Below are 67,516 nucleotides of genomic sequence, written 5' to 3'. Positions count from 1 at the left end.
AAAGTACTGAAAAGGGTGGCAAAGTACTGCAAAGTTGTGGCAAGGTCGTGGCAAAGTACTGAAAAGTGTGGCAAATTACAGAAAAAGTTGTGGAAAAGTGCTGAAAAGTAGTGGCAAAGTACTGAAAAGTAGTGGCAAAGTGCTGAAAAGTGTGGCAAAGTACTATAAAGTTGTGGCAAAGTGCTGAAAAGTAGTGGCAAAGTACTGAAAAGATGTGGCAAAGTACTGAAAGGCGGTGGCGAAGTGCTGAAAAGTAGTGGCAAAGTACTGAAAAGTTGTGGCAAAGTGCTGAAAATTAGTGGCAAAGTACTGAAAAAGTGTGGCAAAGTACTGAAATGTTGTGGCAAAGTGCTGAAAAGTGTGGAAAAGTACTGAAAAGTTGTAGCAAAGTCGTGGCAAAATACTGAAAAGTGTGGCAAAGTACTGAAAAGTTGTGGCAAAGTGCTGAAAAGTTGTGGCAAAGACGTGGCAAAGTACTGAAAAGTGTGGCAAAGTACTGAAAAGTTGTGGCAAAGTTCTGAAAAGTAGTGGCAAAGTACTGAAAGGTAGTGGCAAAGTGTTGAAGAGTGTGGCAAAGTACTGAAAAGTCGTGGCAAAGTGCTGAAAATTAGTGGCAAAGTACTGAAAAGCAGTGGCAAAGTAATGAAAAGTGTGGCAAAGTACTGAAAAGTTGTGGCAAAGTCGTGGCCAAGTAATGAAAATTGTGGCAAAGTACTGAAAAGTTTTGTCAAAATGCTGAAAAGTAGTGGCAAAGTACTGAAAAGTGTAGCAAAGTACTGAAAAATGTTGGCAAAGTGCTGAAAAGTGTGGCCAAGTACTTAAAAGTTGTGACAAAGTCATGGCAAAGTACTGAAAAGTGTGACAAAGTACTGAAAAGTTGTGGCAAAGTCGTGGCAAAGTACTTAAAATTGTGGCAAAGTACTGACAAGTTGTGGCAAAGTGCTGAAAAGTAGTGGCAAAGTACTGAAAAGTAGTGGAAAAGTGCTGAAAAGTAGTGGAAAAGTACTGAAAAGATGTGGCAAAGTACTGAAAGGCGGTGGCGAAGTGCTGAAAAGTAATGGCAAAGTGCTGAAAAAGTGTGGCAAAGTACTGAAAAGTTGTGGCAAAGTGCTGAAAAGTAGTGGCAAAGTACTGAAAATCAGTGGCATAGTACTGAAAAGTGTGAAAAAGTACTGAAAAGTTGTGGCAAAGTCGTGGCAAAATACTGAAAAGTGTGGCAAAGTACTGAAAAGTTGTGGCAAAGTGCTGAAAAGTAGAGGCAAAGGACTCAAAGGTGTGGCAAAGTACTGAAACGTTGTGGCAAAGTGCTGAAAAGTAGTGGCAAAGTACTGAAAAGTTGTGGCAAAGTGCTGAAAAGTAGTGGCTAAGTACTGAAAAGTGTGGCAAAGTACTGAAAAGTTGTGGCAAAGTCATGGCAAAGTACAGAAATGTTGTGGCAAAGTGCTGAAAAGTGTGGCAAAGTACTGAAAAGTTGTGGCAAAGTCGTGGAAAAGTACTGAAAATGTGGCAAAGTACTGAAAAGTGTGGCAAAGTACTGAAAAGTTGTGGCAAAGACGTGGCAAAGTACTGAAAAGTGTGGCAAAGTACTGAAAAGTTGTGGCAAATTACTGAAAAGTCGTGGCAAAGTGCTGAAAAGTAGTGGCAAAGTACTGAAAAGTAGTCTCAAAGTAATGAAAAGTGTGGCAAAGTACTGAAAAGTTGTGGCAAAGTCGTGGCCAAGTAATGAAAATTGTGGCAAAGTACTGAAAAGTTTTGTCAAAATGCTGAAAAGTAGTGGCAAAATACTGAAAATTGTAGCACAGTACCGAAACGTGTGGCAAAGTACTGAAAAGTTGTGGCAAAGTGCTGAAAAGTAGTGGCAAAGTACTGAAAGGCAGTGGCGAAGTGCTGAAAAATTGTGGCAAAGTACTGAAAATCAGTGGCAAAGTCCTGAAAAGTGTGGCCAAGTACTGAAACGTTGTGACAAAGTCATGGCAAAGTACTGAAAAGTGTGACAAAGTACTGAAAAGTTGTGGCAAAGTCGTGGCAAAGTACTTAAAATTGTGGCAAAGTACTGACAAGTTGTGGCAAAGTGCTGAAAAGTAGTGGCAAAGTACTGAAAAGTAGTGGCAAAGTGCTGAAAAGTGTGGCAAAGTACTATAAAGTTGTGGCAAAGTGCTGAAAAGTAGTGGGAAAGTACTGAAAAGATGTGGCAAAGTACTGAAAGGCGGTGGCGAAGTGTTGAAAAGTAGTGGCAAAGTACTGAAAAAGTGAGGCAAAGTACTGAAAAGTTGTGGCAAAGTGCTGAAAAGTAGTGGCAAAGTACTGAAAATCAGTGGCAAAGTACTGAAAAGTGTTTAAAAGTACTGAAAAGTTGTGGCAAAGTCGTGGCAAAGTACTGAAAAGTGTGGCAAAGTACTGAAAAGCAGTTGCAAAGTACTGAAAAGGGTGGCAAAGTACTGCAAAGTTGTGGCAAGGTCGTGGCAAAGTACTGAAAAGTGTGGCAAATTACAGAAAAAGTTGTGGAAAAGTGCTGAAAAGTAGTGGCAAACTACTGAAAAGTAGTGGCAAAGTGCTGAAAAGTGTGGCAAAGTACTATAAAGTTGTGGCAAAGTGCTGAAAAGTAGTGGCAAAGTACTGAAAAGAAGTGGCAAAGTACTGAAAGGCGGTGGCGAAGTGCTGAAAAGTAGTGGCAAAGTACTGAAAAAGTGTGGCAAAGTACTGAAATGTTGTGGCAAAGTGCTGAAAAGTAGTGGCAAGTACTGAAAATCAGTGCCAAAGTACTGAAAAGTGTGGAAAAGTACTGAAAAGTTGTAGCAAAGTCGTGGCAAAATACTGAAAAGTGTGGCAAAGTACTGAAAAGTTGTGGCAAAGTGCTGAAAAATAGAGGCAAAGGACTCAAAAGTGTGGCAAAGTACTGAAACGTTGTTGCAAAGTGCTCAACAGTAGTGGCAAAGTACTGAAAAGTAGTGGCAAAGTGTTGAAAAGTGTGGCAAAGTACTGAAAAGTTGTGGCAAAGTGCTGAAAAGTAGAGGCAAAGTCGTGGCAAAGAACTGAACAGTGTGGCAAAGTACTGAAAAGTTGTGGCAAAGTGCTGAAAAGTAGAGGCAAAGTACTGAAAAGTGTGGCAAAGTTCTGAAAAGTTGTGGCAAAGGACTCAAAAGTGTGGCAAAGTACTGAAACGTTGTGGCAAAGTGCTGAAAAGTAGTGGCAAAGTGCTGTAAAGTGTGGCAAAGTACTGACAAGTTGTGGCAAATTGCTGAAAAGTAGTGGCAAAGTACTGAAAAGCAGTGACAAAGTACTGAAAAGCAGTTGCAAAGTACTGAAAAGGATGGCAAAGTACTGCAAAGTTGTGGCAAAGTCGTGGCAAAGTGCTGAAAAGTAGTGGCAAAGTACTGCAAAGTAGTGGCAAAGTGCTGAAAAGTGTGGCAAAGTACTGAAAAGTCGTGGCAAAGTGCTGAAAATTAGTGGCAAAGTACTGAAAAGCAGTGACAAAGTACTGAAAAGTGTGGCAAAGTACTGAAAAGTTGTGGCAAAGTACTGAAAAGTAGTGGCAAAGTACTGAAAAGTCGTGGCAAAGTGCTGAAAATTAGTGGCAAAGTACTGAAAAGCAGTGACAAAGTACTGAAAAGTGTGGCAAAGTACTGAAAAGTTGTGGCAAAGTACTGAAAAGTTGTGGCAAAGTGCTGAAAAGTGTGGCAAAGTACTGAAAAGTTTTGGCAAAGTCGTGGAAAAGTACTGAAAAGTGTGGCAAAGTGCTGAAAAGTTGTGGCAAAGTTCTGAAAAGTAGTGGCAAAGTACTGAAAGGTAGTGGCAAAGTGCTGAAGAGTGTGGCAAAGTACTGAAAAGTCGTGGCAAAGTGCTGAAAAGTAGTGGCAAAGTACTGAAAAGCAGTGGCAAAGTAATGAAAAGTGTGGCAAAGTACTGAAAAGTGTGGCAAAGTCGTGGCCAAGCAATGAAAAGTGTGGCAAAGTACTGAAAAGTTTTGTCAAAATGCTGAAAAGTAGTGGCAAAGTACTGAAAAGTGTAGCAAAGTACTGAAAAGATGTGGCAAAGTGCTGAAAAGCCTTGACAAAGTACTGAAACGTGTGGCAAAGTACTGAAAAGTTGTGGCAAAGTGCTGAAAAGTAGTGGCAATGTACTGAAAAGTGTGGCAAAGTACAGAAAAGTTGTGGCAAAGTCGTGGCAAAGTGCTGAAAAGTAGTGGCAAAGTACAGAAAAGTTGTGGCAAAGTGCTGAAAAGTAGTGACAAAGTACTGAAAAGTGTGGCAAAGTACTGAAAAGTTGTGACAAAGTCGTGGCAAAGTGCTGAAAAGTAGTGGCAAAGTACTGAAAAGTAGTGGCAAAGTGCTGAAAAATGTGGCAAAGTACTGAAAAGTTGTGGCAAAGTGCTGAAAATTAGTGGCAAAGTACTGAAAAGCAGTTGCAAAGTACTGAAAAGGATGGCAAAGTACTGCAAAGTTGTGACAAGGTCGTGGCAAAGTACTGAAAAGTGTGGCAAATTACAGAAAAAGTTGTGGCAAAGTGCTGAAAAGTAGTGGCAAAGTACTGAAAAGTAGTGGCAAAGTGCTGAAAAGTGTGGCAAAGAACTGAAAAGATGTGGCAAAGTACTGAAAGGCGGTGGCAAAGTGCTGAAAAGTAGTGACAAAGTACTGAAAAGTTGTGGCAAAGTCGTGGCAAAATACTGAAAAATGTGGCAAAGTACTGAAAAGTTGTGGCAAAGTGCTGAAAAGTAGAGGCAAAGGACTCAAAAGTGTGGCAAAGTACTGAAAAGTGTGGAAAAGTACTGAAAAGTTGTGGCAAAGTTGTGGCAAAATACTGAAAAATGTGGCAAAGTACTGAAAAGTTGTGGCAAAGTGCTGAAAAGTAGAGGCAAAGGACTCAAAAGTGTGGCAAAGTACTGAAACGTTGTGGCAAAGTGCTGAAAAGTAGTGGCAAAGTACTGAAAAGTAGTGGCAAAGTGCTGAAAAGTGTGGCAAAGTACTGACAAGTTGTGGCAAAGTGCTGAAAAGTAGTGGCAAAGTACTGAAAAGCAGTGACAAAATCCTCAAAAGTGTGGCAAAGTACTGAAACGTTGTGGCAAAGTGCTGAAAAGTAGTGGCAAAGTACTGAAAAGTAGTGGCAAAGTGCTGAAAAGTGTGGCAAAGTACTGAAAAGTTTTGGCAAAGTGCTGAAAAGTAGTGGCAAAGTACTGAAAAGCAGTGACAAAATACTGAAAAGTGTGGCAAAATACTGAAAAGTTGTGGCAAAGTACTGAAAAGTGTGGCAAAGTACAGAAAAGTTGTGGCAAAGTGCTGAAAAGTATTGGCAAAGTACTGAAAAGTAGTGGCAAAGTGCTGAAAAGTGTGGCAAAGTACTGAAACGTTGTGACAAAATACTGAAAAGTGTGGCAAAATACTGAAAAGTTGTGGCAAAGTACTGAAAAGCGTGGCAAAGTACAGAAAAGTTGTGGCAAAGTACTGAAAAGTGTGGCAAAGTACTGAAATATTGTGGCAAAGTCGTGGCAAAGTGCTGAAAAGTAGTGGCAAAGTACTGGAAAGTAGTGGCAAAGTGCTGAAAAGTGTGGCAAAGTACTGAAAAGTTGTGGCAAAGTGCTGAAAATTAGTGGCAAAGTGCTGAAAAAGTGTGGCAAAGTACTGAAAAGTTGTGGCAAAGTGCTGAAAAGCAGTTGCAAAGTACTGAAAAGGGTGGCAATGTACTGCAAAGTTGTGGCAAAGTCGTGGCAAAGTAATGAAAAGTGTGGCAAATTACAGAAAAGTTGTGGCAAAGTGCTGAAACGTAGTGGCAAAGTGCTGAAAAGTAGTGGCAAAGTACTGAAAAGTAGTGGCAAAGTGCTGAAAAGTGTGGCAAAGTACTGAAAAGTTGTTGCAAAGTGCTGAAAAGTAGTGGCAAAGTACTGAAAAGCAGTGACAAAATACTGAAAAGTGTGGCAAAGTACTGAAAAGTTGTGGCAAAGTACTGAAAAGTGTGGCAAAGTACAGAAAAGTTGTGGCAAAGTACTGAAAAGCAGTGACAAAATACTGAAACGTTGTGGCAAAGTGCTGAAAAGTAGTGGCAAAGTACTGAAAAGTAGTGGCAAAGTGCTGAAAAGTGTGGCAAAGTACTGAAAAGTTGTGGCAAAGTGCTGAAAAGTAGTGGCAAAGTACTGAAAAGCAGTGACAAAATACTGAAAAGTGTGGCAAAATACTGAAAAGTTGTGGCAAAGTAGTGAAAAGTGTGGCAAAGTACTGAAAGGTAGTGGCAAAGTGCTGAAGAGTGTGGCAAAGTACTGAAAAGTCGTGGCAAAGTGCTGAAAAGTAGTGGCAAAGTACTGAAAAGCAGTGGCAAAGTAATGAAAAGTGTGGCAAAGTACTGAAAAGTGTGGCAAAGTCGTGGCCAAGCAATGAAAAGTGTGGCAAAGTACTGAAAAGTTTTGTCAAAATGCTGAAAAGTAGTGGCAAAGTACTGAAAAGTGTAGCAAAGTACTGAAAAGATGTGGCAAAGTGCTGAAAAGCCTTGACAAAGTACTGAAACGTGTGGCAAAGTACTGAAAAGTTGTGGCAAAGTGCTGAAAAGTAGTGGCAATGTACTGAAAAGTGTGGCAAAGTACAGAAAAGTTGTGGCAAAGTCGTGGCAAAGTGCTGAAAAGTAGTGGCAAAGTACAGAAAAGTTGTGGCAAAGTGCTGAAAAGTAGTGACAAAGTACTGAAAAGTGTGGCAAAGTACTGAAAAGTTGTGACAAAGTCGTGGCAAAGTGCTGAAAAGTAGTGGCAAAGTACTGAAAAGTAGTGGCAAAGTGCTGAAAAATGTGGCAAAGTACTGAAAAGTTGTGGCAAAGTGCTGAAAATTAGGGGCAAAGTACTGAAAAGCAGTTGCAAAGTACTGAAAAGGATGGCAAAGTACTGCAAAGTTGTGACAAGGTCGTGGCAAAGTACTGCAAAGTTGTGACAAGGTCGTGGCAAAGTACTGAAAAGTGTGGCAAATTACAGAAAAAGTTGTGGCAAAGTGCTGAAAAGTAGTGGCAAAGTACTGAAAAGTAGTGGCAAAGTGCTGAAAAGTGTGGCAAAGAACTGAAAAGATGTGGCAAAGTACTGAAAGGCGGTGGCAAAGTGCTGAAAAGTAGTGGCAAAGTACTGAAAAGTTGTGGCAAAGTCGTGGCAAAATACTGAAAAATGTGGCAAAGTACTGAAAAGTTGTGGCAAAGTGCTGAAAAGTAGAGGCAAAGGACTCAAAAGTGTGGCAAAGTACTGAAAAGTGTGGAAAAGTACTGAAAAGTTGTGGCAAAGTCGTGGCAAAATACTGAAAAATGTGGCAAAGTACTGAAAAGTTGTGGCAAAGTGCTGAAAAGTAGAGGCAAAGGACTCAAAAGTGTGGCAAAGTACTGAAACGTTGTGGCAAAGTGCTGAAAAGTAGTGGCAAAGTACTGAAAAGTAGTGGCAAAGTGCTGAAAAGTGTGGCAAAGTACTGAAAAGTTGTGGCAAAGTGCTGAAAAGTAGTGGCAAAGTACTGAAAAGCAGTGACAAAATCCTCAAAAGTGTGGCAAAGTACTGAAACGTTGTGGCAAAGTGCTGAAAAGTAGTGGCAAAGTACTGAAAAGTAGTGGCAAAGTGCTGAAAAGTGTGGCAAAGTACTGAAAAGTTTTGGCAAAGTGCTGAAAAGTAGTGGCAAAGTACTGAAAAGCAGTGACAAAATACTGAAAAGTGTGGCAAAATACTGAAAAGTTGTGGCAAAGTACTGAAAAGTGTGGCAAAGTACAGAAAAGTTGTGGCAAAGTGCTGAAAAGTAGTGGCAAAGTACTGAAAAGTAGTGGCAAAGTGCTGAAAAGTGTGGCAAAGTACTGAAACGTTGTGACAAAATACTGAAAAGTGTGGCAAAATACTGAAAAGTTGTGGCAAAGTACTGAAAAGCGTGGCAAAGTACAGAAAAGTTGTGGCAAAGTACTGAAAAGTGTGGCAAAGTACTGAAATATTGTGGCAAAGTCGTGGCAAAGTGCTGAAAAGTAGTGGCAAAGTACTGGAAAGTAGTGGCAAAGTGCTGAAAAGTGTGGCAAAGTACTGAAAAGTTGTGGCAAAGTGCTGAAAATTAGTGGCAAAGTGCTGAAAAAGTGTGGCAAAGTACTGAAAAGTTGTGGCAAAGTGCTGAAAAGCAGTTGCAAAGTACTGAAAAGGGTGGCAATGTACTGCAAAGTTGTGGCAAAGTCGTGGCAAAGTAATGAAAAGTGTGGCAAATTACAGAAAAGTTGTGGCAAAGTGCTGAAACGTAGTGGCAAAGTGCTGAAAAGTAGTGGCAAAGTACTGAAAAGTAGTGGCAAAGTGCTGAAAAGTGTGGCAAAGAACTGAAAAGATGTGGCAAAGTACTGAAAGGCGGTGGCAAAGTGCTGAAAAGTAGTGGCAAAGTACTGAAAAGTTGTGGCAAAGTCGTGGCAAAATACTGAAAAATGTGGCAAAGTACTGAAAAGTTGTGGCAAAGTGCTGAAAAGTAGAGGCAAAGGACTCAAAAGTGTGGCAAAGTACTGAAAAGTGTGGAAAAGTACTGAAAAGTTGTGGCAAAGTCGTGGCAAAATACTGAAAAATGTGGCAAAGTACTGAAAAGTTGTGGCAAAGTGCTGAAAAGTAGAGGCAAAGGACTCAAAAGTGTGGCAAAGTACTGAAACGTTGTGGCAAAGTGCTGAAAAGTAGTGGCAAAGTACTGAAAAGTAGTGGCAAAGTGCTGAAAAGTGTGGCAAAGTACTGAAAAGTTGTGGCAAAGTGCTGAAAAGTAGTGGCAAAGTACTGAAAAGCAGTGACAAAATCCTCAAAAGTGTGGCAAAGTACTGAAACGTTGTGGCAAAGTGCTGAAAAGTAGTGGCAAAGTACTGAAAAGTAGTGGCAAAGTGCTGAAAAGTGTGGCAAAGTACTGAAAAGTTTTGGCAAAGTGCTGAAAAGTAGTGGCAAAGTACTGAAAAGCAGTGACAAAATACTGAAAAGTGTGGCAAAATACTGAAAAGTTGTGGCAAAGTACTGAAAAGTGTGGCAAAGTACAGAAAAGTTGTGGCAAAGTGCTGAAAAGTAGTGGCAAAGTACTGAAAAGTAGTGGCAAAGTGCTGAAAAGTGTGGCAAAGTACTGAAACGTTGTGACAAAATACTGAAAAGTGTGGCAAAATACTGAAAAGTTGTGGCAAAGTACTGAAAAGCGTGGCAAAGTACAGAAAAGTTGTGGCAAAGTACTGAAAAGTGTGGCAAAGAACTGAAATATTGTGGCAAAGTCGTGGCAAAGTGCTGAAAAGTAGTGGCAAAGTACTGAAAAGCAGTGACAAAATACTGAAAAGTGTGGCAAAATACTGAAAAGTTGTGGCAAAGTACTGAAAAGTGTGGCAAAGTACAGAAAAGTTGTGGCAAAGTGCTGAAAAGTAGTGGCAAAGTACTGAAAAGTAGTGGCAAAGTGCTGAAAAGTGTGGCAAAGTACTGAAACGTTGTGACAAAATACTGAAAAGTGTGGCAAAATACTGAAAAGTTGTGGCAAAGTACTGAAAAGCGTGGCAAAGTACAGAAAAGTTGTGGCAAAGTACTGAAAAGTGTGGCAAAGAACTGAAATATTGTGGCAAAGTCGTGGCAAAGTGCTGAAAAGTAGTGGCAAAGTACTGGAAAGTAGTGGCAAAGTGCTGAAAAGTGTGGCAAAGTACTGAAAAGTTGTGGCAAAGTGCTGAAAATTAGTGGCAAAGTGCTGAAAAAGTGTGGCAAAGTACTGAAAAGTTGTGGCAAAGTGCTGAAAAGCAGTTGCAAAGTACTGAAAAGGGTGGCAATGTACTGCAAAGTTGTGGCAAAGTCGTGGCAAAGTAATGAAAAGTGTGGCAAATTACAGAAAAGTTGTGGCAAAGTGCTGAAACGTAGTGGCAAAGTGCTGAAAAGTAGTGGCAAAGTACTGAAAAGTAGTGGCAAAGTGCTGAAAAGTGTGGCAAAGTACTGAAAAGTTGTGGCAAAGTGCTGAAAAGTAGTGGCAAAGTACTGAAAAGCAGTGACAAAATACTGAAAAGTGTGGCAAAGTACTGAAAAGTTGTGGCAAAGTACTGAAAAGTGTGGCAAAGTACAGAAAAGTTGTGGCAAAGTACTGAAAAGCAGTGACAAAATACTGAAACGTTGTGGAAAAGTGCTGAAAAGTTGTGGCAAAGTGCTGAAAAGTAGTGGCAAAGTACTGAAAAGCAGTGACAAAATACTGAAAAGTGTGGCAAAATACTGAAAAGTTGTGGCAAAGTAGTGAAAAGTGTGGCAAAGTACAGAAAAGTTGTGGCAAAGTGCTGAAAAGTAGTGGCAAAGTACTGAAAAGTAGTGGCAAAGTGCTGAAAAGTGTGGCAAAGTACTGAAAAGTTGTGGCAAAGTCGTGACAAAGTACTGAAAAGCGTGGCAAAGTACAGAAAAGTTGTGGCAAAGTACTGAAAAGTGTGGCAAAGTACTGAAAAGGTGTGGCAAAGTCGTGGCAAAGTGCTGAAAAGTAGTGGCAAAGTACTGAAAAGTAGTGGCAAAGTGCTGAAAAAGTGTGGCAAAGTACTGAAAAGTTGTGGCAAAGTGCTGAAAAGCAGTTGCAAAGTACTGAAAAGGGTGGCAATGTACTGCAAAGTTGTGGCAAAGTCGTGGCAAAGTATTGAAAAGTGTGGCAAATTACAGAAAAGTTGTGGCAAAGTGCTGAAAAGTAGTGGCAAAGTGCTGAAAAGTAGTGGCAAAGTACTGAAAAGTAGTGGCAAAGTGCTGAAAAGTGTGGCAAAGTACTGAAAAGTTGTGGCAAAGTGCTGAAAAGTAGTGGCAAAGTACTGAAAAGCAGTGACAAAATACTGAAAAGTGTGGCAAAGTACTGAAAAGTTGTGGCAAAGTAATGAAAAGTGTGACAAAGTACAGAAAAGTTGTGGCAAAGTGCTGAAAAGTAGTGGCAAAGTACTGAAAAGTAGTGGCAAAGTGCTGAAAAGTGTGGCAAAGTACTGAAAAGTTGTGGCAAAGTCGTGACAAAGTACTGAAACACGTGGCAAAGTACAGAAAAGTTGTGGCAAAGTACTGAAAAGTGTGGCAAAGTACTGAAAAGTTGAGGCAAAGTCGTGGCAAAGTGCTGAAAAGTAGTGGCAAAGTACTGAAAAGTAGTGGCAAAGTGCTGAAAAGTGTGGCAAAGTACTGAAAAGTTGTGGCAAAGTGCTGAAAATTAGTGGCAAAGTGCTGAAAAAGTGTGGCAAAGTACTGAAAAGTTGTGGCAAAGTGCTGAAAAGCAGTTGCAAAGTACTGAAAAGGGTGGCAATGTACTGCAAAGTTGTGGCAAAGTCGTGGCAAAGTATTGAAAAGTGTGGCAAATTACAGAAAAGTTGTGGCAAAGTGCTGAAAAGTAGTGGCAAAGTACTGAAAAGCAGTGGCAAAGTACTGAAAAGTGTGGCAAAGTACTGAACATTTGTGGCAAAGTCGTGGCAAAGTACTGAACAGTGTGGCAAAGTACTGAAAATTTGTGGCAAAGTGCTGAAAAGTAGAGGCAAAGTACTGAAAATCAGTGGCAAAGTACTGAAAAGTGTGGAAAAGTACTGAAAAGTTGTGGCATAGTCGTGGCAAAATACTGAAAAATGTGGCAAAGTACTGAAAAGTTGTGGCAAAGTCGTGGCAAAGTGCTGAAAAGTAGTGGCAAAGTACTGAAAAGTAGTGGCAAAGTGCTGAAAAGTGTGGCAAAGTACTGAAAAGTTGTGGCAAAGTGCTGAAAATTAGTGGCAAAGTGCTGAAAAAGTGTGGCAAAGTACTGAAAAGTTGTGGCAAAGTGCTGAAAAGCAGTTGCAAAGTACTGAAAAGGGTGGCAATGTACTGCAAAGTTGTGGCAAAGTCGTGGCAAAGTATTGAAAAGTGTGGCAAATTACAGAAAAGTTGTGGCAAAGTGCTGAAAAGTAGTGGCAAAGTGCTGAAAAGTAGTGGCAAAGTGCTGAAAAGTGTGGCAAAGTACTGAAAAGTTGTGGCAAAGTGCTGAAAAGTAGTGGCAAAGTACTGAAAAGCAGTGACAAAATACTGAAAAGTGTGGCAAAGTACTGAACATTTGTGGCAAAGTCGTGGCAAAGTACTGAACAGTGTGGCAAAGTACTGAAAAGTTGTGGCAAAGTGCTGAAAAGTAGTGGCAAAGTGCTGAAAAGTAGTGGCAAAGTGCTGAAAAGTGTGGCAAAGTACTGAAAAGTTGTGGCAAAGTGCTGAAAAGTAGTGGCAAAGTACTGAAAAGCAGTGGCAAAGTACTGAAAAGTGTGGCAAAGTACTGAACATTTGTGGCAAAGTCGTGACAAAGTACTGAACAGTGTGGCAAAGTACTGAAAAGTTGTGGCAAAGTGCTGAAAAGTAGAGGCAAAGTACTGAAAATCAGTGGCAAAGTACTGAAAAGTGTGGAAAAGTACTGAAAAGTTGTGGCAAAGTCGTGGCAAAATACTGAAAAATGTGGCAAAGTACTGAAAAGTTGTGGCAAAGTCGTGACAAAGTACTGAAAAGCGTGGCAAAGTACAGAAAAGTTGTGGCAAAGTACTGAAAAGTGTGCAAAGTACTGAAAAGTTGTGGCAAAGTCGTGGCAAAGTGCTGAAAAGTAGTGGCAAAGTACTGAAAAGTAGTGGCAAAGTGCTGAAAAGTGTGGCAAAATACTGAAAAGTTGTGGCAAAGTGCTGAAAATTAGTGGCAAAGTGCTGAAAAAGTGTGGCAAAGTACTGAAAAGTTGTGGCAAAGTGCTGAAAAGCAGTTGCAAAGTACTGAAAAGGGTGGCAATGTACTGCAAAGTTGTGGCAAAGTCGTGGCAAAGTATTGAAAAGTGTGGCAAATAACAGTTGTGGCAAAGTGCTGAAAAGTAGTGGCAAAGTGCTGAAAAGTAGTGGCAAAGTGCTGAAAAGTGTGGCAAAGTACTGAAAAGTTGTGGCAAAGTGCTGAAAAGTAGTGGCAAAGTACTGAAAAGCAGTGACAAAATACTGAAAAGTGTGGCAAAGTACTGAAAAGTTGTGGCAAAGTACTGAAAAGTGTGGCAAAGTACAGAAAAGTTGTGGCAAAGTGCTGAAAAGTAGTGGCAAAGTACTGAAAAGTAGTGGCAAAGTGCTGAAAAGTGTGGCAAAGTACTGAAAAGTTGTGGCAAAGTCGTGACAAAGTACTGAAAAGCGTGGCAAAGTACAGAAAAGTTGTGGCAAAGTACTGAAAAGTGTGGAAAAGTACTGAAAAGTTGTGGCAAAGTCGTGGCAAAGTGCTGAAAAGTAGTGGCAAAGTACTGAAAAGTAGTGGCAAAGTGCTGAAAAGTGTGGCAAAGTACTGTAAAGTTGTGGCAAAGTGCTGAAAATTAGTGGCAAAGTGCTGAAAAAGTGTGGCAAAGTACTGAAAAGTTGTGGCAAAGTGCTGAAAAGCAGTTGCAAAGTACTGAAAAGGGTGGCAATGTACTGCAAAGTTGTGGCAAAGTCGTGGCAAAGTATTGAAAAGTGTGGCAAATTACAGAAAAGTTGTGGCAAAGTGCTGAAAAGTAGTGGCAAAGTACTGAAAAGCAGTGGCAAAGTACTGAAAAGTGTGGCAAAGTACTGAACATTTGTGGCAAAGTCGTGGCAAAGTACTGAACAGTGTGGCAAAGTACTGAAAAGTTGTGGCAAAGTGCTGAAAAGTAGAGGCAAAGTACTGAACAGTGTGGCAAAGTACTGAAAAGTTGTGGCAAAGTGCTGAAAAGTAGAGGCAAAGTACTGAAAAGTGTGGCAAAGTTCTGAAAAGTTGTGGCAAAGTGCTGAAAAGTAGTGGCTAAGTACTGAAAAGTGTGGCAAAGTACTGAAAAGTTGTGGCAAAGTCATGGCAAAGTACAGAAATGTTGTGGCAAAGTGCTGAAAAGTGTGGCAAAGTACTGAAAAGTTGTGGCAAAGTCGTGGAAAAGTACTGAAAAGTGTGGCAAAGTACTGAAAAGTGTGGCAAAGTACTGAAAAGTTGTGGCAAAGACGTGGCAAAGTACTGAAAAGTGTGGCAAAGTACTGAAAAGTTGTGGCAAAGTTCTGAAAAGTAGTGCAAAGTACTGAAAGGTAGTGGCAAAGTGCTGAAGAGTGTGGCAAAGTACTGAAAAGTCGTGGCAAAGTGCTGAAAATTAGTGGCAAAGTACTGAAAAGCAGTGGCAAAGTAATGAAAAGTGTGGCAAAGTACTGAAAAGTTGTGGCAAAGTCGTGGCCAAGTAATGAAAATTGTGGCAAAGTACTGAAAAGTTTAGTCAAAATGCTGAAAAGTAGTGGCAAAGTACTGAAAAGTGTAGCAAAGTACTGAAAAGTTTTGGCAAAGTGCTGAAAAGCCATGACAAACTACTGAAACGTGTGGCAAAGTACTGAAAAGTTGTGGCAAAGTGCTGAAAAGTAGTGGCAAAGTACTGAAAAGTTGTGGCAAAGTACTGAAAGGCAGTGGCGAAGTGCTGAAAAGTACTGGCAAAGTACTGAAAAGCAGTGGCAAAGTGCTGAAAATTAGTGGCAAAGTACTGAAAATCAGTGGCAAAGTAATGAAAAGTGTGGCAAAGTACTGAAAAGTTGTGGCAAAGTCGTGGCCAAGTAATGAAAATTGTGGCAAAGTACTGAAAAGTTTTGTCAAAATGCTGAAAAGTAGTGGCAAAGTACTGAAAAGTGTAGCAAAGTACTGAAAAGTTTTGGCAAAGTGCTGAAAAGCCATGACAAACTACTGAAACGTGTGGCAAAGTACTGAAAAGTTGTGGCAAAGTGCTGAAAAGTAGTGGCAAAGTACTGAAAAGTTGTGGCAAAGTACTGAAAGGTAGTGGCGAAGTGCTGAAAAGTACTGGCAAAGTACTGAAAAGCAGTGGCAAAGTCCTGAAAAGTGTGGCCAAGTACTTAAAAGTTGTGACAAAGTCATGGCAAAGTACTGAAAAGTGTGACAAAGTACTGGAAAGTTGTGGCAAAGTCGTGGCAAAGTACTTAAAATTGTGGCAAAGTACTGACAAGTTGTGGCAAAGTGCTGAAAAGTAGTGGCAAATTACTGAAAAGTAGTGGCAAAGTGCTGAAAAGTGTGGCAAAGTACTGAAAAGTTGTGGCAAAGTGCTGAAAAGTAGTGGCAAAGTACTGAAAAGCAGTGACAAAATACTGAAAAGTGTGGCAAAATACTGAAAAGTTGTGGCAAAGTAGTGAAAAGTGTGGCAAAGTACAGAAAAGTTGTGGCAAAGTGCTGAAAAGTAGTGGCAAAGTACTGAAAAGTAGTGGCAAAGTGCTGAAAAGTGTGGCAAAGTACTGAAAAGTTGTGGCAAAGTCGTGACAAAGTACTGAAAAGCGTGGCAAAGTACAGAAAAGTTGTGGCAAAGTACTGAAAAGTGTGGCAAAGTACTGAAAAGTTGTGGCAAAGTCGTGGCAAAGTGCTGAAAAGTAGTGGCAAAGTACTGAAAAGTAGTGGCAAAGTGCTGAAAAAGTGTGGCAAAGTACTGAAAAGTTGTGGCAAAGTGCTGAAAAGCAGTTGCAAAGTACAGAAAAGGGTGGCAATGTACTGCAAAGTTGTGGCAAAGTCGTGGCAAAGTATTGAAAAGTGTGGCAAATTACAGAAAAGTTGTGGCAAAGTGCTGAAAAGTAGTGGCAAAGTGATGAAAAGTAGTGGCAAAGTACTGAAAAGTAGTGGCAAAGTGCTGAAAAGTGTGGCAAAGTACTGAAAAGTTGTGGCAAAGTGCTGAAAAGTAGTGGCAAAGTACTGAAAAGCAGTGACAAAATACTGAAAAGTGTGGCAAAGTACTGAAAAGTTGTGGCAAAGTAATGAAAAGTGTGACAAAGTACAGAAAAGTTGTGGCAAAGTGCTGAAAAGTAGTGGCAAAGTACTGACAAGTAGTGGCAAAGTGCTGAAAAGTGTGGCAAAGTACTGAAAAGTTGTGGCAAAGTCGTGACAAAGTACTGAAACACGTGGCAAAGTACAGAAAAGTTGTGGCAAAGTACTGAAAAGTGTGGCAAAGTACTGAAAAGTTGAGGCAAAGTCGTGGCAAAGTGCTGAAAAGTAGTGGCAAAGTACTGAAAAGTAGTGGCAAAGTGCTGAAAAGTGTGGCAAAGTACTGAAAAGTTGTGGCAAAGTGCTGAAAATTAGTGGCAAAGTGCTGAAAAAGTGTGGCAAAGTACTGAAAAGTTGTGGCAAAGTGCTGAAAAGCAGTTGCAAAGTACTGAAAAGGGTGGCAATGTACTGCAAAGTTGTGGCAAAGTCGTGGCAAAGTATTGAAAAGTGTGGCAAATTACAGAAAAGTTGTGGCAAAGTGCTGAAAAGTAGTGGCAAAGTTCTGAAAAGCAGTGGCAAAGTACTGAAAAGTGTGGCAAAGTACTGAACATTTGTGGCAAAGTCGTGGCAAAGTACTGAACAGTGTGTCAAAGTACTGAAAAGTTGTGGCAAAGTGCTGAAAAGTAGAGGCAAAGTACTGAAAATCAGTGGCAAAGTACTGAAAAGTGTGGAAAAGTACTGAAAAGTTGTGGCATAGTCGTGGCAAAATACTGAAAAATGTGGCAAAGTACTGAAAAGTTGTGGCAAAGTCGTGGCAAAGTGCTGAAAAGTAGTGGCAAAGTACTGAAAAGTAGTGGCAAAGTGCTGAAAAGTGTGGCAAAGTACTGAAAAGTTGTGGCAAAGTGCTGAAAATTAGTGGCAAAGTGCTGAAAAAGTGTGGCAAAGTACTGAAAAGTTGTGGCAAAGTGCTGAAAAGCAGTTGCAAAGTACTGAAAAGGGTGGCAATGTACTGCAAAGTTGTGGCAAAGTCGTGGCAAAGTATTGAAAAGTGTGGCAAATTACAGAAAAGTTGTGGCAAAGTGCTGAAAAGTAGTGGCAAAGTGCTGAAAAGTAGTGGCAAAGTGCTGAAAAGTGTGGCAAAGTACTGAAAAGTTGTGGCAAAGTGCTGAAAAGTAGTGGCAAAGTACTGAAAAGCAGTGACAAAATACTGAAAAGTGTGGCAAAGTACTGAACATTTGTGGCAAAGTCGTGGCAAAGTACTGAACAGTGTGGCAAAGTACTGAAAAGTTGTGGCAAAGTGCTGAAAAGTAGTGGCAAAGTGCTGAAAAGTAGTGGCAAAGTGCTGAAAAGTTGTGGCAAAGTGCTGAAAAGCAGTTGCAAAGTACAGAAAAGGGTGGCAATGTACTGCAAAGTTGTGGCAAAGTCGTGGCAAAGTATTGAAAAGTGTGGCAAATTACAGAAAAGTTGTGGCAAAGTGCTGAAAAGTAGTGGCAAAGTGATGAAAAGTAGTGGCAAAGTACTGAAAAGTAGTGGCAAAGTGCTGAAAAGTGTGGCAAAGTACTGAAAAGTTGTGGCAAAGTGCTGAAAAGTAGTGGCAAAGTACTGAAAAGCAGTGACAAAATACTGAAAAGTGTGGCAAAGTACTGAAAAGTTGTGGCAAAGTAATGAAAAGTGTGACAAAGTACAGAAAAGTTGTGGCAAAGTGCTGAAAAGTAGTGGCAAAGTACTGACAAGTAGTGGCAAAGTGCTGAAAAGTGTGGCAAAGTACTGAAAAGTTGTGGCAAAGTCGTGACAAAGTACTGAAACACGTGGCAAAGTACAGAAAAGTTGTGGCAAAGTACTGAAAAGTGTGGCAAAGTACTGAAAAGTTGAGGCAAAGTCGTGGCAAAGTGCTGAAAAGTAGTGGCAAAGTACTGAAAAGTAGTGGCAAAGTGCTGAAAAGTGTGGCAAAGTACTGAAAAGTTGTGGCAAAGTGCTGAAAATTAGTGGCAAAGTGCTGAAAAAGTGTGGCAAAGTACTGAAAAGTTGTGGCAAAGTGCTGAAAAGCAGTTGCAAAGTACTGAAAAGGGTGGCAATGTACTGCAAAGTTGTGGCAAAGTCGTGGCAAAGTATTGAAAAGTGTGGCAAATTACAGAAAAGTTGTGGCAAAGTGCTGAAAAGTAGTGGCAAAGTACTGAAAAGCAGTGGCAAAGTACTGAAAAGTGTGGCAAAGTACTGAACATTTGTGGCAAAGTCGTGGCAAAGTACTGAACAGTGTGTCAAAGTACTGAAAAGTTGTGGCAAAGTGCTGAAAAGTAGAGGCAAAGTACTGAAAATCAGTGGCAAAGTACTGAAAAGTGTGGAAAAGTACTGAAAAGTTGTGGCATAGTCGTGGCAAAATACTGAAAAATGTGGCAAAGTACTGAAAAGTTGTGGCAAAGTCGTGGCAAAGTGCTGAAAAGTAGTGGCAAAGTACTGAAAAGTAGTGGCAAAGTGCTGAAAAGTGTGGCAAAGTACTGAAAAGTTGTGGCAAAGTGCTGAAAATTAGTGGCAAAGTGCTGAAAAAGTGTGGCAAAGTACTGAAAAGTTGTGGCAAAGTGCTGAAAAGCAGTTGCAAAGTACTGAAAAGGGTGGCAATGTACTGCAAAGTTGTGGCAAAGTCGTGGCAAAGTATTGAAAAGTGTGGCAAATTACAGAAAAGTTGTGGCAAAGTGCTGAAAAGTAGTGGCAAAGTGCTGAAAAGTAGTGGCAAAGTGCTGAAAAGTGTGGCAAAGTACTGAAAAGTTGTGGCAAAGTGCTGAAAAGTAGTGGCAAAGTACTGAAAAGCAGTGACAAAATACTGAAAAGTGTGGCAAAGTACTGAACATTTGTGGCAAAGTCGTGGCAAAGTACTGAACAGTGTGGCAAAGTACTGAAAAGTTGTGGCAAAGTGCTGAAAAGTAGTGGCAAAGTGCTGAAAAGTAGTGGCAAAGTGCTGAAAAGTGTGGCAAAGTACTGAAAAGTTGTGGCAAAGTGCTGAAAAGTAGTGGCAAAGTACTGAAAAGCAGTGGCAAAGTACTGAAAAGTGTGGCAAAGTACTGAACATTTGTGGCAAAGTCGTGGCAAAGTACTGAACAGTGTGGCAAAGTACTGAAAAGTTGTGGCAAAGTGCTGAAAAGTAGAGGCAAAGTACTGAAAATCAGTGGCAAAGTACTGAAAAGTGTGGAAAAGTACTGAAAAGTTGTGGCACAGTCGTGGCAAAATACTGAAAAATGTGGCAAAGTACTGAAAAGTTGTGGCAAAGTCGTGACAAAGTACTGAAAAGCGTGGCAAAGTACAGAAAAGTTGTGGCAAAGTACTGAAAAGTGTGGCAAAGTACTGAAAAGTTGTGGCAAAGTCGTGGCAAAGTGCTGAAAAGTAGTGGCAAAGTACTGAAAAGTAGTGGCAAAGTGCTGAAAAGTGTGGCAAAATACTGAAAAGTTGTGGCAAAGTGCTGAAAATTAGTGGCAAAGTGCTGAAAAAGTGTGGCAAAGTACTGAAAAGTTGTGGCAAAGTGCTGAAAAGCAGTTGCAAAGTACTGAAAAGGGTGGCAATGTACTGCAAAGTTGTGGCAAAGTCGTGGCAAAGTATTGAAAAGTGTGGCAAATAACAGTTGTGGCAAAGTGCTGAAAAGTAGTGGCAAAGTGCTGAAAAGTAGTGGCAAAGTGCTGAAAAGTGTTACAAAGTACTGAAAAGTTGTGGCAACGTGCTGAAAAGTAGTGGCAAAGTACTGAAAAGCAGTGGCAAAATACTGAAAAGTGTGGCAAAGTACTGAAAAGTTGTGGCAAAGTACTGAAAAGTGTGGCAAAGTACAGAAAAGTTGTGGCAAAGTGCTGAAAAGTAGTGGCAAAGTACTGAAAAGTAGTGGCAAAGTGCTGAAAAGTGTGGCAAAGTACTGAAAAGTTGTGGCAAAGTCGTGACAAAGTACTGAAAAGCGTGGCAAAGTACAGAAAAGTTGTGGCAAAGTACTGAAAAGTGTGGAAAAGTACTGAAAAGTTGTGGCAAAGTCGTGGCAAAGTGCTGAAAAGTAGTGGCAAAGTACTGAAAAGTAGTGGCAAAGTGCTGAAAAGTGTGGCAAAGTACTGTAAAGTTGTGGCAAAGTGCTGAAAATTAGTGGCAAAGTGCTGAAAAAGTGTGGCAAAGTACTGAAAAGTTGTGGCAAAGTGCTGAAAAGCAGTTGCAAAGTACTGAAAAGGGTGGCAATGTACTGCAAAGTTGTGGCAAAGTCGTGGCAAAGTATTGAAAAGTGTGGCAAATTACAGAAAAGTTGTGGCAAAGTGCTGAAAAGTAGTGGCAAAGTACTGAAAAGCAGAGGCAAAGTACTGAAAAGTGTGGCAAAGTACTGAACATTTGTGGCAAAGTCGTGGCAAAGTAATGAACAGTGTGGCAAAGTACTGAAAAGTTGTGGCAAAGTGCTGAAAAGTAGAGGCAAAGTACTGAACAGTGTGGCAAAGTACTGAAAAGTTGTGGCAAAGTGCTGAAAAGTAGAGGCAAAGTACTGAAAAGTGTGGCAAAGTTCTGAAAAGTTGTGGCAAAGTGCTGAAAAGTAGTGGCTAAGTACTGAAAAGTGTGGCAAAGTACTGAAAAGTTGTGGCAAAGTCATGGCAAAGTACAGAAATGTTGTGGCAAAGTGCTGAAAAGTGTGGCAAAGTACTGAAAAGTTGTGGCAAAGTCGAGGAAAAGTACTGAAAAGTGTGGCAAAGTACTGAAAAGTGTGGCAAAGTACTGAAAAGTTGTGGCAAAGACGTGGCAAAGTACTGAAAAGTGTGGCAAAGTACTGAAAAGTTGTGGCAAAGTTCTGAAAAGTAGTGCAAAGTACTGAAAGGTAGTGGCAAAGTGCTGAAGAGTGTGGCAAAGTACTGAAAAGTCGTGGCAAAGTGCTGAAAATTAGTGGCAAAGTACTGAAAAGCAGTGGCAAAGTAATGAAAAGTGTGGCAAAGTACTGAAAAGTTGTGGCAAAGTCGTGGCCAAGTAATGAAAATTGTGGCAAAGTACTGAAAAGTTTTGTCAAAATGCTGAAAAGTAGTGGCAAAGTACTGAAAAGTGTAGCAAAGTACTGAAAAGTTTTGGCAAAGTGCTGAAAAGCCATGACAAACTACTGAAACGTGTGGCAAAGTACTGAAAAGTTGTGGCAAAGTGCTGAAAAGTAGTGGCAAAGTACTGAAAAGTTGTGGCAAAGTACTGAAAGGCAGTGGCGAAGTGCTGAAAAGTACTCGCAAAGTACTGAAAAGCAGTGGCAAAGTGCTGAAAATTAGTGGCAAAGTACTGAAAAGCAGTGGCAAAGTAATGAAAAGTGTGGCAAAGTACTGAAAAGTTGTGGCAAAGTCGTGGCCAAGTAATGAAAATTGTGGCAAAGTACTGAAAAGTTTTGTCAAAATGCTGAAAAGTAGTGGCAAAGTACTGAAAAGTGTAGCAAAGTACTGAAAAGTTTTGGCAAAGTGCTGAAAAGCCATGACAAACTACTGAAACGTGTGGCAAAGTACTGAAAAGTTGTGGCAAAGTGCTGAAAAGTAGTGGCAAAGTACTGAAAAGTTGTGGCAAAGTACTGAAAGGCAGTGGCGAAGTGCTGAAAAGTACTGGCAAAGTACTGAAAAGCAGTGGCAAAGTCCTGAAAAGTGTGGCCAAGTACTTAAAAGTTGTGACAAAGTCATGGCAAAGTACTGAAAAGTGTGACAAAGTACTGGAAAGTTGTGGCAAAGTCGTGGCAAAGTACTTAAAATTGTGGCAAAGTACTGACAAGTTGTGGCAAAGTGCTGAAAAGTAGTGGCAAAGTACTGAAAAGTAGTGGCAAAGTGCTGAAAAGTGTGGCAAAGTACTATAAAGTTGTGGCAAAGTGCTGAAAAGTAGTCGCAAAGTACTGAAAAGATGTGGCTAAGTACTGAAAGGTGGTGGCGAAGTGCTGACAAGTAGTGGCAAAGTATTGAAAAGTGTGGCAAATTACAGAAAAGTTGTGGCAAAGTGCTGAAAAGTAGTGGCAAAGTACTGAAAAGCAGTGGCAAAGTACTGAAAAGTGTGGCAAAGTACTGAACATTTGTGGCAAAGTCGTGGCAAAGTACTGAACAGTGTGGCAAAGTACTGAAAAGTTGTGGCAAAGTGCTGAAAAGTAGAGGCAAAGTACTGAAAATCAGTGGCAAAGTACTGAAAAGTGTGGAAAAGTACTGAAAAGTTGTGGCAAAGTCGTAGCAAAATACTGAAAAATGTGGCAAAGAACTGAAAAGTTGTGGCAAAGTCGTGACAAAGTACTGAAAAGCGTGGCAAAGTACAGAAAAGCTGTGGCAAAGTACTGAAAAGTGTGGCAAAGTACTGAAAGGTTGTGGCAAAGTCGTGGCAAAGTGCTGAAAAGTAGTGGCAAAGTACTGAAAAGTAGTTGCAAAGTGCTGAAAAGTGTGGCAAAGTACTGAAAAGTTGTGGCAAAGTGCTGAAAATTAGTGGCAAAGTACTGAAAAGTTGTGGCAAAGTGCTGAAAAGTAGTGGCAAAGTACTGAAAAGTTGTGGCAAAGTACTGAAAGGCAGTGGCGAAGTGCTGAAAAGTACTGGCAAAGTACTGAAAAGCAGTGGCAAAGTCCTGAAAAGTGTGGCCAAGTACTTAAAAGTTGTGACAAAGTCATGGCAAAGTACTGAAAAGTGTGACAAAGTACTGGAAAGTTGTGGCAAAGTCGTGGCAAAGTACTTAAAATTGTGGCAAAGTACTGACAAGTTGTGGCAAAGTGCTGAAAAGTAGTGGCAAAGTACTGAAAAGTAGTTGCAAAGTGCTGAAAAGTGTGGCAAAGTACTATAAAGTTGTGGCAAAGTGCTGAAAAGTAGTCGCAAAGTACTGAAAAGATGTGGCAAAGTACTGAAAGGTGGTGGCGAAGTGCTGAAAAGTAGTGGCAAAGTATTGAAAAGTGTGGCAAATTACAGAAAAGTTGTGGCAAAGTGCTGAAAAGTAGTGGCAAAGTACTGAAAAGCAGTGGCAAAGTACTGAAAAGTGTGGCAAAGTACTGAACATTTGTGGCAAAGTCGTGGCAAAGTACTGAACAGTGTGGCAAAGTACTGAAAAGTTGTGGCAAAGTGCTGAAAAGTAGAGGCAAAGTACTGAAAATCAGTGGCAAAGTACTGAAAAGTGTGGAAAAGTACTGAAAAGTTGTGGCAAAGTCGTGGCAAAATATTGAAAAATGTGGCAAAGTACTGAAAAGTTGTGGCAAAGTCGTGACAAAGTACTGAAAAGCGTGGCAAAGTACAGAAAAGTTGTGGCAAAGTACTGAAAAGTGTGGCAAAGTACTGAAAGGTTGTGGCAAAGTCGTGGCAAAGTGCTGAAAAGTAGTGGCAAAGTACTGAAAAGTAGTGGCAAAGTGCTGAAAAGTGTGGCAAAGTACTGAAAAGTTGTGGCAAAGTGCTGAAAATTAGTGGCAAAGTGCTGAAAAAGTGTGGCAAAGTACTGAAAAGTTGTGGCAAAGTGCTGAAAAGCAGTTGCAAAGTACTGAAAAGGGTGGCAATGTACTGCAAAGTTGTGGCAAAGTCGTGGCAAAGTATTGAAAAGTGTGGCAAATTACAGAAAAGTTGTGGCAAAGTGCTGAAAAGTAGTGGCAAAGTGCTGAAAAGTAGTGGCAAAGTGCTGAAAAGTGTGGCAAAGTACTGAAAAGTTGTGGCAAAGTGCTGAAAAGTAGTGGCAAAGTAGTGAAAAGCAGTGACAAAATACTGAAAAGTGTGGCAAAGTACTGAACATTTGTGGCAAAGTCGTGGCAAAGTACTGAACAGTGTGGCAAAGTACTGAAAAGTTGTGGCAAAGTGCTGAAAAGTAGTGGCAAAGTGCTGAAAAGTAGTGGCAAAGTGCTGAAAAGTGTGGCAAAGTACTGAAAAGTTGTTGCAAAGTGCTGAAAAGTAGTGGCAAAGTACTGAAAAGCAGTGGCAAAGTACTGAAAAGTGTGGCAAAGTACTGAAAAGTTGTGGCAAAGTGCTGAAAAGTAGTGGCAAAGTACTGAAAAGTTGTGGCAAAGTACTGAAAGGCAGTGGCGAAGTGCTGAAAAGTACTGGCAAAGTACTGAAAAGTTGTGGCAAAGTGCTGAAAAGTAGTGGCAAAGTACTGAAAAGTTGTGGCAAAGTACTGAAAGGCAGTGGCGAAGTGCTGAAAAGTACTGGCAAAGTACTGAAAAGCAGTGGCAAAGTGCTGAAAATTAGTGGCAAAGTACTGAAAAGCAGTGGCAAAGTAATGAAAAGTGTGGCAAAGTACTGAAAAGTTGTGGCAAAGTCGTGGCCAAGTAATGAAAATTGTGGCAAAGTACTGAAAAGTTTTGTCAAAATGCTGAAAAGTAGTGGCAAAGTACTGAAAAATGTAGCAAAGTACTGAAAAGTGTTGGCAAAGTGCTGAAAAGCCATGACAAACTACTGAAACGTGTGGCAAAGTACTGAAAAGTTGTGGCAAAGTACTGAAAAGTAGTGGCAAAGTACTGAAAAGTTGTGGCAAAGTACTGAAAGGCAGTGGCGAAGTGCTGAAAAGTACTGGCAAAGTACTGAAAAGCAGTGGCAAAGTCCTGAAAAGTGTGGCCAAGTACTTAAAAGTTGTGACAAAGTCATGGCAAAGTACTGAAAAGTGTGACAAAGTACTGGAAAGTTGTGGCAAAGTCGTGGCAAAGTGCTTAAAATTGTGGCAAAGTACTGAAAAGTTGTGGCAAAGTGCTGAAAAGTAGTGGCAAAGTACTGAAAAGTAGTGGCAAAGTGCTGAAAAGTGTGGCAAAGTACTATAAAGTTGTGGCAAAGTGCTGAAAAGTAGTCGCAAAGTACTGAAAAGATGTGGCAAAGTACTGAAAGGTGGTTGCGAAGTGCTGAACATTTGTGGCAAAGTCGTGGCAAAGTATTGAACAGTGTGGCAAATTACTGAAAGGTTGTGGCAAAGTCGTGGCAAAGTGCTGAAAAGTAGTGGCAAAGTACTGAAAAGTTGTGGCAAAGTGCTGAAAATTAGTGGCAAAGTGCTGAAAAAGTGTGGCAAAGTACTGAAAAGATGTGGCAAAGTACTGAAAGGTGGTTGCGAAGTGCTGAAAAGTAGTGGCAAAGTATTGAAAAGTGTGGCAAATTACAGAAAAGTTGTGGCAAAGTGCTGAAAAGTAGTGGCAAAGTACTGAAAAGCAGTGGCAAAGTACTGAAAAGTGTGGCAAAGTACTGAACATTTGTGGCAAAGTCGTGGCAAAGTACTGAACAGTGTGGCAAAGTACTGAAAGGTTGTGGCAAAGTCGTGGCAAAGTGCTGAAAAGTAGTGGCAAAGTACTGAAAAGTTGTGGCAAAGTGCTGAAAATTAGTGGCAAAGTGCTGAAAAAGTGTGGCAAAGTACTGAAAAGTTGTGGCAAAGTGCTGAAAAGCAGTTGCAAAGTACTGAAAAGGGTGGCAATGTACTGCAAAGTTGTGGCAAAGTCGTGGCAAAGTATTGAAAAGTGTGGCAAATTACAGAAAAGTTGTGGCAAAGTGCTGAAAAGTAGTGGCAAATTGCTGAAAAGTAGTGGCAAAGTGCTGAAAAGTGTGGCAAAGTACTGAAAAGTTGTGGCAAAGTGCTGAAAAGTAGTGGCAAAGTACTGAAAAGCAGTGACAAAATACTGAAAAGTGTGGCAAAGTACTGAACATTTGTGGCAAAGTCGTGGCAAAGTACTGAACAGTGTGGCAAAGTACTGAAAAGTTGTGGCAAAGTGCTGAAAAGTAGTGGCAAAGTGCTGAAAAGTAGTGGCAAAGTGCTGAAAAGTGTGGCAAAGTACTGAAAAGTTGTGGCAAAGTGCTGAAAAGTAGTGGCAAAGTACTGAAAAGCAGTGGCAAAGTACTGAAAAGTGTGGCAAAGTACTGAAAAGTTGTGGCAGAGTGCTGAAAAGTAGTGGCAAAGTACTGAAAAGCAGTGGCAAAGAACTGAAAAGTGTGGCAAAGTACTGAACATTTGTGGCAAAGTCGTGGCAAAGTACTGAACAGTGTGGCAAAGTACAGAAAAGTTGTGGCAAATGGCTGAAAAGTAGTGGCAAAGTACTGAAAAGTAGTGGCAAAGTGCTGAAAAGTGTGGCAAAGTACTGAAAAGTTGTGGCAAAGTCGTGACAAAGTACTGAAAAGCGTGGCAAAGTACAGAAAAGTTGTGGCAAAGTACTGAAAAGTGTGGCAAAGTACTGACAAGTTGTGGCAAAGTCGTGGCAAAGTGCTGAAAAGTAGTGGCAAAGTACTGAAAAGTAGTGGCAAAGTGCTGAAAAGTGTGGCAAAGTACTGTAAAGTTGTGGCAAAGTGCTGAAAATTAGTGGCAAAGTGCTGAAAAAGTGTGGCAAAGTACTGAAAAGTTGTGGCAAAGTGCTGAAAAGCAGTTGCAAAGTACTGAAAACGGTGGCAATGTACTGCAAAGTTGTGGCAAAGTCGTGGCAAAGTATTGAAAAGTGTGGCAAATTACAGAAAAGTTGTGGCAAAGTGCTGAAAAGTAGTGGCAAAGTACTGAAAAGCAGTGGCAAAGTACTGAAAAGTGTGGCAAAGTACTGAACATTTGTGGCAAAGTCGTGGCAAAGTACTGAACAGTGTGGCAAAGTACTGAAAAGTTGTGGCAAAGTGCTGAAAAGTAGAGGCAAAGTACTGAACAGTGTGGCAAAGTACTGAAAAGTTGTGGCAAAGTGCTGAAAAGTAGAGGCAAAGTACTGAAAAGTGTGGCAAAGTTCTGAAAAGTTGTGGCAAAGTGCTGAAAAGTAGTGGCTAAGTACTGAAAAGTGTGGCAAAGTACTGAAAAGTTGTGGCAAAGTCATGGCAAAGTACAGAAATGTTGTGGCAAAGTGCTGAAAAGTGTGGCAAAGTACTGAAAAGTTGTGGCAATGTCGTGGAAAAGTACTGAAAAGTGTGGCAAAGTACTGAAAAGTGTGGCAAAGTACTGAAAAGTTGTGGCAAAGACGTGGCAAAGTACTGAAAAGTGTGGCAAAGTACTGAAAAGTTGTGGCAAAGTTCTGAAAGGTAGTGCAAAGTACTGAAAGGTAGTGGCAAAGTGCTGATGAGTGTGGCAAAGTACTGAAAAGTCGTGGCAAAGTGCTGAAAATTAGTGGCAAAGTACTGAAAAGCAGTGGCAAAGTAATGAAAATTGTGGCAAAGTACTGAAAAGTTGTGGCAAAGTCGTGGCCAAGTAATGAAAATTGTGGCAAAGTACTGAAAAGTTTTGTCAAAATGCTGAAAAGTAGTGGCAAAGTACTGAAAAGTGTAGCAAAGTACTGAAAAGTTTTGGCAAAGTGCTGAAAAGTAGTGGCAAAGTACTGAAAAGTTGTGGCAAAGTGCTGAAAAGTAGTGGCAAAGTACTGAAAAGTTGTGGCAAAGTACTGAAAGGCAGTGGCGAAGTGCTGAAAAGTACTGGCAAAGTACTGAAAAGCAGTGGCAAAGTCCTGAAAAGTGTGGCCAAGTACTTAAAAGTTGTGACAAAGTCATGGCAAAGTACTGAAAAGTGTGACAAAGTACTGGAAAGTTATGGCAAAGTCGTGGCAAAGTACTTAAAATTGTGGCAAAGTACTGACAAGTTGTGGCAAAGTGCTGAAAAGTAGTGGCAAAGTACTGAAAAGTAGTGTCAAAGTGCTGAAAAGTGTGGCAAAGTACTATAAAGTTGTGGCAAAGTGCTGAAAAGTAGTCGCAAAGTACTGAAAAGATGTGGCAAAGTACTGAAAGGTGGTGGCGAAGTGCTGAAAAGTAGTGGCAAAGTATTGAAAAGTGTGGCAAATTACAGAAAAGTTGTGGCAAAGTGCTGAAAAGTAGTGGCAAAGTACTGAAAAGCAGTGGCAAAGTACTGAAAAGTGTGGCAAAGTACTAAAAAATGTGTGGCAAAGTCGTGGCAAAGTACTGAACAGTGCGGCAAAGTACTGAAAAGTTGTGGCAAAGTGCTGAAAAGTAGAGGCAAAGTACTGAAAATCAGTGGCAAAGTACTGAAAAGTGTGGAAAAGTACTGAAAAGTTGTGGCAAAGTCGTGGCAAAATACTGAAAAATGTGGCAAAGTACTGAAAAGTTGTGGCAAAGTCGTGACAAAGTAATGAAAAGCGTGGCAAAGTACAGAAAAGTTGTGGCAAAGTACTGAAAAGTGTGGCAAAGTACTGAAAAGTTGTGGCAAAGTCGTGGCAAAGTGCTGAAAAGTAGTGGCAAAGTACTGAAAAGTAGTGGCAAAGTGCTGAAAAGTGTGGCAAAGTACTGAAAAGTTGTGGCAAAGTGCTGAAAATTAGTGGCAAAGTGCTGAAAAAGTGTGGCAAAGTACTGAAAAGTTGAGGCAAAGTGCTGAAAAGCAGTTGCAAAGTACTGAAAAGGGTGGCAATGTACTGCAAAGTTGTGGCAAAGTCGTGGCAAAGTATTGAAAAGTGTGGCAAATTACAGAAAAGTTGTGGCAAAGTGCTGAAAAGTAGTGGCAAAGTGCTGAAAATTAGTGGCAAAGTGCTGAAAAGTGTGGCAAAGTACTGAAAAGCAGTGACAAAATACTGAAAAGTGTGGCAAAGTACTGAAAAGTTGTGGCAAAGTACTGAAAAGTGTGGCAAAGTACAGAAAAGTTGTGGCAAAGTGCTGAAAAGTAGTGGCAAAGTACTGAAAAGTAGTGGCAAAGTGCTGAAAAGTGTGGCAAAGTACTGAAAAGTTGTGGCAAAGTCGTGACAAAGTTCTGAAAAGCGTGGCAAAGTACAGAAAAGTTGTGGCAAAGTACTGAAAAGTGTGGCAAAGTACTGAAAAGTTGTGGCAAAGTCGTGGCAAAGTGCTGAAAAGTAGTGGCAAAGTACTGAAAAGTAGTGGCAAAGTGCTGAAAAGTGTGGCAAAGTACTGAAAAGTTGTGGCAAAGTGCTGAAAATTAGTGGCAAAGTGCTGAAAAAGTGTGGCAAAGTACTGAAAAGTTGTGGCAAAGTGCTGAAAAGCAGTTGCAAAGTACTGAAAAGGGTGGCAATGCACTGCAAAGTTGTGGCAAAGTCGTGGCAAAGTATTGAAAAGTGTGGCAAATTACAGAAAAGTTGTGGCAAAGTGCTGAAAAGTAGTGGCAAAGTGCTGAAAAGTAGTGGCAAAGTGCTGAAAAGTAGTGGCAAAGTGCTGAAAAGTGTGGCAAAGTACTGAAAAGTTGTGGCAAAGTGCTGAAAAGTAGTGGCAAAGTACTGAAAAGCAGTGACAAAATACTGAAAAGTGTGGCAAAGTACTGAAAAGTTGTGGCAAAGTACTGAAAAGTGTGGCAAAGTACAGAAAAGTTGTGGCAAAGTGCTGAAAAGTAGTGGCAAAGTACTGAAAAGTAGTGGCAAAGTGCTGAAAAGTGTGGCAAAGTACTGAAAAGTTGTGGCAAAGTCGTGACAAAGTACTGAAAAGCGTGGCAAAGTACAGAAAAGTTGTGGCAAAGTACTGAAAAGTGTGGCAAAGTACTGAAAAGTTGTGGCAAAGTCGTGGCAAAGTGCTGAAAAGTAGTGGCAAAGTACTGAAAAATAGTGGCAAAGTGCTGAAAAGTGTGGCAAAGTACTGTAAAGTTGTGGCAAAGTGCAGAAACTTAGTGGCAAAGTACTGAAAAGTTGTGGCAAAGTGCTGAAAAGCAGTTGCAAAGTACTGAAAAGGGTGGCAATGTTCTGCAAAGTTGTGGCAAAGTCGTGGCAAAGTATTGAAAAGTGTGGCAAATTACAGAAAAGTTGTGGCAAAGTGCTGAAAAGTAGTGGCAAAGTACTGAAAAGCAGTGGCAAAGTACTGAAAAGTGTGGCAAAGTACTGAACATTTGTGGCAAAGTCGTGGCAAAGTACTGAACAGTGTGGCAAAGTACTGAAAAGTTGTGGCAAAGTGCTGAAAAGTAGAGGCAAAGTACTGAACCGTGTGGCAAAGTACTGAAAAGTTGTGGCAAAGTGCTGAAAAGTAGAGGCAAAGTACTGAAAAGTGTGGCAAAGTTCTGAAAAGTTGTGGCAAAGTGCTGAAAAGTAGTGGCTAAGTACTGAAAAGTGTGGCAAAGTACTGAAAAGTTGTGGCAAAGTCATGGCAAAGTACAGAAATGTTGTGGCAAAGTGCTGAAAAGTGTGGCAAAGTACTGAAAAGTTGTGGCAAAGTCGTGGAAAAGTACTGAAAAGTGTGGCAAAGTACTGAAAAGTGTGGCAAAGTACTGAAAAGTTGTGGCAAAGACGTGGCAAAGTACTGAAAAGTGTGGCAAAGTACTGAAAAGTTGTGGCAAAGTTCTGAAAAGTAGTGCAAAGTACTGAAAGGTAGTGGCAAAGTGCTGAAGAGTGTGGCAAAGTACTGAAAAGTCGTGGCAAAGTGCTGAAAATTAGTGGCAAAGTACTGAAAAGTTGTGGCAAAGTCGTGGCCAAGTAATGAAAATTGTGGCAAAGTACTGAAAAGTTTTGTCAAAATGCTGAAAAGTAGTGGCAAAGTACTGAAAAGTGTAGCAAAGTACTGAAAAGTTTTGGCAAAGTGCTGAAAAGCCATGACAAACTACTGAAACGTGTGGCAAAGTACTGAAAAGTTGTGGCAAAGTGCTGAAAAGTAGTGGCAAAGTACTGACAAGTTGTGGCAAAGTACTGAAAGGCAGTGGCGAAGTGCTGAAAGGTACTGGCAAAGTACTGAAAAGCAGTGGCAAAGTCCTGAAAAGTGTGGCCAAGTACTTAAAAGTTGTGACAAAGTCATGGCAAAGTACTGAAAAGTGTGACAAAGTACTGGAAAGTTGTGGCAAAGTCGTGGCAAAGTACTTAAAATTGTGGCAAAGTACTGACAAGTTGTGGCAAAGTGCTGAAAAGTAGTGGCAAAGTACTGAAAAGTAGTGGCAAAGTGCTGAAAAGTGTGGCAAAGTACTATAAAGTTGTGGCAAAGTGCTGAAAAGTAGTCGCAAAGTACTGAAAAGATGTGGCAAAGTACTGAAAGGTGGTGGCGAAGTGCTGAAAAGTAGTGGCAAAGTGCTGAAAAAGTGTGGCAAAGTACTGAAAAGTTGTGGCAAAGTGCTGAAAAGTAGTGGCAAAGTACTGAAAATCAGTGGCAAAGTACTGAAAAGTGTGGAAAAGTACTGAAAAGTTGTGGCAAATCGTGGCAAAATACTGAAAAGTGTGGCAAAGTACTGAAAAGTTGTGGCAAAGTGCTGAAAAGTAGAGGCAAAGGACTCAAAAGTGTGGCAAAGTAATGAAACGTTGTGGCAAAGTGCTGAAAAGTAGTGGCAAAGTACTGAAAAGTTGTGGCAAAGTGCTGAAAAGTAGTGGCTAAGTACTGAAAAGTGTGGCAAAGTACTGAAAAGTTGTGGCAAAGTCATGGCAAAGTACAGAAATGTTGTGGCAAAGTGCTGAAAAGTGTGGCAAAGTACTGAAAAGTTGTGGCAAAGTCGTGGAAAAGTACTGAAAAGTGTGGCAAAGTACTGAAAAGTGTGGCAAAGTACTGAAAAGTTGTGGCAAAGTACTGAAAAGTGTGGCAAAGTACTGAAAAGTTGTGGCAAAGTTCTGAAAAGTAGTGGCAAAGTACTGAAAGGTAGTGGCAAAGTGCTGAAGAGTGTGGCAAAGTACTGAAAAGTCGTGGCAAATTGCTGAAAAGTAGTGGCAAAGTACTGAAAATTAGTGGCAAAGTAATGAAAAGTGTGGCAAAGTACTGAAAAGTTGTGGCAAAGTCGTGGCCAAGTAATGAAAATTGTGGCAAAGTACTGAAAAGTTTTGTCAAAATGCTGAAAAGTAGTGGCAAAGTACTGAAAATTGTAGCACAGTACCGAAACGTGTGGCAAAGTACTGAAAAGTTGTGGCAAAGTGCTGAAAAGTAGTGGCATTGTAATGAAAACTTGTGGCAAAGTACTGAAAGGCAGTGGCGAAGTGCTGAAAAGTAGTGGCAAATTACTGAAAATCAGTGGCAAAGTCCTGAAAAGTGTGGCCAAGTACTGAAAAGTTGTGACAAAGTCATGGCAAAGTACTGAAAAGTGTGACAAAGTACTGAAAAGTTGTGGCAAAGTCGTGGAAAAGTACTTAAAATTGTGGCAAAGTACTGACAAGTTGTGGCAAAGTGCTGAAAAGTAGTGGCAAAGTACTGAAAAGTAGTGGCAAAGTGCTGAAAAGTGTGGCAAAGTACTATAAAGTTGTGGCAAAGTGCTGAAAAGTAGTGGGAAAGTACTGAACAGATGTGGCAAAGAACTGAAAGGCGGTGGCGAAGTGCTGAAAAGTAGTGGCAAAGTACTGAAAAAGTGTGGCAAAGTACTCAAAAGTTGTGGCAAAGTGCTGAATAGTAGTGGCAAAGTACTGAAATCAGTGGCAAAGTACTGAAAAGTGTTTAAAAGTACTGAAAAGTTGTGGCAAAGTCGTGGCAAAGTACTGAAAAGTGTGACAAAGTACTGAAAAGTTGTGGCAAAGTGCTGAAAAGTAGAGGCAAAGGTCTCAAAAGTGTGGCAAAGTACTGAAACGTTGTGGCAAAGTGCTGAAAAGTAGTGGCAAAGTACTGAAAAGTAGTGGCAAAGTGTTGAAAAGTGTGGCAAAGTACTGAAAAGTTGTGGCAAAGTGCTGAAAAGTAGTGGCAAAGTACTGAAAAGCAGTGACAAAGTACTGAAAAGTTGTGACAAAGTACTGAAAAGTTGTGGCAAAGTGCTGAAAAGTAGTGGCAAAGTACTGAAAAGCAGTGACAAAGTACTGAAAAGTGTGGCAAAATACTGAAAAGTTGTGGCAAAGTCGTGGCAAAGAACTGAACAGTGTGGCAAAGTACTGAAAAGTTGCGGCAAAGTGCTGAAAAGTAGAGGCAAAGTACTGAAAAGTGTGGCAAAGTTCTGAAAAGTTGTGGCAAAGTGCTGAAAAGTAGTGGCTAAGTACTGAAAAGTGTGGGAAAGTACTGAAAAGTTGTGGCAAAGTCATGGCAAAGTACAGAAATGTTGTGGCAAAGTGCTGAAAAGTGTGGCAAAGTACTGAAAACTTGTGGCAAAGACGTGGCAAAGTACTGAAAAGTGTGGCAAAGTACTGAAAAGTTGTGGCAAAGTTCTGAAAAGTAGTGGCAAAGTACTGAAAGGTAGTGGCAAAGTGCTGAAGAGTGTGGCAAAGTACTGAAAAGTCGTGGCAAAGTGCTGAAAATTAGTGGCAAAGTACTGAAAAGCAGTGGCAAAGTAATGAAAAGTGTGGCAAAGTACTGAAAAGTTGTGGCAAAGTGCTGAAAAGTAGTGGCAAAGTACTGAAAAGCAGTGACAAAGTACTGAAAAGTGTGGAAAAGTACTGAAAAGTTGTGGCAAAGTCGTGGCAAAGAACTGAACAGTGTGGCAAAGTACTGAAAAGTTGTGGCAAAGTGCTGAAAAGTAGAGGCAAAGTACTGAAAAGTGTGGCAAAGTTCTGAAAAGTTGTGGCAAAGTGCTGAAAAGTAGTGGCTAAGTACTGAAAAGTGTGGCAAAGTACTGAAAAGTTGTGGCAAAGTCATGGCAAAGTACAGAAATGTTGTGGCAAAGTGCTGAAAAGGGTGGCAAAGTACTGAAAAGTTGTGGCAAAGTCGTGGAAAAGTACCGAAAAGTGTGGCAAAGTAGTGAAAAGTGTGGCAAAATACTGAAAAGTTGTGGCAAAGACGTGGCAAAGTACTGAAAAGTGTGGCAAAGTACTGAAAAGTTGTGGCAAAGTTCTGAAAAGTAGTGGCAAAGTACTGAAAGGTAGTGGCAAAGTGCTGAAGAGTGTGGCAAAGTACTGAAAAGTTGTGGCAAAGTGCTGAAAATTAGTGGCAAAGTACTGAAAAGCAGTGGCAAAGTAATGAAAAGTGTGGCAAAGTACTGAAAAGTTGTGGCAAAGTCGTGGCCAAGTAATGAAAATTGTGGCAAAGTACTGAAAAGTTTTGTCAAAATGCTGAAAAGTAGTGGCAAAGTACTGAAAAGTGTAGCAAAGTACTGAAAAGTTTTGGCAAAGTGCTGAAAAGTAGTGGCTAAGTACTGAAAAGTGTGGCAAAGTACTGAAAAGTTGTGGCAAAGTCATGGCAAAGTACAGAAATGTTGTGGCAAAGTGCTGAAAAGTGTGGCAAAGTACTGAAAACTTGTGGCAAAGACGTGGCAAAGTACTGAAAAGTGTGGCAAAGTACTGAAAAATTGTGGCAAAGTTCTGAAAAGTAGTGGCAAAGTACTGAAAGGTAGTGGCAAAGTGCTGAAGAGTGTGGCAAAGTACTGAAAAGTCGTGGCAAAGTGCTGAAAATTAGTGGCAAAGTACTGAAAAGCAGTGGCAAAGTAATGAAAAGTGTGGCAAAGTACTGAAAAGTTGTGGCAAAGTGCTGAAAAGTAGTGGCAAAGTACTGAAAAGCAGTGACAAAGTACTGAAAAGTGTGGCAAAGTACTGAAAAGTTGTGGCAAAGTCGTGGCAAAGAACTGAACAGTGTGGCAAAGTACTGAAAAGTTGTGGCAAAGTGCTGAAAAGTAGAGGCAAAGTACTGAAAAGTGTGGCAAAGTTCTGAAAAGTTGTGGCAAAGTGCTGAAAAGTAGTGGCTAAGTACTGAAAAGTGTGGCAAAGTACTGAAAAGTTGTGGCAAAGTCATGGCAAAGTACAGAAATGTTGTGGCAAAGTGCTGAAAAGGGTGGCAAAGTACTGAAAAGTTGTGGCAAAGTCGTGGAAAAGTACCGAAAAGTGTGGCAAAGTACTGAAAAGTGTGGCAAAATACTGAAAAGTTGTGGCAAAGACGTGGCAAAGTACTGAAAAGTGTGGCAAAGTACTGAAAAGTTGTGGCAAAGTTCTGAAAAGTAGTGGCAAAGTACTGAAAGGTAGTGGCAAAGTGCTGAAGAGTGTGGCAAAGTACTGAAAAGTCGTGGCAAAGTGCTGAAAATTAGTGGCAAAGTACTGAAAAGCAGTGGCAAAGTAATGAAAAGTGTGGCAAAGTACTGAAAAGTTGTGGCAAAGTCGTGGCCAAGTAATGAAAATTGTGGCAAAGTACTGAAAAGTTTTGTCAAAATGCTGAAAAGTAGTGGCAAAGTACTGAAAAGTGTAGCAAAGTACTGAAAAGTTTTGGCAAAGTGCTGAAAAGTAGTGGCTAAGTACTGAAAAGTGTGGCAAAGTACTGAAAAGTTGTGGCAAAGTCATGGCAAAGTACAGAAATGTTGTGGCAAAGTGCTGAAAAGTGTGGCAAAGTACTGAAAAGTTGTGGCAAAGTCGTGGAAAAGTACCGAAAAGTGTGGCAAATTACTGAAAAGTGTGGCAAAATACTGAAAATTTGTGGCAAAGACGTGGCAAAGTACTGAAAAGTGTGGCAAAGTTCTGAAAAGTTGTGGCAAAGTTCTGAAAAGTAGTGGCAAAGTACTGAAAGGTAGTGGCAAAGTGCTGAAGAGTGTGGCAAAGTACTGAAAAGTCGTGGCAAAGTGCTGAAAATTAGTGGCAAAGTACTGAAAAGCAGTGGCAAAGTAATGAAAAGTGTGGCAAAGTACTGAAAAGTTGTGGCAAAGTACTGAAAAGTTGTGGCAAAGTAATGAAAAGCCATGACAAAGTACTGAAACGTGTGGCAAAGTACTGAAAAGTTGTGGCAAAGTGCTGAAAAGTAGTGGCATAGTACTGAAAAGTTGTGGCAAAGTACTGAAAGGCAGTGGCGAAGTGCTGAAAAGTAGTGGCAAAGTACTGAAAAGCTGTGGCAAAGTCCTGAAAAGTGTGGCCAAGTACTTAAAAGTTGTGACAAAGTCATGGCAAAGTACTGAAAAGTGTGACAAAGTACTGAAAAGTTGTGGCAAAGTCGTGGCAAAGTACTTAAAATTGTGGCAAAGTACTGACAAGTTGTGGCAAAGTGCTGAAAAGTAGTGGCAAAGTACTGAAAAGTAGTGGCAAAGTGCTGAAAAGTGTGGCAAAGTACTATAAAATTGTGGCAAAGTGCTGAAATGTAGTGGCAAAGTACTGAAAAGATGTGGCAAAGTACTGAAAGGCGGTGGCGAAGTGCTGAAAAGTAGTGGCAAAGTGCTGAAAAAGTGTGGCAAAGTACAGAAAAGTTGTGGCAAAGTGCTGAAAAGTAGTGGCAATGTACTGAAAATCAGTGGCAAAGTACTGAAAAGTGTGGAAAAGTACTGAAAAGTTGTGGCAAAGTCGTGGCAAAATACTGAAAAGTATGGCAAAGTACTGAACAGTTGTGGCAAAGTGCTGAAAAGTAGAGGCAAAGGACTCAAAAGTGTGGCAAAGTACTGAAACGTTGTGGCAAAGTGCTGAAAAGTAGTGGCAAAGTACTGAAAAGTTGTGGCAAAGTCGTGGAAAAGTACTGACAAGTGTGGCAAAGTACTGAAAAGTGTGGCAAAGTACTGAAAAGTTGTGGCAAAGACGTGGCAAAGTACTGAAAAGTGTGGCAAAGTACTGAAAAGTTGTGGCAAAGTTCTGAAAAGTAGTGGCAAAGTACTGAAAAGTAGTGGCAAAGTACTGAAAAGCAGTGGCAAAGTAATGAAAAGTGTGGCAAAGTACTGAAAAGTTGTGGCAAAGTCGTGGCCAAGTAATGAAAATTGTGGCAAAGTACTGAAAAGTTTTGTCAAAATGCTGAAAAGTAGTGGCAAAGTAATGAAAAGTGTAGCAAAGTTCTGAAAAGTTGTGGCAAAGTGCTGAAAAGCCTTGACAAAGTACCGAAACGTGTGGCAAAGTACTGAAAAGTTGTGGCAAAGTGCTGAAAAGTAGTGGCATAGTACTGAAAAGTTGTGGCAAAGTACTGAAAGGCAGTGGCGAAGTGCTGAAAAGTAGTGGCAAAGTACTGAAAAGCAGTGGCAAAGTCCTGAAAAGTGTGGCCAAGTACTTAAAAGTTGTGACAAAGTCATGGCAAAGTACTGAAAAGTGTGACAAAGTGCTGAAAAGTAGTGGCATAGTACTGAAAAGTCATGGCAAAGTACTGAAAAGTGTGACAAAGTACTGAAAAGTTGTGGCAAAGTCGTGGCAAAGTACTTAAAATTGTGGCAAAGTACTGACAAGTTGTGGCAAAGTGCTGAAAAGTAGTGGCAAAGTACTGAAAAGTAGTGGCAAAGTGCTGACAAGTGTGGCAAAGTACTATAAAGTTGTGGCAAAGTGCTGAAAAGTAGTGGCAAAGTACTGAAAAGATGTGGCAAAGTACTGAAAGGCGGTGGCGAAGTGCTGAAAAGTAGTGGCAAAGTGCTGAAAACGAGTGGCAAAGTACAGAAAAGTTTTGGCAAAGTGCTGAAAAGTAGTGGCAAAGTACTGAAAATCAGTGGCAAAGTACTGAAAAGTGTGGAAAAGTACTGAAAAGTTGTGGCAAAGTCGTGGCAAAATACTGAAAAGTGTGGCAAAGTACTGAAAAGTTGTGGCAAAGTGCTGAAAAGTAGAGGCAAAGGACTCAAAAGTGTGGCAAAGTACTGAAACGTTGTGGCAAAGTGCTGAAAAGTAGTGGCAAAGTACTGAAAAGTTGTGGCAAAGTGCTGAAAAGTAGTGGCTAAGTACTGAAAAGTGTGGCAAAGTACTGAAAAGTTGTGGCAAAGTCATGGCAAAGTACAGAAATGTTGTGGCAAAGTGCTGAAAAGTGTGGCAAAGTACTGAAAAGTTGTGGCAAAGTCGTGGAAAAGTACTGACAAGTGTGGCAAAGTACTGAAAAGTGTGGCAAAGTACTGAAAAGTTGTGGCAAAGACGTGGCAAAGTACTGAAAAGTGTGGCAAAGTACTGAAAAGTTGTGGCAAAGTTCTGAAAAGTAGTGGCAAAGTACTGAAAGGTAGTGGCAAAGTGCTGAAGAGTGTGGACAAGTACTGAAAAGTCGTGGCAAAGTACTGAAAAGTCGTGGCAAAGTGCTGAAAAGTAGTGGCAAAGTACTGAAAAGCAGTGGCAAAGTACTGAAAAGTGTAGCAAAGTACTGAAAAGTTGTGGCAAAGTGCTGAAAAGCCTTGACAACGTACCGAAACGTGTGGCAAAGTACTGAAAAGTTGTGGCAAAGTGCTGAAAAGTAGTGGCATAGTACTGAAAAGTTGTGGCAAAGTACTGAAAGGCAGTGGCGAAGTGCTGAAAAGTAGTGGCAAAGTACTGAAAAGCAGTGGCAAAGTCCTGAAAAGTGTGGCCAAGTACTTAAAAGTTGTGACAAAGTCATGGCAAAGTACTGAAAAGTGTGACAAAGTACTGAAAAGTTGTGGCAAAGTCGTGGCAAAGTACTTAAAATTGTGGCAAAGTACTGACAAGTTGTGGCAAAGTGCTGAAAAGTAGTGGCAAAGTACTGAAAAGTAGTGGCAAAGTGCTGAAAAGTGTGGCAAAGTACTATAAAGTTGTGGCAAAGTGCTGAAAATCAGTGGCAAAGTACTGAAAAGTGTGGAAAAGTACTGAAAAGTTGTGGCAAAGTCGTGGCAAAATACTGAAAAGTGTGGCAAAGTACTGAAAAGTTGTGGCAAAGTGCTGAAAAGTAGAGGCAAATGACTCAAAAGTGTGGCAAAGTACTGAAACGTTGTGGCAAAGTGCTGAAAAGTAGTGGCAAAGTACTGAAAAGTCGTGGCAAAGTGCTGAAAAGTAGTGGCAAAGTACTGAAAAGCAGTGGCAAAGTACTGAAAAGTGTAGCAAAGTACTGAAAAGTTGTGGCAAAGTGCTGAAAAGCCTTGACAACGTACCGAAACGTGTGGCAAAGTACTGAAAAGTTGTGGCAAAGTGCTGAAAAGTAGTGGCATAGTACTGAAAAGTTGTGGCAAAGTACTGAAAGGCAGTGGCAAAGTACTGAAAAGTTGTGGCAAAGTCATGGCAAAGTACAGAAATGTTGTGGCAAAGTGCTGAAAAGTGTGACAAAGTACTGAAAAGTTGTGGCAAAGTCGTGGAAAAGTACTGAAAAGTGTGGCAAAGTACTGAAAAGTGTGGCAAAGTACTGAAAAGTTGTGGCAAAGACGTGGCAAAGTACTGAAAAGTGTGGCAAAGTACTGAATAGTTGTGGCAAAGTTCTGAAAAGTAGTGGCAAAGTACTGAAAGGTAGTGGCAAAGTGCTGAAGAGTGTGGTAAATTACTGAAAAGTCGTGGCAAAGTGCTGAAAAGTAGTGGCAAAGTACTGAAAATCAGTGGCAAAGTAATGACAAGTGTGGCAAAGTACTGAAAAGTTGTGGCAAAGTCGTGGCAAAATACTGAAAAGTGTGGCAAAGTACTGAAAAGTTGTGGCAAAGTGCTGAAAAGTAGAGGCAAAGGACTCAAAAGTGTGGCAAAGTACTGAAACGTTGTGGCAAAGTGCTGAAAAGTAGTGGCAAAGTACTGAAAAGTTGTGGCAAAGTGCTGAAAAGTAGTGGCTAAGTACTGAAAAGTGTGGCAAAGTACTGAAAAGTTGTGGCAAAGTCATGGCAAAGTACAGAAATGTTGTGGCAAAGTGCTGAAAAGTGTGGCAAAGTACTGAAAAGTTGTGGCAAAGTCGTGGAAAAGTACTGACAAGTGTGGCAAAGTACTGAAAAGTTGCGGCAAAGACGTGGCAAAGTACTGAAAAGTGTGGCAAAGTACTGAAAAGTTGTGGCAAAGTTCTGAAAAGTAGTGGCAAAGTACTGAAAGGTAGTGGCAAAGTGCTGAAGAGTGTGGCAAAGTATTGAAAAGTCGTGGCAAAGTGCTGAAAAGTAGTGGCAAAGTACTGAAAAGCAGTGGCAAAGTAATGAAAAGTGTGGCAAAGTACTGAAAAGTTGTGGCAAGTCGTGGCCAAGTAATGAAAATTGTGGCAAAGTACTGAAAAGTTTTGTCAAAATGCTGAAAAGTAGTGGCAAAGTACTGAAAAGTGTAGCAAAGTACTGACAAGTTGTGGCAAAGTGCTGAAAAGTAGTGGCAAAGTACTGAAAAGTAGTGGCAAAGTGCTGAAAAGTGTGGCAAAGTACTATAAAGTTGTGGCAAAGTGCTGAAAATCAGTGGCAAAGTACTGAAAAGTGTGGAAAAGTACTGAAAAGTTGTGGCAAAGTCGTGGCAAAATACTGAAAAGTGTGGCAAAGTACTGAAAAGTTGTGGCAAAGTGCTGAAAAGTAGAGGCAAATGACTCAAAAGTGTGGCAAAGTACTGAAACGTTGTGGCAAAGTGCTGAAAAGTAGTGGCAAAGTACTGAAAAGTTGTGGCAAAGTGCTGAAAAGTAGTGGCTAAGTACTGAAAAGTGTGGCAAAGTACTGAAAAGTTGTGGCAAAGTCATGGCAAAGTACAGAAATGTTGTGGCAAAGTGCTGAAAAGTGTGACAAAGTACTGAAAAGTTGTGGCAAAGTCGTGGAAAAGTACTGAAAAGTGTGGCAAAGTACTGAAAAGTGTGGCAAAGTACTGAAAAGTTGGGGCAAAGACGTGGCAAAGTACTGAAAAGTGTGGCAAAGTACTGAATAGTTGTGGCAAAGTTCTGAAAAGTAGTGGCAAAGTACTGAAAGGTAGTGGCAAAGTGCTGAAGAGTGTGGTAAATTACTGAAAAGTCGTGGCAAAGTGCTGAAAAGTAGTGGCAAAGTACTGAAAATCAGTGGCAAAGTAATGACAAGTGTGGCAAAGTACTGAAAAGTTGTGGCAAAGTCGTGGCAAAATACTGAAAAGTGTGGCAAAGTACTGAAAAGTTGTGGCAAAGTGCTGAAAAGTAGAGGCAAAGGACTCAAAAGTGTGGCAAAGTACTGAAACGTTGTGGCAAAGTGCTGAAAAGTAGTGGCAAAGTACTGAAAAGTTGTGGCAAAGTGCTGAAAAGTAGTGGCTAAGTACTGAAAAGTGTGGCAAAGTACTGAAAAGTTGTGGCAAAGTCATGGCAAAGTACAGAAATGTTGTGGCAAAGTGCTGAAAAGTGTGGCAAAGTACTGAAAAGTTGTGGCAAAGTCGTGGAAAAGTACTGACAAGTGTGGCAAAGTACTGAAAAGTGTGGCAAAGTACTGAAAAGTTGCGGCAAAGACGTGGCAAAGTACTGAAAAGTGTGGCAAAGTACTGAAAAGTTGTGGCAAAGTTCTGAAAAGTAGTGGCAAAGTACTGAAAGGTAGTGGCAAAGTGCTGAAGAGTGTGGCAAAGTATTGAAAAGTCGTGGCAAAGTGCTGAAAAGTAGTGGCAAAGTACTGAAAAGCAGTGGCAAAGTAATGAAAAGTGTGGCAAAGTACTGAAAAGTTGTGGCAAGTCGTGGCCAAGTAATGAAAATTGTGGCAAAGTACTGAAAAGTTTTGTCAAAATGCTGAAAAGTAGTGGCAAAGTACTGAAAAGTGTAGCAAAGTACTGAGAAGTTGTGGCAAAGTGCTGAAAAGCCTTGACAAAGTACCGAAACGAGTGGCAAAGTACTGAAAAGTTGTGGCAAAGTGCTGAAAAGTAGTGGCATAGTACTGAAAAGTTGTGGCAAAGTACTGAAAGGCAGTGGCGAAGTGCTGAAAAGTAGTGGCAAAGTACTGAAAAGCAGTGGCAAAGTCCTGAAAAGTGTGGCCAAGTACTGAAAAGTAGAGGCAAAGTGCTGAAAAGTGTGGCAAAGTACTATAAAGTTGAGGCAAAGTGCTGAAAAGTAGTGGGAAAGTACTGAAAAGATGTGGCAAAGTACTGAAAGGCGGTTCGAAGTGCTGAAAAGTAGAGGCAAAGTACTGAAAAAGTGTGGCAAAGTACTGAAAAGTTGTGGCAAAGTGCTGAAAAGTAGTGGCAAAGTACTGAAAATCAGTGGCAAAGTACTGAAAAGTGTGGAAAAGTACTGAAAAGTTGTGGCAAAGTACTGAAAATTAGTGCCAAAGTACTGAAAAGCAGTTGCAAAGTACTGAAAAGGGTGGCAAAGTACTGCAAAGTTGTGGCAAGGTCGTGGCAAAGTACTGAAAATTGTGGCAAATTACAGAAAAAGTTGTGGAAAAGTGCTGATAAGTAGTGGCAAAGTACTGAAAAGTAGTGGCAAAGTGCAGAAAAGTGTGGCAAAGTACTATAAAGTTGTGGCAAAGTGCTGAAAAGTAGTGGCAAAGTACTGAAAAGATGTGGCAAAGTACTGAAAGGCGGTAGCGAAGTGCTGAAAAGTAGTGGCAAAGTACTGAAAAAGTGTGGCAAAGTACTGAAATGTTGTGGCAAAGTGCTGAAAAGTAGTGGCAAAGTACTGAAAATCAGTGGCAAAGTACTGAAAGGCAGTGGCGAAGTGCTGAAAGGTAGTGGCAAAGTACTGAAAAGCTGTGGCAAAGTCCTGAAAAGTGTGGCCAAGTACTTAAAAGTTGTGACAAAGTCATGGCAAAGTACTGAAAAGTGTGACAAAGTACTGAAAAGTTGTGGCAAAGTCGTGGCAAAGTACTTAAAATTGTGGCAAAGTACTGAAAAGTAGTGGCAAAGTGCTGAAAAGTGTGGCAAAGTACTATAAAATTGTGGCAAAGTGCTGAAAAGTAGTGGCAAAGTACTGAAAAGATGTGGCAAAGTACTGAAAGGCGGTGGCGAAGTGCTGAAAAGTAGTGGCAAAGTACTGAAAAAGTGTGGCAAAGTACTGAAAAGTTGTGGCAAAGTGCTGAAAATCAGTGGCAAAGTACTGAAAAGTGTGGAAAAGTACTGAAAAGTTGTGGCAAAGTCGTGGCAAAATACTGAAAAGTGTGGCAAAGTACTGAAAAGTTGTGGCAAAGTGCTGAAAAGTAGAGGCAAATGACTCAAAAGTGTGGCAAAGTACTGAAACGTTGTGGCAAAGTGCTGAAAAGTAGTGGCAAAGTACTGAAAAGTGTGGCAAAGTACTGAAAAGTTGTGGCAAAGTCATGGCAAAGTACAGAAATGTTGTGGCAAAGTGCTGAAAAGTGTGACAAAGTACTGAAAAGTTGTGGCAAAGTCGTGGAAAAGTACTGAAAAGTGTGGCAAAGTACTGAAAAGTGTGGCAAAGTACTGAAAAGTTGTGGCAAAGACGTGGCAAAGTACTGAAAAGTGTGGCAAAGTACTGAATAGTTGTGGCAAAGTTCTGAAAAGTAGTGGCAAAGTACTGAAAGGTAGTGGCAAAGTGCTGAAGAGTGTGGCAAATTACTGAAAAGTCGTGGCAAAGTGCTGAAAAGTAGTGGCAAAGTACTGAAAATCAGTGGCAAAGTAATGAAAAGTGTGGCAAAGTACTGAAAAGTTGTGGCAAAGTCGTGGCAAAATACTGAAAAGTGTGGCAAAGTACTGAAAAGTTGTGGCAAAGTGCTGAAAAGTAGAGGCAAAGGACTCAAAAGTGTGGCAAAGTACTGAAACGTTGTGGCAAAGTGCTGAAAAGTAGTGGCAAAGTACTGAAAAGTTGTGGCAAAGTGCTGAAAAGTAGTGGCTAAGTACTGAAAAGTGTGGCAAAGTACTGAAAAGTTGTGGCAAAGTCATGGCAAAGTACAGAAATGTTGTGGCAAAGTGCTGAAAAGTGTGGCAAAGTACTGAAAAGTTGTGGCAAAGTCGTGGAAAAGTACTGACAAGTGTGGCAAAGTACTGAAAAGTGTGGCAAAGTACTGAAAAGTTGTGGCAAAGTTCTGAAAAGTAGTGGCAAAGTACTGAAAGGTAGTGGCAAAGTGCTGAAGAGTGTGGCAAAGTATTGAAAAGTCGTGGCAAAGTGCTGAAAAGTAGTGGCAAAGTTCTGAAAAGCAGTGGCAAAGTAATGAAAAGTGTGGCAAAGTACTGAAAAGTTGTGGCAAGTCGTGGCCAAGTAATGAAAATTGTGGCAAAGTACTGAAAAGTTTTGTCAAAATGCTGAAAAGTAGTGGCAAAGTACTGAAAAGTGTAGCAAAGTACTGAAAAGTTGTGGCAAAGTGCTGAAAAGCCTTGACAAAGTACCGAAACGAGTGGCAAAGTACTGAAAAGTTGTGGCAAAGTGCTGAAAAGTAGTGGCATAGTACTGAAAAGTTGTGGCAAAGTACTGAAAGGCAGTGGCGAAGTGCTGAAAAGTAGTGGCAAAGTACTGAAAAGCAGTGGCAAAGTCCTGAAAAGTGTGGCCAAGTACTGAAAAGTAGAGGCAAAGTGCTGAAAAGTGTGGCAAAGTACTATAAAGTTGAGGCAAAGTGCTGAAAAGTAGTGGGAAAGTACTGAAAAGATGTGGCAAAGTACTGAAAGGCGGTGGCGAAGTGCTGCAAAGTAGTGGCAAAGTGCTGAAAAAGTGTGGCAAAGTACAGAAAAGTTGTGGCAAAGTGCTGAAAAGTAGTGGCAAAGTACTGAAAGGTAGTGGCAAAGTGCTGAAGAGTGTGGACAAGTACTGAAAAGTCGTGGCAAAGTACTGAAAAGTCGTGGCAAAGTGCTGAAAAGTAGTGGCAAAGTACTGAAAAGCAGTGGCAAAGTACTGAAAAGTGTAGCAAAGTACTGAAAAGATGTGGCAAAGTGCTGAAAAGCCTTGACAAAGTACCGAAACGTGTGGCAAAGTACTGAAAAGTTGTGGCAAAGTGCTGAAAAGTAGTGGCATAGTACTGAAAAGTTGTGGCAAAGTACTGAAAGGCAGTGGCGAAGTGCTGAAAAGTAGTGGCAAAGTACTGAAAAGCAGTGGCAAAGTCCTGAAAAGTGTGGCCAAGTACTTAAAAGTTGTGACAAAGTCATGGCAAAGTACTGAAAAGTGTGACAAAGTACTGAAAAGTTGTGGCAAAGTCGTGGCAAAGTACTTAAAATTGTGGCAAAGTACTGACAAGTTGTGGCAAAGTGCGGAAAAGTAGTGGCAAAGTACTGAAAAGTAGTGGCAAAGTGCTGAAAAGTGTGGCAAAGTACTATAAAGTTGTGGCAAAGTGCTGAAATGTAGTGGCAAAGTACTGAAAACATGTGGCAAAGTACTGAAAGGCGGTGGCGAAGTGCTGAAAAGTAGTGGCAAAGTACTGAAAAAGTGTGGCAAAGTACTGAAAAGTTGTGGCAAAGTGCTGAAAATCAGTGGCAAAGTACTGAAAAGTGTGGAAAAGTACTGAAAAGTTGTGGCAAAGTCGTGGCAATATACTGAAAAGTGTGGCAAAGTACTGAAAAGTTGTGGCAAAGTGCTGAAAAGTAGAGGCAAATGACTCAAAAGTGTGGCAAAGTACTGAAACGTTGTGGCAAAGTGCTGAAAAGTAGTGGCAAAGTACTGAAAAGTTGTGGCAAAGTGCTGAAAAGTAGTGGCTAAGTACTGAAAAGTGTGGCCAAGTACTTAAAAGTTGTGACAAAGTCATGGCAAAGTACTGAAAAGTGTGACAAAGTACTGAAAAGTTGTGGCAAAGTCGTGGCAAAGTACTTAAAATTGTGGCAAAGTACTGACAAGTTGTGGCAAAGTGCGGAAAAGTAGTGGCAAAGTACTGAAAAGTAGTGGCAAAGTGCTGAAAAGTGTGGCAAAGTACTATAAAGTTGTGGCAAAGTGCTGAAATGTAGTGGCAAAGTACTGAAAACATGTGGCAAAGTACTGAAAGGCGGTGGCGAAGTGCTGAAAAGTAGTGGCAAAGTACTGAAAAAGTGTGGCAAAGTACTGAAAAGTTGTGGCAAAGTGCTGAAAATCAGTGGCAAAGTACTGAAAAGTGTGGAAAAGTACTGAAAAGTTGTGGCAAAGTCGTGGCAATATACTGAAAAGTGTGGCAAAGTACTGAAAAGTTGTGGCAAAGTGCTGAAAAGTAGAGGCAAATGACTCAAAAGTGTGGCAAAGTACTGAAACGTTGTGGCAAAGTGCTGAAAAGTAGTGGCAAAGTACTGAAAAGTTGTGGCAAAGTGCTGAAAAGTAGTGGCTAAGTACTGAAAAGTGTGGCAAAGTACTGAAAAGTTGTGGCAAAGTCATGGCAAAGTACAGAAATGTTGTGGCAAAGTGTTGAAAAGTGTGACAAAGTACTGAAAAGTTGCGGCAAAGTCGTGGAAAAGTACTGAAAAGTGTGGCAAAGTACTGAAAAGTGTGGCAAAGTACTGAAAAGTTGTGGCAAAGACGTGGCAAAGTACTGAAAAGTGTGGCAAAGTACTGAATAGTTGTGGCAAAGTTCTGAAAAGTAGTGGCAAAGTAATGAAAGGTAGTGGCAAAGTGCTGAAGAGTGTGGTAAATTACTGAAAAGTCGTGGCAAAGTGCTGAAAAGTAGTGGCAAAGTACTGAAAATCAGTGGCAAAGTAATGAAAAGTGTGGCAAAGTACTGAAAAGTTGTGGCAAAGTCGTGGCAAAATACTGAAAAGTGTGGCAAAGTACTGAAACGTTGTGGCAAAGTGCTGAAAAGTAGTGGAAAAGTACTGAACAGTTGTGGCAAAGTGCTGAAAAGTAGTGGCTAAGTACTGAAAAGTGTGGCAAAGTACTGAAAAGTTGTGGCAAAGTCATGGCAAAGTACAGAAATGTTGTGGCAAAGTGCTGAAAAGTGTGGCAAAGTACTGAAAAGTTGTGGCAAAGTCGTGGAAAAGTACTGACAAGTGTGGCAAAGTACTGAAAAGTGTGGCAAAGTACTGAAAAGTTGTGGCAAAGACGTGGCAAAGTACTGAAAAGTGTGGCAAAGTACTGAAAAGTTGTGGCAAAGTTCTGAAAAGTAGTGGCAAAGTACTGAAAGGTAGTGGCAAAGTGCTGAAAAGTAGTGGCAAAGTACTGAAAAGTAGTGGCAAAGTGCAGAAAAGTGTGGCAAAGTACTATAAAGTTGTGGCAAAGTGCTGAAAAGTAGTGGCAAAGTACTGAAAAGATGTGGCAAAGTACTGAAAGGCGGTAGCGAAGTGCTGAAAAGTAGTGGCAAAGTACTGAAAAAGTGTGGCAAAGTACTGAAATGTTGTGGCAAAGTGCTTAAAAGTAGTGGCAAAGTACTGAAAATCAGTGGCAAAGTACTGAAAGGCAGTGGCGAAGTGCTGAAAAGTAGTGGCAAAGTACTGAAAAGCTGTGGCAAAGTCCTGAAAAGTGTGGCCAAGTACTTAAAAGTTGTGACAAAGTCATGGCAAAGTACTGAAAAGTGTGACAAAGTACTGAAAAGTTGTGGCAAAGACGTGGCAAAGTACTTAAAATTGTGGCAAAGTACTGACAAGTTGTGGCAAAGTGCTGAAAAGTAGTGGCAAAGTACTGAAAAGTAGTGGCAAAGTGCTGAAAAGTGTGGCAAAGTACTATAAAATTGTGGCAAAGTGCTGAAAAGTAGTGGCAAAGTACTGAAAAGATGTGGCAAAGTACTGAAAGGCGGTGGCGAAGTGCTGAAAAGTAGTGGCAAAGTACTGAAAAAGTGTGGCAAAGTACTGAAAAGTTGTGGCAAAGTGCTGAAAATCAGTGGCAAAGTACTGAAAAGTGTGGAAAAGTACTGAAAAGTTGTGGCAAAGTCGTGGCAAAATACTGAAAAGTGTGGCAAAGTACTGAAAAGTTGTGGCAAAGTGCTGAAAAGTAGAGGCAAATGACTCAAAAGTGTGGCAAAGTACTGAAACGTTGTGGCAAAGTGCTGAAAAGTAGTGGCAAAGTACTGAAAAGTTGTGGCAAAGTCGTGGCAAAATACTGAAAAGTGTGACAAAGTACTGAAAAGTTGTGGCAAAGTGCTGAAAAGTAGAGGCAAAGGACTCAAAAGTGTGGCAAAGTACTGAAACGTTGTGGCAAAGTGCTGAAAAGTAGTGGCAAAGTACTGAAAAGTTGTGGCAAAGTGCTGAAAAGTAGTGGCTAAGTACTGAAAAGTGTGGCAAAGTACTGAAAAGTTGTGGCAAAGTCATGGCAAAGTACAGAAATGTTGTGGCAAAGTGCTGAAAAGTGTGGCAAAGTACTGAAAAGTTGTGGCAAAGTCGTGGAAAAGTACTGACAAGTGTGGCAAAGTACTGAAAAGTGTGGCAAAGTACTGAAAAGTTGTGGCAAAGACGTGGCAAAGTACTGAAAAGTGTGGCAAAGTACTGAAAAGTTGTGGCAAAGTTCTGAAAAGTAGTGGCAAAGTACTGAAAGGTAGTGGCAAAGTGCTGAAGAGTGTGGCAAAGTATTGAAAAGTCGTGGCAAAGTGCTGAAAAGTAGTGGCAAAGTACTGAAAAGCAGTGGCAAAGTAATGAAAAGTGTGGCAAAGTACTGAAAAGTTGTGGCAAGTCGTGGCCAAGTAATGAAAATTGTGGCAAAGTACTGAAAAGTTTTGTCAAAATGCTGAAAAGTAGTGGCAAAGTACTGAAAAGTGTAGCAAAGTACTGAAAAGTTGTGGCAAAGTGCTGAAAAGCCTTGACAAAGTACCGAAACGAGTGGCAAAGTACTGAAAAGTTGTGGCAAAGTGCTGAAAAGTAGTGGCATAGTACTGAAAAGTTGTGGCAAAGTACTGAAAGGCAGTGGCGAAGTGCTGAAAAGTAGTGGCAAAGTACTGAAAAGCAGTGGCAAAGTCCTGAAAAGTGTGGCCAAGTACTGAAAAGTAGAGGCAAAGTGCTGAAAAGTGTGGCAAAGTACTATAAAGTTGAGGCAAAGTGCTGAAAAGTAGTGGGAAAGTACTGAAAAGATGTGGCAAAGTACTGAAAGGCGGTTCGAAGTGCTGAAAAGTAGAGGCAGTGTACTGAAAAAGTGTGGCAAAGTACTGAAAAGTTGTGGCAAAGTGCTGAAAAGTAGTGGCAAAGTACTGAAAATCAGTGGCAAAGTACTGAAAAGTGTGGAAAAGTACTGAAAAGTTGTGGCAAAGTACTGAAAATTAGTGCCAAAGTACTGAAAAGCAGTTGCAAAGTACTGAAAAGGGTGGCAAAGTATTGCAAAGTTGTGGCAAGGTCGTGGCAAAGTACTGAAAATTGTGGCAAATTACAGAAAAAGTTGTGGAAAAGTGCTGAAAAGTAGTGGCAAAGTACTGAAAAGTAGTGGCAAAGTGCAGAAAAGTGTGGCAAAGTACTATAAAGTTGTGGCAAAGTGCTGAAAAGTAGTGGCAAAGTACTGAAAAGATGTGGCAAAGTACTGAAAGGCGGTAGCGAAGTGCTGAAAAGTAGTGGCAAAGTACTGAAAAAGTGTGGCAAAGTACTGAAATGTTGTGGCAAAGTGCTGAAAAGTAGTGGCAAAGTACTGAAAATCTGTGGCAAAGTACTGAAAGGCAGTGGCGAAGTGCTGAAAAGTAGTGGCAAAGTACTGAAAAGCTGTGGCAAAGTCCTGAAAAGTGTGGCCAAGTACTTAAAAGTTGTGACAAAGTCATGGCAAAGTACTGAAAAGTGTGACAAAGTACTGAAAAGTTGTGGCAAAGTCGTGGCAAAGTACTTAAAATTGTGGCAAAGTACTGACAAGTTGTGGCAAAGTGCTGAAAAGTAGTGGCAAAGTACTGAAAAGTAGTGGCAAAGTGCTGAAAAGTGTGGCAAAGTACTATAAAATTGTGGCAAAGTGCTGAAAAGTAGTGGCAAAGTACTGAAAAGATGTGGCAAAGTACTGAAAGGCGGTGGCGAAGTGCTGAAAAGTAGTGGCAAAGTGCTGAAAAAGTGTGGCAAAGTACAGAAAAGTTGTGGCAAAGTGCTGAAAAGTAGTGGCAAAGTACTGAAAATCAGTGGCAAAGTAGTGAAAAGTGTGGAAAAGTACTGAAAAGTTGTGGCAAAGTCGTGGCAAAATACTGAAAAGTGTGGCAAAGTACTGAAAAGTTGTGGCAAAGTGCTGAAAAGTAGAGGCAAAGGACTCAAAAGTGTGGCAAAGTACTGAAACGTTGTGGCAAAGTGCTGAAAAGTAGTGGCAAAGTACTGAAAAGTTGTGGCAAAGTCGTGGAAAAGTACTGACAAGTGTGGCAAAGTACTGAAAAGTGTGGCAAAGTACTGAAAAGTTGTGGCAAAGTGCTGAAAAGTAGTGGCAAAGTACTGAAAATCAGTGGCAAAGTACTGAAAGGCAGTGGCGAAGTGCTGAAAAGTAGTGGCAAAGTACTGAAAAGCTGTGGCAAAGTCCTGAAAAGTGTGGCCAAGTACTTAAAAGTAGTGACAAAGTCATGGCAAAGTACTGAAAAGTGTGACAAAGTACTGAAAAGTTGTGGCAAAGTCGTGGCAAAGTACTTAAAATTGTGGCAAAGTACTGACAAGTTGTGGCAAAGTGCTGAAAAGTAGTGGCAAAGTACTGAAAAGTAGTGGCAAAGTGCTGAAAAGTGTGGCAAAGTACTATAAAATTGTGGCAAAGTGCTGAAAAGTAGTGGCAAAGTACTGAAAAGATGTGGCAAAGTACTGAAAGGCGGTGGCGAAGTGCTGAAAAGTAGTGGCAAAGTACTGAAAAAGTGTGGCAAAGTACTGAAAAGTTGTGGCAAAGTGCTGAAAATCAGTGGCAAAGTACTGAAAAGTGTGGAAAAGTACTGAAAAGTTGTGGCAAAGTCGTGGCAAAATACTGAAAAGTGTGGCAAAGTACTGAAAAGTTGTGGCAAAGTGCTGAAAAGTAGAGGCAAATGACTCAAAAGTGTGGCAAAGTACTGAAACGTTGTGGCAAAGTGCTGAAAAGTAGTGGCAAAGTACTGAAAAGTTGTGGCAAAGTGCTGAAAAGTAGTGGCTAAGTACTGAAAAGTGTGGCAAAGTACTGAAAAGTTGTGGCAAAGTCATGGCAAAGTACAGAAATGTTGTGGCAAAGTGCTGAAAAGTGTGACAAAGTACTGAAAAGTTGTGGCAAAGTCGTGGAAAAGTACTGAAAAGTGTGGCAAAGTACTGAAAAGTGTGGCAAAGTACTGAAAAGTTGTGGCAAAGACGTGGCAAAGTACTGAAAAGTGTGGCAAAGTACTGAATAGTTGTGGCAAAGTTCTGAAAAGTAGTGGCAAAGTACTGAAAGGTAGTGGCAAAGTGCTGAAGAGTGTGGCAAATTACTGAAAAGTCGTGGCAAAGTGCTGAAAAGTAGTGGCAAAGTACTGAAAATCAGTGGCAAAGTAATGAAAAGTGTGGCAAAGTACTGAAAAGTTGTGGCAAAGTCGTGGCAAAATACTGAAAAGTGTGGCAAAGTACTGAAAAGTTGTGGCAAAGTGCTGAAAAGTAGAGGCAAAGGACTCAAAAGTGTGGCAAAGTACTGAAACGTTGTGGCAAAGTGCTGAAAAGTAGTGGCAAAGTACTGAAAAGTTGTGGCAAAGTGCTGAAAAGTAGTGGCTAAGTACTGAAAAGTGTGGCAAAGTACTGAAAAGTTGTGGCAAAGTCATGGCAAAGTACAGAAATGCTGTGGCAAAGTGCTGAAAAGTGTGGCAAAGTACTGAAAAGTTGTGGCAAAGTCGTGGAAAAGTACTGACAAGTGTGGCAAAGTACTGAAAAGTGTGGCAAAGTACTGAAAAGTTGTGGCAAAGACGTGGCAAAGTACTGAAAAGTGTGGCAAAGTACTGAAAAGTTGTGGCAAAGTTCTGAAAAGTAGTGGCAAAGTACTGAAAGGTAGTGGCAAAGTGCTGAAGAGTGTGGCAAAGTATTGAAAAGTCGTGGCAAAGTGCTGAAAAGTAGTGGCAAAGTACTGAAAAGCAGTGGCAAAGTAATGAAAAGTGTGGCAAAGTACTGAAAAGTTGTGGCAAGTCGTGGCCAAGTAATGAAAATTGTGGCAAAGTACTGAAAAGTTTTGTCAAAATGCTGAAAAGTAGTGGCAAAGTACTGAAAAGTGTAGCAAAGTACTGAAAAGTTGTGGCAAAGTGCTGAAAAGCCTTGACAAAGTACCGAAACGAGTGGCAAAGTACTGAAAAGTTGTGGCAAAGTGCTGAAAAGTAGTGGCATAGTACTGAAAAGTTGTGGCAAAGTACTGAAAGGCAGTGGCGAAGTGCTGAAAAGTAGTGGCAAAGTACTGAAAAGCAGTGGCAAAGTCCTGAAAAGTGTGGCCAAGTACTGAAAAGTAGAGGCAAAGTGCTGAAAAGTGTGGCAAAGTACTATAAAGTTGAGGCAAAGTGCTGAAAAGTAGTGGGAAAGTACTGAAAAGATGTGGCAAAGTACTGAAAGGCGGTTCGAAGTGCTGAAAAGTAGAGGCAGTGTACTGAAAAAGTGTGGCAAAGTACTGAAAAGTTGTGGCAAAGTGCTGAAAAGTAGTGGCAAAGTACTGAAAATCAGTGGCAAAGTACTGAAAAGTGTGGAAAAGTACTGAAAAGTTGTGGCAAAGTACTGAAAATTAGTGCCAAAGTACTGAAAAGCAGTTGCAAAGTACTGAAAAGGGTGGCAAAGTACTGCAAAGTTGTGGCAAGGTCGTGGCAAAGTACTGAAAATTGTGGCAAATTACAGAAAAAGTTGTGGAAAAGTGCTGAAAAGTAGTGGCAAAGTACTGAAAAGTAGTGGCAAAGTGCAGAAAAGTGTGGCAAAGTACTATAAAGTTGTGGCAAAGTGCTGAAAAGTAGTGGCAAAGTACTGAAAAGATGTGGCAAAGTACTGAAAGGCGGTAGCGAAGTGCTGAAAAGTAGTGGCAAAGTACTGAAAAAGTGTGGCAAAGTACTGAAATGTTGTGGCAAAGTGCTGAAAAGTAGTGGCAAAGTACTGAAAATCAGTGGCAAAGTACTGAAAGGCAGTGGCGAAGTGCTGAAAAGTAGTGGCAAAGTACTGAAAAGCTGTGGCAAAGTCCTGAAAAGTGTGGCCAAGTACTTAAAAGTTGTGACAAAGTCATGGCAAAGTACTGAAAAGTGTGACAAAGTACTGAAAAGTTGTGGCAAAGTCGTGGCAAAGTACTTAAAATTGTGGCAAAGTACTAACAAGTTGTGGCAAAGTGCTGAAAAGTAGTGGCAAAGTACTGAAAAGTAGTGGCAAAGTGCTGAAAAGTGTGGCAAAGTACTATAAAATTGTGGCAAAGTGCTGAAAAGTAGTGGCAAAGTACTGAAAAGATGTGGCAAAGTACTGAAAGGCGGTGGCGAAGTGCTGAAAAGTAGTGGCAAAGTGCTGAAAAAGTGTGGCAAAGTACAGAAAAGTTGTGGCAAAGTGCTGAAAAGTAGTGGCAAAGTACTGAAAATCAGTGGCAAAGTACTGAAAAGTGTGGAAAAGTACTGAAAAGTTGTGGCAAAGTCGTGGCAAAATACTGAAAAGTGTGGCAAAGTACTGAAAAGTTGTGGCAAAGTGCTGAAAAGTAGAGGCAAAGGACTCAAAAGTGTGGCAAAGTACTGAAACGTTGTGGCAAAGTGCTGAAAAGTAGTGGCAAAGTACTGAAAAGTTGTGGCAAAGTCGTGGAAAAGTACTGACAAGTGTGGCAAAGTACTGAAAAGTGTGGCAAAGTACTGAAAAGTTGTGGCAAAGACGTGGCAAAGTACTGAAAAGTGTGGCAAAGTAATGAAAAGTTGTGGCAAAGTTCTGAAAAGTAGTGGCAAAGTACTGAAAAGTAGTGGCAAAGTACTGAAAAGCAGTGGCGAAGTAATGAAAAGTGTGGCAAAGTACTGAAAAGTTGTGGCAAAGTCGTGGCCAAGTAATGAAAATTGTGGCAAAGTACTGAACAGTTTTGTCAAAATGCTGAAAAGTAGTGGCAAAGTAATGAAAAGTGTAGCAAAGTTCTGAAAAGTTGTGGCAAAGTGCTGAAAAGCATTGACAAAGTACCGAAACGTGTGGCAAAGTACTGAAAAGTTGTGGCAAAGTGCTGAAAAGTAGTGGCATCGTACTGAAAAGACATGGCAAAGTACTGAAAAGTGTGACAAAGTACTGAAAAGTTGTGGCAAAGTCGTGGCAAAGTACTGAAAAGTGTGACAAAGTGCTGAAAAGTAGTGGCATCGTACTGAAAAGACATGGCAAAGTACTGAAAAGTGTGACAAAGTACTGAAAAGTTGTGGCAAAGTCGTGGCAAAGTACTTAAAATTGTGGCAAAGTACTGACAAGTTGTGGCAAAGTGCTGAAAAGTAGTGGCAAAGTACTGAAAAGTAGTGGCAAAGTGCTGACAAGTGTGGCAAAGTACTATAAAGTTGTGGCAAAGTGCTGAAAAGTAGTGGCAAAGTACTGAAAAGATGTGGCAAAGTACTGAAAGGCGGTGGCGAAGTGCTGAAAAGTAGTGGCAAAGTGCTGAAAAAGTGTGGCAAAGTACAGAAAAGTTTTGGCAAAGTGCTGAAAAGTAGTGGCAAAGTACTGAAAATCAGTGGCAAAGTACTGAAAAGTGTGGAAAAGTACTGAAAATTTGTGGCAAAGTCGTTGCAAAATACTGAAAAGTGTGGCAAAGTACTGAAAAGTTGTGGCAAAGTGCTGAAAAGTAGAGGCAAAGGACTCAAAAGTGTGGCAAAGTACTGAAACGTTGTGGCAAAGTGCTGAAAAGTAGTGGCAAAGTACTGAAAAGTTGTGGCAAAGTGCTGAAAAGTAGTGGCTAAGTACTGAAAAGTGTGGCAAAGTACTGAAAAGTTGTGGCAAAGTCATGGCAAAGTACAGAAATGTTGTGGCAAAGTGCTGAAAAGTGTGGCAAAGTACTGAAAAGTTGTGGCAAAGTCGTGGAAAAGTACTGACAAGTGTGGCAAAGTACTGAAAAGTGTGGCAAAGTACTGAAAAGTTGTGGCAAAGACGTGGCAAAGTACTGAAAAGTGTGGCAAAGTACTGAAAAGTTGTGGCAAAGTTCTGAAAAGTAGTGGCAAAGTACTGAAAGGTAGTGGCAAAGTGCTGAAGAGTGTGGCCAAGTACTGAAAAGTCGTGGCAAAGTACTGAAAAGTCGTGGCAAAGTGCTGAAAAGTAGTGGCAAAGTACTGAAAAGCAGTGGCAAAGTACTGAAAAGTGTAGCAAAGTACTGAAAAGTTGTGGCAAAGTGCTGAAAAGCCTTGACAAAGTACCGAAACGTGTGGCAAAGTACTGAAAAGTTGTGGCAAAGTGCTGAAAAGTAGTGGCATAGTACTGAAAAGTTGTGGCAAAGTACTGAAAGGCAGTGGCGAAGTGCTGAAAAGTAGTGGCAAAGTACTGAAAAGCAGTGGCAAAGTCCTGAAAAGTGTGGCCAAGTACTTAAAAGTTGTGACAAAGTCATGGCAAAGTACTGAAAAGTGTGACAAAGTGCTGAAAAGTAGTGGCATAGTACTGAAAAGTCATGGCAAAGTACTGAAAAGTGTGACAAAGTACTGAAAAGTTGAGGCAAAGTCGTGGCAAAGTACTTAAAATTGTGGCAAAGTACTGACAAGTTGTGGCAAAGTGCTGAAAAGTAGTGGCAAAGTACTGAAAAGTAGTGGCAAAGTGCTGACAAGTGTGGCAAAGTACTATAAAGTTGTGGCAAAGTGCTGAAAAGTAGTGGCAAAGTACTGAAAAGATGTGGCAAAGTACTGAAAGGCGGTGGCGAAGTGCTGAAAAGTAGTGGCAAAGTGCTGAAAAAGTGTGGCAAAGTACAGAAAAGTTTTGGCAAAGTGCTGAAAAGTTGTGGCAAAGTCGTGGCAAAGTACTGAAAAGTGTGACAAAGTGCTGAAAAGTAGTGGCATCGTACTGAAAAGACATGGCAAAGTACTGAAAAGTGTGACAAAGTACTGAAAAGTTGTGGCAAAGTCGTGGCAAAGTACTTAAAATTGTGGCAAAGTACTGACAAGTTGTGGCAAAGTGCTGAAAAGTAGTGGCAAAGTACTGAAAAGTAGTGGCAAAGTGCTGACAAGTGTGGCAAAGTACTATAAAGTTGTGGCAAAGTGCTGAAAAGTAGTGGCAAAGTACTGAAAAGATGTGGCAAAGTACTGAAAGGCGGTGGCGAAGTGCTGAAAAGTAGTGGCAAAGTGCTGAAAAAGTGTGGCAAAGTACAGAAAAGTTTTGGCAAAGTGCTGAAAAGTAGTGGCAAAGTACTGAAAATCAGTGGCAAAGTACTGAAAAGTGTGGAAAAGTACTGAAAATTTGTGGCAAAGTCGTTGCAAAATACTGAAAAGTGTGGCAAAGTACTGAAAAGTTGTGGCAAAGTGCTGAAAAGTAGAGGCAAAGGACTCAAAAGTGTGGCAAAGTACTGAAACGTTGTGGCAAAGTGCTGAAAAGTAGTGGCAAAGTACTGAAAAGTTGTGGCAAAGTGCTGAAAAGTAGTGGCTAAGTACTGAAAAGTGTGGCAAAGTACTGAAAAGTTGTGGCAAAGTCATGGCAAAGTACAGAAATGTTGTGGCAAAGTGCTGAAAAGTGTGGCAAAGTACTGAAAAGTTGTGGCAAAGTCGTGGAAAAGTACTGACAAGTGTGGCAAAGTACTGAAAAGTGTGGCAAAGTACTGAAAAGTTGTGGCAAAGACGTGGCAAAGTACTGAAAAGTGTGGCAAAGTACTGAAAAGTTGTGGCAAAGTTCTGAAAAGTAGTGGCAAAGTACTGAAAGGTAGTGGCAAAGTGCTGAAGAGTGTGGCCAAGTACTGAAAAGTCGTGGCAAAGTACTGAAAAGTCGTGGCAAAGTGCTGAAAAGTAGTGGCAAAGTACTGAAAAGCAGTGGCAAAGTACTGAAAAGTGTAGCAAAGTACTGAAAAGTTGTGGCAAAGTGCTGAAAAGCCTTGACAAAGTACCGAAACGTGTGGCAAAGTACTGAAAAGTTGTGGCAAAGTGCTGAAAAGTAGTGGCATAGTACTGAAAAGTTGTGGCAAAGTACTGAAAGGCAGTGGCGAAGTGCTGAAAAGTAGTGGCAAAGTACTGAAAAGCAGTGGCAAAGTCCTGAAAAGTGTGGCCAAGTACTTAAAAGTTGTGACAAAGTCATGGCAAAGTACTGAAAAGTGTGACAAAGTGCTGAAAAGTAGTGGCATAGTACTGAAAAGTCATGGCAAAGTACTGAAAAGTGTGACAAAGTACTGAAAAGTTGAGGCAAAGTCGTGGCAAAGTACTTAAAATTGTGGCAAAGTACTGACAAGTTGTGGCAAAGTGCTGAAAAGTAGTGGCAAAGTACTGAAAAGTAGTGGCAAAGTGCTGACAAGTGTGGCAAAGTACTATAAAGTTGTGGCAAAGTGCTGAAAAGTAGTGGCAAAGTACTGAAAAGATGTGGCAAAGTACTGAAAGGCGGTGGCGAAGTGCTGAAAAGTAGTGGCAAAGTGCTGAAAAAGTGTGGCAAAGTACAGAAAAGTTTTGGCAAAGTGCTGAAAAGTAGTGGCAAAGTACTGAAAATCAGTGGCAAAGTACTGAAAAGTGTGGAAAAGTACTGAAAAGTTGTGGCAAAGTCGTGGCAAAATACTGAAAAGTGTGGCAAAGTACTGAAAAGTTGTGGCAAAGTGCTGAAAAGTAGAGGCAAAGGACTCAAAAGTGTGGCAAAGTACTGAAACGTTGTGGCAAAGTGCTGAAAAGTAGTGGCAAAGTACTGAAAAGTTGTGGCAAAGTGCTGAAAAGTAGTGGCTAAGTACTGAAAAGTGTGGCAAAGTACTGAAAAGTTGTGGCAAAGTCATGGCAAAGTACAGAAATGTTGTGGCAAAGTGCTGAAAAGTGTGGCAAAGTACTGAAAAGTTGTGGCAAAGTCGTGGAAAAGTACTGACAAGTGTGGCAAAGTACTGAAAAGTGTGGCAAAGTACTGAAAAGTTGTGGCAAAGACGTGGCAAAGTACTGAAAAGTGTGGCAAAGTACTGAAAAGTTGTGGCAAAGTTCTGAAAAAGTAGTGGCAAAGTACTGAAAGGTAGTGGCAAAGTGCTGAAGAGTGTGGCCAAGTACTGAAAAGTCGTGGCAAAGTACTGAAAAGTCGTGGCAAAGTGCTGAAAAGTAGTGGCAAAGTACTGAAAAGCAGTGGCAAAGTACTGAAAAGTGTAGCAAAGTACTGAAAAGTTGTGGCAAAGTGCTGAAAAGCCTTGACAAAGTACCGAAACGTGTGGCAAAGTACTGAAAAGTTGTGGCAAAGTGCTGAAAAGTAGTGGCATAGTACTGAAAAGTTGTGGCAAAGTACTGAAAGGCAGTGGCGAAGTGCTGAAAAGTAGTGGCAAAGTACTGAAAAGCAGTGGCAAAGTCCTGAAAAGTGTGGCCAAGTACTTAAAAGTTGTGACAAAGTCATGGCAAAGTACTGAAAAGTGTGACAAAGTACTGAAAAGTTGTGGCAAAGTCGTGGCAAAGTACTTAAAATTGTGGCAAAGTACTGACAAGTTGTGGCAAAGTGCTGAAAAGTAGTGGCAAAGTACTGAAAAGTAGTGGCAAAGTGCTGAAAAGTGTGGCAAAGTACTATAAAGTTGTGGCAAAGTGCTGAAATGTAGTGGCAAAGTACTGAAAAGATGTGGCAAAGTACTGAAAGGCGGTGGCGAAGTGCTGAAAAGTAGTGGCAAAGTACTGAAAAAGTGTGGCAAAGTACTGAAAAGTTGTGGCAAAGTGCTGAAAATCAGTGGCAAAGTACTGAAAAGTGTGGAAAAGTACTGAAAAGTTGTGGCAAAGTCGTGGCAAAATACTGAAAAGTGTGGCAAAGTACTGAAAAGTTGTGGCAAAGTGCTGAAAAGTAGAGGCAAATGACTCAAAAGTGTGGCAAAGTACTGAAACGTTGTGGCAAAGTGCTGAAAAGTTGTGGCAAAGTGCTGAAAAGTAGTGGCTAAGTACTGAAAAGTGTGGCAAAGTACAGAAAAGTTGTGGCAAAGTCATGGCAAAGTACAGAAATGTTGTGGCAAAGTGCTGAAAAGTGTGACAAAGTACTGAAAAGTTGTGGCAAAGTCGTGGAAAAGTACTGAAAAGTGTGGCAAAGTACTGAAAAGTGTGGCAAAGTACTGAAAAGTTGTGGCAAAGACGTGGCAAAGTACTGAAAAGTGTGGCAAAGTACTGAATAGTTGTGGCAAAGTTCTGAAAAGTAGTGGCAAAGTACTGAAAGGTAGTGGCAAAGTGCTGAAGAGTGTGGTAAATTACTGAAAAGTCGTGGCAAAGTGCTGAAAAGTAGTGGCAAAGTACTGAAAATCAGTGGCAAAGTAATGAAAAGTGTGGCAAAGTACTGAAAAGTTGTGGCAAAGTCGTGGCAAAATACTGAAAAATGTGGCAAAGTACTGAAAAGTTGTGGCAAAGTGCTGAAAAGTAGAGGCAAAGGACTCAAAAGTGTGGCAAAGTACTGAAACGTTGTGGCAAAGTGCTGAAAAGTAGTGGCAAAGTACTGAAAAGTTGTGGCAAAGTGCTGAAAAGTAGTGGCTAAGTACTGAAAAGTGTGGCAAAGTACTGAAAAGTTGTGGCAAAGTCATGGCAAAGTACAGAAATGTTGTGGCAAAGTGCTGAAAAGTGTGGCAAAGTACTGAAAAGTTGTGGCAAAGTCGTGGAAAAGTACTGACAAGTGTGGCAAAGTACTGAAAAGTGTGGCAAAGTACTGAAAAGTTGTGGCAAAGACGTGGCAAAGTACTGAAAAGTGTGGCAAAGTAATGAAAAGTTGTGGCAAAGTTCTGAAAAGTAGTGGCAAAGTACTGAAAGGTAGTGGCAAAGTGCTGAAGAGTGTGGCAAAGTATTGAAAAGTCGTGGCAAAGTGCTGAAAAGTAGTGGCAAAATACTGAAAAGCAGTGGCAAAGTAATGAAAAGTGTGGCAAAGTACTGAAAAGTTGTGGCAAGTCGTGGCCAAGTAATGAAAATTGTGGCAAAGTACTGAAAAGTTTTGTCAAAATGCTGAAAAGTAGTTGCAAAGTACTGAAAAGTGTAGCAAAGTACTGAAAAGTTGTGGCAAAGTGCTGAAAAGCCTTGACAAAGTACCGAAACGCGTGGCAAAGTACTGAAAAGTTGTGGCAAAGTGCTGAAAAGTAGTGGCATAGTACTGAAAAGTTGTGGCAAAGTACTGAAAGGCAGTGGCGAAGTGCTGAAAAGTAGTGGCAAAGTACTGAAAAGCAGTGGCAAAGTCCTGAAAAGTGTGGCCAAGTACTGAAAAGTAGAGGCAAAGTGCTGAAAAGTGTGGCAAAGTACTATAAAGTTGAGGCAAAGTGCTGAAAAGTAGTGGGAAAGTACTGAAAAGATGTGGCAAAGTACTGAAAGGCGGTTCGAAGTGCTGAAAAGTAGAGGCAAAGTACTGAAAAAGTGTGGCAAAGTACTGAAAAGTTGTGGCAAAGTGCTGAAAAGTAGTGGCAAAGTACTGAAAATCAGTGGCAAAGTACTGAAAAGTGTGGAAAAGTACTGAAAAGTTGTGGCAAAGTACTGAAAATTAGTGCCAAAGTACTGAAAAGCAGTTGCAAAGTACTGAAAAGGGTGGCAAAGTACTGCAAAGTTGTGGCAAGGTCGTGGCAAAGTACTGAAAATTGTGGCAAATTACCGAAAAAGTTGTGGAAAAGTGCTGAAAAGTAGTGGCAAAGTACTGAAAAGTAGTGGCAAAGTGCAGAAAAGTGTGGCAAAGTAATATAAAGTTGTGGCAAAGTGCTGAAAAGTAGTGGCAAAGTACTGAAAAGATGTGGCAAAGTACTGAAAGGCGGTAGCGAAGTGCTGAAAAGTAGTGGCAAAGTACTGAAAAAGTGTGGCAAAGTACTGAAATGTTGTGGCAAAGTGCTGAAAAGTAGTGGCAAAGTACTGAAAATCAGTGGCAAAGTACTGAAAAGTGTGGAAAAGTACTGAAAAGTTGTGGCAAAGTCGTGGCAAAATACTGAAAAGTGTGGCAAAGTACTGAAAAGTTGTGGCAAAGTGCTGTCAAGTAGAGGCAAAGGACTCAAAAGTGTGGCAAAGTTCTGAAAAGTTGTGGCAAAGTGCTGAAAAGTAGTGGCTAAGTACTGAAAAGTGTGGCAAAGTACTGAAAAGTTGTGGCAAAGTCATGGCAAAGTGCTAAAAAGTAGTGGCAAAGTGCTGAAAAGTGTGGCAAAGTACTGTAAACTTGTGGCAAAGACGTGGCAATGTACTGAAAAGTGTGGCAAAATACTGAAAAGTTGTGGCAAAGTTCTGAAAAGTAGTGGCAAAGTACTGAAAGGTAGTGGCAAAGTGCTGAAGAGTGTGGCAAAGTACTGAAAAGTCGTGGCAAAGTGCTGAAAATTAGTGGCAAAGTACTGAAAAGCAGTGGCAAAGTAATGAAAAGTGTGGCAAAGTACTGAAAAGTTGTGGCAAAGTGCTGAAAAGTAGTGGCAAAGTACTGAAAAGCAGTGACAAAGTACTGAAAATGTGGCAAAGTACTGAAAAGTTGTGGCAAAGTCGTGGCAAAGAACTGAACAGTGTGGCAAAGTACTGAAAAGTTGTGGCAAAGTGCTGAAAAGTAGAGGCAAAGTACTGAAAAGTGTGGCAAAGTTCTGAAAAGTTGTGGCAAAGTGCTGAAAAGTAGTGGCTAAGTACTGAAAAGTGTGGCAAAGTACTGAAAAGTTGTGGCAAAGTCATGGCAAAGTACAGAAATGTTGTGGCAAAGTGCTGAAAAGTGTGGCAAAGTACTGAAAAGTTGTGGCAAAGTCATGGAAAAGTACCGAAAAGTGTGGCAAAGTACTGAAAAGTGTGGCAAAGTACTGAAAAGTTGTGGCAAAGACGTGGCAAAGTACTGAAAAGTGTGGCAAAGTACTGAAAAGTTGTGGCAAAGTTCTGAAAAGTAGTGGCAAAGTACTGAAAGGTAGTGGCAAAGTGCTGAAGAGTGTGGCAAAGTACTGAAAAGTCGTGGCAAAGTGCTGAAAATTAGTGGCAAAGTACTGAAAAGCAGTGGCAATGTAATGAAAAGTGTGGCAAAGTACTGAAAAGTTGTGGCAAAGTCGTGGCCAAGTAATGAAAATTGTGGCAAAGTACTGAAAAGTTTTGTCAAAATGCTGAAAAGTAGTGGCAAAGTACTGAAAAGTGTAGCAAAGTACTGAAAAGTTGTGGCAAAGTGCTGAAAAGCCATGACAAAGTACTGAAACGTGTGGCAAAGTACTGAAAAGTTGTGGCAAAGTGCTGAAAAGTAGTGGCATAGTACTGAAAAGTTGTGGCAAAGTAATGAAAGACAGTGGCGAAGTGCTGAAAAGTAGTGGCAAAGTACTGAAAAGCTGTGGCAAAGTCCTGAAAAGTGTGGCCAAGTACTTAAAAGTTGTGACAAAGTCATGGCAAAGTACTGAAAAGTGTGACAAAGTACTGAAAAGTTGTGGCAAAGTCGTGGCAAAGTACTTAAAATTGTGGCAAAGTACTGACAAGTTGTGGCAAAGTGCTGAAAAGTAGTGGCAAAGTACTGAAAAGTAGTGGCAAAGTGCTGAAAAGTGTGGCAAAGTACTATAAAGTTGTGGCAAAGTGCTGAAAAGTAGTGGCAAAGTACTGAAAAGATGTGGCAAAGTACTGAAAGGCGGTGGCGAAGTGCTGAAAAGTAGTGGCAAAGTGCTAAAAATCAGTGGCAAAGTACTGAAAAGTGTGGAAAAGTACTGAAAAGTTGTGGCAAAGTCGTGGCAAAATACTGAAAAGTGTGGCAAAGTACTGAAAAGTTGTGGCAAAGTGCTGTCAAGTAGAGGCAAAGGACTCAAAAGTGTGGCAAAGTTCTGAAAAGTTGTGGCAAAGTGCTGAAAAGTAGTGGCTAAGTACTGAAAAGTGTGGCAAAGTACTGAAAAGTTGTGGCAAAGTCATGGCAAAGTACAGAAATGTTGTGGCAAAGTGCTGAAAAGTGTGGCAAAGTACTGAAAACTTGTGGCAAAGACGTGGCAATGTACTGAAAAGTGTGGCAAAATACTGAAAAGTTGTGGCAAAGTTCTGAAAAGTAGTGGCAAAGTACTGAAAGGTAGTGGCAAAGTGCTGAAGAGTGTGGCAAAGTACTGAAAAGTCGTGGCAAAGTGCTGAAAATTAGTGGCAAAGTACTGAAAAGCAGTGGCAAAGTAATGAAAAGTGTGGCAAAGTACTGAAAAGTTGTGGCAAAGTGCTGAAAAGTAGTGGCAAAGTACTGAAAAGCAGTGACAAAGTACTGAAAATGTGGCAAAGTACTGAAAAGTTGTGGCAAAGTCGTGGCAAAGAACTGAACAGTGTGGCAAAGTACTGAAAAGTTGTGGCAAAGTGCTGAAAAGTAGAGGCAAAGTACTGAAAAGTGTGGCAAAGTTCTGAAAAGTTGTGGCAAAGTGCTGAAAAGTAGTGGCTAAGTACTGAAAAGTGTGGCAAAGTACTGAAAAGTTGTGGCAAAGTCATGGCAAAGTACAGAAATGTTGTGGCAAAGTGCTGAAAAGTGTGGCAAAGTACTGAAAAGTTGTGGCAAAGTCATGGAAAAGTACCGAAAAGTGTGGCAAAGTACTGAAAAGTGTGGCAAAGTACTGAAAAGTTGTGGCAAAGACGTGGCAAAGTACTGAAAAGTGTGGCAAAGTACTGAAAAGTTGTGGCAAAGTTCTGAAAAGTAGTGGCAAAGTACTGAAAGGTAGTGGCAAAGTGCTGAAGAGTGTGGCAAAGTACTGAAAAGTCGTGGCAAAGTGCTGAAAATTAGTGGCAAAGTACTGAAAAGCAGTGGCAATGTAATGAAAAGTGTGGCAAAGTACTGAAAAGTTGTGGCAAAGTCGTGGCCAAGTAATGAAAATTGTGGCAAAGTACTGAAAAGTTTTGTCAAAATGCTGAAAAGTAGTGGCAAAGTACTGAAAAGTGTAGCAAAGTACTGAAAAGTTGTGGCAAAGTGCTGAAAAGCCATGACAAAGTACTGAAACGTGTGGCAAAGTACTGAAAAGTTGTGGCAAAGTGCTGAAAAGTAGTGGCATAGTACTGAAAAGTTGTGGCAAAGTAATGAAAGACAGTGGCGAAGTGCTGAAAAGTAGTGGCAAAGTACTGAAAAGCTGTGGCAAAGTCCTGAAAAGTGTGGCCAAGTACTTAAAAGTTGTGACAAAGTCATGGCAAAGTACTGAAAAGTGTGACAAAGTACTGAAAAGTTGTGGCAAAGTCGTGGCAAAGTACTTAAAATTGTGGCAAAGTACTGACAAGTTGTGGCAAAGTGCTGAAAAGTAGTGGCAAAGTACTGAAAAGTAGTGGCAAAGTGCTGAAAAGTGTGGCAAAGTACTATAAAGTTGTGGCAAAGTGCTGAAAAGTAGTGGCAAAGTACTGAAAAGATGTGGCAAAGTACTGAAAGGCGGTGGCGAAGTGCTGAAAAGTAGTGGCAAAGTGCTAAAAAAGTGTGGCAAAGTACAGAAAAGTTGTGGCAAAGTGCTGAAAAGTAGTGGCAAAGTACTGAAAATCAGTGGCAAAGTACTGAAAAGTGTGGAAAAGTACTGAAAAGTTGTGGCAAAGTCGTGGCAAAATACTGAAAAGTGTGGCATAGTACTGAAAAGTTGTGGCAAAGTGCTGAAAAGTAGAGGCAAATGACTCAAAAGTGTGGCAAAGTACTGAAACGTTGTGGCAAAGTGCTGAAACGTAGTGGCAAAGTACTGAAAAGTTGTGGCAAAGTGCTGAAAAATAGTGGCTAAGTACTGAAAAATGTGGCAAAGTACTGAAAAGTTGTTGCAAAGTCATGGCAAAGTACAGAAATGTTGTGGCAAAGTGCTGAAAAGTGTGGCAAAGTACTGAAAAGTTGTGGCAAAGTCGTGGAAAAGTACCGAAAAGTGTGGCAAAGTACTGAAAAGTGTGGCAAAGTACTGAAAAGTTGTGGCAAAGACGTGGCAAAGTACTGAAAAGTGTGGCAAAGTACTGAAAAGTTGTGGCAAAGTTCTGAAAAGTAGTGGCAAAGTACTGAAAGGTAGTGGCAAAGTGCTGAAGAGTGTGGCAAAGTACTGAAAAGTCGTGGCAAAGTGCTGAAAATTAGTGGCAAAGTACTGAAAAGCAGTGGCAAAGTAATGAAAAGTGTGGCAAAGTACTGAAAAGTTGTGGCAAAGTCGTGGCCAAGTAATGAAAATTGTGGCAAAGTACTGAAAAGTTTTGTCAAAATGCTGAAAAGTAGTGGCAAAGTACTGAAAAGTGTAGCAAAGTACTGAAAAGTTGTGGCAAAGTGCTGAAAAGCCATGACAAAGTACTGAAACGTGTGGCAAAGTACTGAAAAGTTGTGGCAAAGTGCTGAAAAGTAGTGGCATAGTACTGAAAAGTTGTGGCAAAGTACTGAAAGGCAGTGGCGAAGTGCTGAAAAGTAGTGGCAAAGTACTGAAAAGCTGTGGCAAAGTCCTGAAAAGTGTGGCCAAGTACTTAAAAGTTGTGACAAAGTCATGGCAAAGTACTGAAAAGTGTGACAAAGTACTGAAAAGTTGTGGCAAAGTCGTGGCAAAGTACTTAAAATTGTGGCAAAGTACTGACAAGTTGTGGCAAAGTGCTGAAAAGTAGTGGCAAAGTACTGAAAAGTAGTGGCAAAGTGCTGAAAAGTGTGGCAAAGTACTATAAAGTTGTGGCAAAGTGCTGAAAAGTAGTGGCAAAGTACTGAAAAGATGTGGCAAAGTACTGAAAGGCGGTGGCGAAGTGCTGAAAAGTAGTGGCAAAGTGCTGAAAAAGTGTGGCAAAGTACAGAAAAGTTGTGGCAAAGTGCTGAAAAGTAGTGGCAAAGTACTGAAAATCAGTGGCAAAGTACTGAAAAGTGTGGAAAAGTACTGAAAAGTTGTGGCAAAGTCGTGGCAAAATACTGAAAAGTGTGGCAAAGTACTGAAAAGTTGTGGCAAAGTGCTGAAAAGTAGAGGCAAAGGACTCAAAAGTGTGGCAAAGTACTGAAACGTTGTGGCAAAGTGCTGAAACGTAGTGGCAAAGTACTGAAAAGTTGTGGCAAAGTGCTGAAAAATAGTGGCTAAGTACTGAAAAGTGTGGCAAAGTACTGAAAAGTTGTGGCAAAGTCATGGCAAAGTACAGAAATGTTGTGGCAAAGTGCTGAAAAGTGTGGCAAAGTACTGAAAAGTTGTGGCAAAGTCGTGGAAAAGTACCGAAAAGTGTGGCAAAGTACTGAAAAGTGTGGCAAAGTACTGAAAAGTTGTGGCAAAGACGTGGCAAAGTACTGAAAAGTGTGGCAAAGTACTGAAAAGTTGTGGCAAAGTTCTGAAAAGTAGTGGCAAAGTACTGAAAGGTAGTGGCAAAGTGCTGAAGAGTGTGGCAAAGTACTGAAAAGTCGTGACAAAGTGCTGAAAATTAGTGGCAAAGTACTGAAAAGCAGTGGCAAAGTAATGAAAAGTGTGGCAAAGTACTGAAAAGTTGTGGCAAAGTCGTGGCCAAGTAATGAAAATTGTGGCAAAGTACTGAAAAGTTTTGTCAAAATGCTGAAAAGTAGTGGCAAAGTACTGAAAAGTGTAGCAAAGTACTGAAAAGTTGTGGCAAAGTGCTGAAAAGCCATGACAAAGTACTGAAACGTGTGGCAAAGTACTGAAAAGTTGTGGCAAAGTGCTGAAAAGTAGTGGCATAGTACTGAAAAGTTGTGGCAAAGTACTGAAAGGCAGTGGCGAAGTGCTGAAAAGTAGTGGCAAAGTAATGAAAAGCTGTGGCAAAGTCCTGAAAAGTGTGGCCAAGTACTTAAAAGTTGTGACAAAGTCATGGCAAAGTACTGAAAAGTGTGACAAAGTACTGAAAAGTTGTGGCAAAGTCGTGGCAAAGTACTTAAAATTGTGGCAAAGTACTGACAAGTTGTGGCAAAGTGCTGAAAAGTAGTGGCAAAGTACTGAAAAGTAGTGGCAAAGTGCTGAAAAGTGTGGCAAAGTACTATAAAGCTGTGGCAAAGTGCTGAAAAGTAGTGGCAAAGTACTGAAAAGATGTGGCAAAGTACTGAAAGGCGGTGGCGAAGTGCTGAAAAGTAGTGGCAAAGTGCTGAAAAAGTGTGGCAAAGTACAGAAAAGTTGTGGCAAAGTGCTGAAAAGTAGTGGCAAAGTACTGATAATCAGTGGCAAAGTACTGAAAAGTGTGGAAAAGTACTGAAAAGTTGTGGCAAAGTCGTGGCAAAATACTGAAAAGTGTGGCAAAGTACTGAAAAGTTGTGGCAAAGTGCTGAAAAGTAGAGGCAAAGGACTGAAAAGTGTGGCAAAGTACTGAAACGTTGTGGCAAAGTGCTGAAAAGTAGTGGCAAAGTACTGAAAAGTTTTGTCAAAATGCTGAAAAGTAGTGGCAAAGTACTGAAAAGTGTAGCAAAGTACTGAAAAGTTGTGGCAAAGTGCTGAAAAGCCATGACAAAGTACTGAAACGTGTGGCAAAGTACTGAAAAGTTGTGGCAAAGTGCTGAAAAGTAGTGGCATAGTACTGAAAAGTTGTGGCAAAGTAATGAAAGACAGTGGCGAAGTGCTGAAAAGTAGTGGCAAAGTACTGAAAAGCTGTGGCAAAGTCCTGAAAAGTGTGGCCAAGTACTTAAAAGTTGTGACAAAGTCATGGCAAAGTATTGAAAAGTGTGACAAAGTACTGAAAAGTTGTGGCAAAGTCGTGGCAAAGTACTTAAAATTGTGGCAAAGTACTGACAAGTTGTGGCAAAGTGCTGAAAAGTAGTGGCAAAGTACTGAAAAGTAGTGGCAAAGTGCTGAAAAGTGTGGCAAAGTACTATAAAGTTGTGGCAAAGTGCTGAAAAGTAGTGGCAAAGTACTGAAAAGATGTGGCAAAGTACTGAAAGGCGGTGGCGAAGTGCTGAAAAGTAGTGGCAAAGTGCTAAAAAGTGTGGCAAAGTACAGAAAAGTTGTGGCAAAGTGCTGAAAAGTAGTGGCAAAGTACTGAAAATCAGTGGCAAAGTACTGAAAAGTGTGGAAAAGTACTGAAAAGTTGTGGCAAAGTCGTGGCAAAATACTGAAAAGTGTGGCAAAGTACTGAAAAGTTGTGGCAAAGTGCTGAAAAGTAGAGGCAAAGGACTCAAAAGTGTGGCAAAGTACTGAAACGTTGTGGCAAAGTGCTGAAACGTAGTGGCAAAGTACTGAAAAGTTGTGGCAAAGTGCTGAAAAATAGTGGCTAAGTACTGAAAAGTGTGGCAAAGTACTGAAAAGTTGTGGCAAAGTCATGGCAAAGTACAGAAATGTTGTGGCAAAGTGCTGAAAAGTGTGGCAAAGTACTGAAAAGTTGTGGCAAAGTCGTGGAAAAGTACCGAAAAGTGTGGCAAAGTACTGAAAAGTGTGGCAAAGTACTGAAAAGTTGTGGCAAAGACGTGGCAAAGTACTGAAAAGTGTGGCAAAGTACTGAAAAGTTGTGGCAAAGTTCTGAAAAGTAGTGGCAAAGTACTGAAAGGTAGTGGCAAAGTGCTGAAGAGTGTGGCAAAGTACTGAAAAGTCGTGGCAAAGTGCTGAAAATTAGTGGCAAAGTACTGAAAAGCAGTGGCAAAGTAATGAAAAGTGTGGCAAAGTACTGAAAAGTTGTGGCAAAGTCGTGGCCAAGTAATGAAAATTGTGGCAAAGTACTGAAAAGTTTTGTCAAAATGCTGAAAATTAGTGGCAAAGTACTGAAAAGTGTAGCAAAGTACTGAAAAGTTGTGGCAAAGTGCTGAAAAGCCATGACAAAGTACTGAAACGTGTGGCAAAGTACTGAAAAGTTGTGGCAAAGTGCTGAAAAGTAGTGGCATAGTACTGAAAAGTTGTGGCAAAGTACTGAAAGGCAGTGGCGAAGTGCTGAAAAGTAGTGGCAAAGTACTGAAAAGCTGTGGCAAAGTACAGAAAAGTTGTGGCAAAGTGCTGAAAAGTAGTGGCAAAGTACTGAAAATCAGTGGCAAAGTACTGAAAAGTGTGGAAAAGTACTGAAAAGTTGTGGCAAAGTCGTGGCAAAATACTGAAAAGTGTGGCAAAGTACTGAAAAGTTGTGGCAAAGTGCTGAAAAGTAGAGGCAAAGGACTCAAAAGTGTGGCAAAGTACTGAAACGTTGTGGCAAAGTGCTGAAAAGTAGTGGCAAAGTACTGAATAGTTTTGTCAAAATGCTGAAAAGTAGTG

The sequence above is a fragment of the Saccoglossus kowalevskii genome, unplaced genomic scaffold (assembly GCF_978046115.1).
Source record: "Saccoglossus kowalevskii unplaced genomic scaffold, keSacKowa6.1 SCAFFOLD_24, whole genome shotgun sequence".
NCBI lineage: Eukaryota > Metazoa > Hemichordata > Enteropneusta > Harrimaniidae > Saccoglossus > Saccoglossus kowalevskii.
The sequence above is the reverse complement of the archived record's forward strand: the minus strand, read 5'-3'. Positions refer to the sequence as shown.